Source organism: Castor canadensis, chromosome 5 (genome assembly GCF_047511655.1).
Source record: "Castor canadensis chromosome 5, mCasCan1.hap1v2, whole genome shotgun sequence".
Classification (NCBI taxonomy): Eukaryota; Metazoa; Chordata; class Mammalia; order Rodentia; family Castoridae; genus Castor; species Castor canadensis.
In genome coordinates this window covers 162623096-162695184 of record NC_133390.1, presented here as the reverse complement: position 1 = coordinate 162695184, position 72089 = coordinate 162623096, and positions in this window count along the sequence as shown.

Sequence of the window (72089 nt, the reverse complement as noted above, 5' to 3'; positions counted from 1 at the left end):
ACATCAATTAGTCACCATTATCAGTGTGGTGGTTTCAGTCATCAGAAGAGAAAAGGGGTGTGAGATGGACAAAAAACTGCAGACTCCACAAAGATTCAGTAAAGGCCTCAATAAACAGACAGAGAAGGATGAGGTGGGTATGGAAGAATAATTCATAGAAGTTGTGTGAATCTAAAAGGCCCTAAAACACTTGATAAACATGTACTTAGATGTATCATATACACAGAGACACATATATACATTTACAAGCACAAAAAGACTAAAAAGTAAATGAACGGTACGTAAAAATGTACTCATCTCCTATGGCTTCCAAAACAAACTAACACAGACATCGTAGCTTAAAATAATTGTTTACTCTCAAACAGTTCAGGAGACCATAATTTCAAAATCCTGCTTCCTCCAAAGTCTGCAGAGGAGAATCCTTCCTTACTTATCTAGCTTCTGGTGGTCCTATCCTTCTTTGGCTATAGTGGCTTACCTCTGATATCTGTCTCCAACTTCACATGGCCTCTTCTCTGTCTCAAGTCTCCCTCTGCCTTCCTCTTACAAGATATCTGCCCTTGGATTTAGGGTTAACCCTAAATCTAGGATGACCTCATCTTGATATCATTAACTTAATTGCATCTGCAAAGACCTTTTACTAAATAAAGTCAAATTCATAGCTTACAGAGATTAGGACTTGGCCATATTTTTTAGGAAGCCACCATTGAACGCAATATATGTGAAGCATAACAGAGAGAAGACAGTGAGTGAGGGCTGTCATACATCAGACAGTATGTGTCCTGTTCAAAGCCATCCAAAATTACTCTGTGTAGCCAAACAAAATGCATCCAAAGCTGAGACAATGGTTGCTCAGTTTGAAATTCAAGGGCAATCTTGGATGCCTTTGTCCATAGGTGCCATTCAAACAGCTACAACGTAACGGATTCTTAAAGATGCCAACCATAATTGAAATGGTAGAGGATGATAAATTTTTCTTAGTACCTTACGTTAAAGTCAAAACTGACTTCATCATCTATTCTTTGTTAAAAACTGAAGGAGAGATTTTATTGCATAAGTAGATTGACAAATTAGTAGGTGAATAGAGGCCATTCCAGTTTAACACAAATCATAAATTTGACTCAAACAACGACAATAACAACAAAAAAACCCAGAGTAGCAGCCTCAGCCAGGACTACTTTTGCCACTGCACCAACAGAGCAAAGTGTGACAGCTGCTTTCCTGGCTAAGTTTTGGGGTCAGTCCCTGTCTCAGTGTAAATACAAGCAATGTGAGATCTTTTGATTGACAGCCCCAAAATAGTGAGTTTCTAGGCCCATCACATCTCTTTTCTGCACACTTCTGTATCAAATTTCCTATCTCTATCTCCCTGAGCCACCGTTTCATGATAAGCAGTTGATGTCATTAATTTTACTTCTAGAAATGAGATACTCTAAGGGGAAAAGTGAATCCATACAATCTGGAGAAGAGGGAGTATGTTAACAATGAACCAGAGAAGAAGTTGTTAGTAGTTCTGCACCAATAAGGAGAGAAGAAGGTAAACACTAGTGAAAATGCTCCCAGAGATGTGAATCAAGATCCAGAAGTCCAGGGAAGAGCTTCATTAGCATTAAATAAAAGTCTTCTTCTCTTGGTCTGAGGATCTGAAACACAAGATCCCTCATCTGGTGGCAGGTAAGGAGTCACATAGCCACAGATGCAACATCTGTAACCAGTCAGTAGGAGCTTCCCTCTATAGCAAATTCACAGCAAGCATACAATGTGATACAATGTCAGTAACAAATCCAGTGGAATCAGGTGGGAAATCCCCCCTGAGTAATACCGCCTCCTAACAGCCCATTCCCGACTTCCTCCTGTGTGACATGCCTCACTTGGAGAACTCCACACTTTCTGCCTTCTGCTGAGCTATGCATAGGCAAACCTTTGAAAGTCTTTCTCCCAGAGCCCTGGGGCACTGAGAGGGTTAATCTTGTCATGTCAAGATTCTCCCCCAATGCCAGACCAACTCAGCATCAATTTGACATAGATTTCTTTGGGGGAATCTGGGTTAATCTTTCTGGGAGGGCTGTCCATTTGACAGACGGGAGACAATCCTGAAGTCAGCTGATACACCTCCTCCTAGACTTTCCCTCCAGCCCCGTCTTTGAATTAAATATTTAAAAGGGCAATTAAATTTAAAAAAAGCAATCTGATGTTTACAGACCCTCATAGGTAATTTATAAATGCTGCATTCCAGGTCCCATTGTGTTTAAAGAATTTAATTTGGAGACAGGCTTCTGAGAGACGTAGGACCTGTCCCAGATGCCCAAGAGAGATGAATTAAAAAATGCAAAAGGTTTGTCTGACACTGGTGACTGGGGCAAAGATGGCTATCCAGCTTCCTAAGGATTTCTTTCATCGTCTTTGCATACGTGTATGCAGACTGCCTTATGCAGAAAATATTTTGCTCTCTGTGACTGTTTTTGTATCTGTGTGCTAAATAAAACTCATGGAGGCATGAATACTTCAGGATCAAAAAGATGCTAGACTAAAAACAATGTGATTTCCCTAATTGAATCTTGAAACAACCACCAAAAGTAGTTAATGGGGGAAAATGGGTGAGACGCAAATAAAATCTGAATTTAGCCATCATAACGTACCAATGTTAATTTCTTAGTTTTGACAGAAATATCATGATTATGTAAAGTGTCAACATTTGAAGAAACGGGAGTTTTCTGTACTTTGTCTTTGGTACTTTTCTGTAAACCTAAAATTATTTCCAAGGACTAGATCTGTTTAAAATGCTAGAGGCCACGAATCTTAAGTTGTCCAACTACTCTTTCATTTGAAGACCCTGAAAGCAAGAAAAGCAAATATTTGCACCTGACCACACTCTCTTGGCTACCACCCAGTGTAAGGAGAGCAAATTGCAACCCTAAGCCCTTTTATTCCTTTTGTCTCAACCTTTGACATGCATCACAGCTTGCAATTACCTTCTTTATTAATCTGTTCACTAACTTTTGTCTGGGAGCCGGACATATGACTACATTATTTTATCTCTGTTTCTCTGCTTCCTAGAAGGGTACATGGTATAGAGTGTGCAGCAGGAAAATCTTGTTAAGTCTATCTGTGGATTTAAGTTACTACTTTTCGTTTTCCTTCCTTCCTCTGAAAAGTTCCACTTCTGGAGTCAGTGGCCTTGGCAATTGTTGAAAGAGACACCACGCAATGTGTACCATAGGGCAGAGGTGTGATGTATCTTGGAGAATGTATATTAGCTACCTGGGACTCAGAGCACATCTTTATTTCTCCTGCAATGTAATTGATGCTCTTTATACATTCTTGGGTCAAATGTTAGTGAAATGTTAGACAGAGAGAGGAATGGGCTTAAAGACTTAATGGAAAGTGAGGAAAGAATCTAGACAGGGAGAAGGAGTAGAAAGAGCCTTGGTGATGCAGAAGGAGAGAAGTTTGGAAAATGTGAGCATTGGACCTCCAAAAGAAAGAAGATGAATGCAAGATATTTGAGTCTGAAGGATTTCAAACCAGTGATCAGGAAGGAGTGTCTAAAAAACATACCTTGCCTTGAACAGCAGGAACAGCCAGGACACCCCACCTGTTCTTGCTCTTTGGTTTATCCTTCCTCTACTACACAATCTCAGCATCTTCTTTTCTGTCTGTCATAATTCTTGCCTCAGAGACGAACACATAAACTATCCCATCAAGCTCTGATCTTCCCTTCCTACGACTGCCATCAACTCAACCCCTCTTCAGTTCTTCCACTAATAGTAGAAAAAACTAGTATTCACTATGCAAAGGCTTTACTTGTATTAACGATCTCATTGAATTTTTACAACATTATCAAGAAGAATTATTACCCTTTTTTATACAGATGAGGAAAATGAGATTTAGTGAAATCCTGTGGCTTTCCTAAGATCATATAGCAAGGAAGTTACAGAGGGCAGGAGTGTGCTCAGGTCTCTGTGATTCTGAGCTTTTCACTACTCAAGTGCTTCTGTTGGCCATGGCCAAACCTAGATCTCTGTCCTCCTTCAAATATCTCTTATCTCTGTCTTACTACCACTGACTTAATTCGGTTAGTCATCATTTCTCTTTTGAATTGTGACACCTGTGCTTCTACCAGCCTTTCCTCCTATACCATCAGAATCATCATTTAATTGGAAGCTCCAAACTTTTACTCCCCTTTCCACATTCTTTTATGGGTCTTAAGTATCAACAAAACTGAGTGAGATGCCCACATATCATGGCACTCCATTCTGGTCCTGCCTGTCTTAACATATTATTTAAGCAACTGCAAAACCCAATTTCCTCAACTCTGAAATGGAAATCACAACCCCTATCTAATTGCAGGGAATAAATAGCATTACATTTGAAAATTTCTTAATACAGTAGCTGTCCCACAAAAATGACTTAACAACTTTAGTGTATTTCTTTATATAAGGTCCATTAACCAAGAAGTCTCTTAGACCAAGGAAAAAGAAACACAGAGTAAGGGCCAGAGAGGCTAGGACTTAGAGTTCTTTTCCAGATGTAAGTAACTTGTTCCCCAAAGTTCAAGATGTCATCCAGATACTAATCACATGATTTAGTTGTCCTTTCTAGAACAATGAGATATGCACAACTCAATAATTATCAGAGAGTTGATGGAGGAGAATTTCTCCTTAGTATAGGGATCCAGGCACTATCTGTGACTGGGAAGTCCCACTGGATATGGGGACAGATTGAAAGTGCATCTTAGCATCTGAACACGTACAACCAGGCCATAGACTCAGGCTTAATGCCCTAAGGTAGCTCCATCACTGTGCCTTGGCAGTCCCCTACTATTTGCTTTTCTTGTCTTTTAACGCACCTTTGGGTGACATCCCTGCTTGGAAGGTATGCAACCTGATGGTTAAACGGCTAATGAGGAGTATGGCTCAATCAGAAATTCTAAGCCTAGAACCTACAAATGTATCTATCAAACTATATTGTCTTGGGTCAATATTTAAAAAAAAAAAACACTACAAAATGTGTACATTCGCCACTACAAAGTTGCATGAGCAGAAACTCCATCACAACCTTTGAGATTCCTGATTCCCTTATGCTTAACAACAACATGGGTACTTATATATTTTATTAATAAGAATGAAGAACATGCTACTGTTTACTGTAATAAATGCAACATTTTTTTGTTATATCAAATCTTGCAAAACATAGTAGAGTGGGGACAACTATCATAGCAAAATGGGCCCATCAGGTTAACAAAGTTCAACATTTTTGAGCCCTTCCAAATTTCTGAATGAAGAAATGTATATTGTTATTGGGAAGACAAGTAGATAAACAGAAAATGTTTGTGTAATAGAGTGAGTGTATAATAGTTGCATTCTCAAGAGACTATGGGAAGGCAGAGAAAGGATATCCTGCCAGGCCTGTATGGAAGGGGAGTGGAAAAAGAGCTCTTTAAAGAAAGAGATGTCTGAAAGAATTTGTGAAGGATAAGAAGAACTTATACTTCCACAGAGAGGCAGCACAGGCAGAAGGAACAGAAAGAACAAAGAAAGGAGGAAAATATATGAAAGTGCAATAACATTGGGGCAGCAATTAGAAACCACTGTTTAGCACACTTTTTGAGTTAATATTTATGGCATTTCCCTATTAGTTGATTCATTTATTCAACACTAAATTAGAAGACTAGCATAATAAATATTAATTCAAAAAGCATACTAAATAAAGAATTTTTACTTACTTATTGAAGGTCTACTGTATGTCAACCCTGGCAGGAAGTATGCAGAATAATCAGCTCAAATGTCATTTCATGTTCTCAAAACTTCACATTTCAGTAGACAAAATGATTTCAACACTGTAATCAATCTTCTGGACCACGAGCCTTATTTGGTAGAAATACTTCGGCAATGTTTATCTTGCCACTGGATAGATGTCCATCCCATTTAAATATTCATCAGTTGGTGTTGCTATTCATATCACCTACCACAATCATCACATTAATTACAATTTTAAAATTTATTAAGAAACAGGTACATCACTTCACTCCTTAAAAATCTATGTGTAGCTGCTCCATTATAAATTTCAGTCATAATTTCACACATTTGTGTTTGACTCTTCTTGATTAGGCTTAGCACACAATCTGAAAATTTTAATGTTTCTTGGATCTGGGTTTTTTTCATAACATTTTCTTGTAGTATGTTTCTTATACTAATCTTCAACTTCAAGTTGCATGCTTTATTTTCATTATTTTTTGAATACTAATAACATGATTTTGTTTCTCAATGTATTTTTGACAGCATGGCATATAAGATTCCATATGCATTTAGCACATTATTTTACAAATTGTTGATAAGAGAATGATTTTTATACTTATTTGAACATATACAAGTATTTAATGTGAAGTTTTTAATTACTCTATAATTAATTGCTGGAAGAGATTTTTCTATTTTGTCGCAATTTCCAAGTGGTTTGTATTTAAACCTATTAATTTCTACAATTTATTATTCTCTGGTGAAAGAATATAAACTGTTTGATTTCTACTCATCAGAGCTTACTGAGGATTCCTTTATGGCCAAGAACATGTTAAAGTTTGTAAATATTCTTTGTATATTTTAAAGGAATTTTTTCTCTCTTATGGAACCCAATGTCAAATATCCATATATTTGGCCTAATAATCTTTAATACAAAATTCCATAAAATATAAATCTGTGTCTTCATGATCTATAAAAGAATGAATGTATTTTGCCTCATTTCTAATGTAATTATATTTGAAATTTCTTAGTTTATTTGAAAAGTATTTATTTTATAGCAATTTGATAATGATTTATGGAATATAGTGGATCAAAATCATTACAGCATACTTTCAAACAATTCCTTTCATCAACACAAACTACCTTTGTCCTGTTCACTATTTTGACCTTTGAATTGTGTTTTGCATGCTATTAACTTAACTACTTTCTATTCGTCTGCCTATGCCTGGAATATGTTTTTAATGCTTTTGGTTTTAATTTTTCCCAGTGGATTTTTAGACATAACTTTTGTAATCTGCACAAAGCTGGATTATTCAATTCAATTTGTCAATTAATAGAAGAATTTAAACCACTTGGCTTTATTGTGATAATGGATACATATACCGTAATTTTCTTTGAATGTCTCCTTCCTAGTTCAGATTTCAGTTTTACCAGATGTCCAGCTTGTACAATGACAAATCTGCTATGCTTAAAATTCCTTCCCTTCATTCTTTGGGTTAAACAAAGTTTGGGTCTCCTCTCTATTTACATAGCCTTTATGGTTCTTTCACCAATTAGATGAGGCTGCCCATGAATAAGTAAAGTTCATTTAACAGTTGATGGTGCTTTTAACATCCCATAGGACATATGAAAACTTAGACAATTTTAGAGTCAACTCATCTGTTGATAATAGGCATGAGAATTAATCAAAGCCATGAAATTATTACTGGGATGTCTCTCAGAATATTTCAGTTTATGACATTGTGGAAACTTTGACTAGAAGTCAGAAACTTGTAATAAAATAGACAGAGACCTTCTAGAATAAACATCACCAAATTCAGGGAGAAAGCTGCCACATGTCCTGGTAAGAGTGTCTCTAACACCATCAAATGACTAATGTGAAATGGTGTGAGGAGGAGCCGTTATCAGGATGTACTGCAGAATGTTGCATTGAGAACATAGTTTCTTCTGACCTAAGTAAGTCCACACTGAAAATGTGCACATTGGCTGGTGGAGTGACTCAAGCAGTAGAGACCCTTCTAGCAAGCACGAAGCCCCAAGTGCAACATGCAGTAGCAGCAAGAAAAATGTGCACATTGGAAACAGTACAACTGTATTTACATTATTTCCTTACCCTTCACATCTAAATTTCATTGATGAAATATGAATGATAAGTATTATCTTGGTCTTTTTTTTGAGATAGGGTCTTGCTTTGTATCCCAGGCCGGTATCCTTGCTTTATACTGCTGGTCTAGAATTCCCAATCCTCCTGTCTCAGCTCCCAAATGCTAGACTATATGAATGCACTGCTGAGCCCAGCTAGATGTGAGATTTTTAGATTGACATAAAGTAATTTAACATTATTAATGTATTTATTTTTGCAGATGTATTATAACTATAGTAACAAGAATTATTTATAATACTTTGGTTTCGTAGTTTAGTTGTTTTCTTCTAATTCTTTTTTCTCTTTTTTTTTATGAGTGCATGTTAATTGTACAAAGGGGTTTCATTGTGATATTTCCAAGACAGGGCCTTGCTATATTATATTAACCTGGCTGGCCTTGAACTAACTCCTGGGCTCAAGCGATCCCCTTGCTTCAGCCTCCAAAGTAACTGGGACTTCAGGTATGCACCATGGTGCCTGGCTAAAATAAAGTATGTTTAAATCTCACCATTTTCTCCCTCAGAACTCTATAGCTATTGTCTAAAACGCTTAAAGTTCCCAAAAGTTGTAAGATCATCCTGATGCTTGTCTCTTTCTAAACAATTTGTTTATTTCCATGCATAGATGCTTGTAGCAAATCCATCTTAGCTTTCAAATTCCAAAATAATTCCAGTGGGAAATTTCTCAACACTGCTGTCCCTTCACTAGTTTTTGACAATACCATCATGGTGAGTCCATCCATCACACAAAGCCATTTCTGCAGATCTACAGGGGTTTTTTTTCTTTTCTTCCTTGATTTTTTACTGTCTTCCCTTCCATCTACCTAGGGATCCTCCTGGTTCTTTCCTCTTTTATTTCATCACTACCTTCAAAAATGTGTCTTTCCTCTGAGTTCTAGGAGAATTTGTCAGACTTTTCTTCTCTTTCTGTTATTGAGTCCTCTGGAGTCATGCAATCCAACACAGTAGCCACAAATCACACATGGCCATTTAAATTTAAACTTAATTTAAATGAAATAGAATAAAAGTATAGGTGCTTAGTCACATCTGTCAAATGATCAATAGTTACATGGGGCTTATGGCCACCAGTGAATAGTGAAGATAAAGAATTATGCTTGCAAGCTACAACAGATGGGTCCAATCAAATCCAAACTTCTTTTTAAAAAAATCGATTTTTCTCTATACATTTATTTTAACTCGGGTGAAGTACACAAAACATATCATTCCCTATTTTAATCATTTTAAGGTGTACAACCAAGTGGCAGGTAGTATATTTTTGTTGTTGTATATTCATCACCACTGTCTAGTTCAAGATCTAAAGAAAAGTCTCCATGCATTTAAAGGAGCCACTCACCATTCCTCCCTCCCTCCAACCTCTGGCAGGCACTAATCTGCTTTTTGTCTCTATGGATTTACCTATTCTGGATATTTCATATAAATGGAAGCCATTCTTATGTGTCCGGCTTCTCGTACTTAGCTCAATGTTTTTAAGGCTCAATGTTGAACATTGGTCAGTACTTCATTCCTTTCTGTGGCTGAATACTATTCCATTATAGAGATGTACTACCTTCTGTTTATGCATTCCCTTGTTGACAGACATTTCGGTTGTTTCCACCTTTGGGCTATTATGAATAGTGCTGTTATGAATATTTATAGATATGCTTTTGTGAACACCTGTTTTCAATTATTTTGGGTATATATATATATACAGGATTAGAATTGCTGGATTAATCTCTTGAGAATTAGAATTGCTATGTTAATTTCTTGAAGACTCACAGCATTTTAAACTCTTGAAGACCACAGCATTTTAAACTCTCAACCAGCAGTGTATGAAAGTTCTAACTTCTCCACATCCTTATCAACTTGTATTACTTTCCTTTTAAAAATACAGTTATCCTGGTGGGTATGGTGTGGTAAATGTACCTGTTATTGTATAACCCATGGGCTAAATTTTTTCTTTACATTTTTAAAGGTTAGTAAAATAAACAAACAAAAAAACCTATGAAGGATATGCAAGAGAGACTGTATTTGGCCCTCAATATCTAAGATATTTACTATCTAGTTCCTTACAGAAAACATAAACTGGCCCTTGGTAGAAAGCATTGTTGTCACTGCAGAAGGTCCTTCTGGACCATGTTCTGCTTCTCTAACGGTCAGGGTAGTGATTCAATTGCAGGTTTAGAATCGGCAATTTTATATTTTCATCTACATCTTGTCTTTACCAGTCTTGTTTTAGTTCCTGCTTAGTCATACTTTTTAGAAATAATATTCTCTAGAATATTGTGGGGGTACACACTCTAACTTCCTTAGCTTTTCTCTTCTTATAATAACTAACATAGAGATGTTTGGGTACATTCAAATATGCTTGGAGAATTTTCTCTTTTTTCATCCCAAGAACCAGATTTGGAGTTGAGATAGATTTTGGCAGAGATAGCACAGATCTGTATCTGGTCCTTTCAAACAAAGAACAGGTTTTTTTTTTTTTAACCTTCTCAATTCAAATATCCAGCAGCCTGGGACAGTGGAAATGAGGCCTGAGGTAGACATGTTTTATCATTTCACCATTAGGTTAAACAGTTGCCCTCCTTTATTTGAAGCAGCCAAATGATAACTGCACAATTGCCTGCCTTCCTTGACAGGCACAGCTACACAATTGGACGTGAGCACTGGCAGAGGCAATGTTCTCTGTCCAGCTCTCTTGCCAAGAATAAGTTTACAGTGCCTGGCATGACCACCCAGGATGACTGGAAAGTCCCAGATGTGCCTCCCAAAATATTCAAGGTCTTCCCTTACAATCATCTCTTGTTGATTAATAGTGTTTTTCCACCAGTTTCTTTTTGAGGTCCTTCTCAAGAAAATTCTTACTTCATATGTGGGAAGCAATTGCTTAGGAGATTCACCCTTCTATCCATTCTGCTCTGAACTATATCAGGCAGGAAGTCATTGGTAATTCCAGCATTAAGTGGCATTTCTTGCTCCTTTCCATGGCTGGAATACAGTTTTTCATTACTTCCCCTTGGTAAGTAGTATGGATGTGGGTAAGCTATTTATGCTGTCAATGTTATTTATCTATAAATCCCAATTTAAATCAAATCTTTATGGTTTAGGGAGTGTAATTTAGAAAAACAATGTATTCTTTTCAGTTTCTATACCTTCAGAAATTCTGGAGGTTAGAAACACCAGGCCAGAAAACCAGCCATCACCAACCTTCTGGTACATGCTTATCCTGATTCCAAGAAACAGTGCCCACAAGAAAACCAAAACCTCTAAACTAATAACAGATGTCACAGATGTTAGAAGCAGCATTGTGTTTTCCTAGTACCCAAATTTCTAGATGAATTATGAAAAGGAATCCGTCTTTCATCTAGATGTTTGACAGTGTGTAGATGAAACACCCGTCTTAGACAGTAGGCACTAAACAAATATATGGTGAAAAATGTCTGCCTGGCTGACTTGATGAAAGACTGGATTTTTCACTTCTCCTCCAGATGTTTTGGCTCCATAGAGGCACTAGCAGGGTCTGCCAAGCTGATTTGTGATCTTTGAGTGAAAGGTGAAACACAAGCACTGAGCATGATACCAGAGAATGAGTACATGACACCTCGTACTTGAAATGAGGTCTCTCAGGCTGCACCTAAGGCGTGTGACAGACCTGCTGTCCACTTCCAAGTGCTTCTGACAGATGAGCCCCCCATTTGCATACATCTCAGCATGACACATGCAGAAACTGTTAAGTTATTATTAGTACCGATAATGGAGTCATCACCAGCAATGTATTCATATTTCTAATGTTGTCACTGCAGATTGTTTTGCTGTTAAGGAGGAAGCCTATCAGGCATAAATATTTATGCCTGGATGGGTGTCAGATTCTTTAATCAGGAACCGGATTGGTCTTAATTGAATCTTGGGGACAAGTTTAGGCTCAATGCTGATTGTGCAGTTTTTTGCTCTATGTGAACAGAGCTTTCTTGGTCTATCCCCAGGATTTCTGAGACAGAAGCTGCTGTCAGATAAGCAAGTTAAGTCACCTCTTAAGGGGTGCTGGGACCTTAGCTGTGTTGGGGAGTCATTTTGGAGATTGACAGGGACTTATAAGACCAAATAAAGGAAATGCCCCTTGTCCAAAGCTTGCTCCCCAAAGACAATTACAAACAGGGCTCATTTCAAGCAGGCACAGGGCTGCTGTTCCTTTAAAGTTGGGAACCACGTCCTGATCACTGCTTCCTTCTCATCTTCTGTGCAATATTCTGTCTGGAACAAGATGACCCCACAATATGTGTGATGTAAATAAGTACATGGAAGGCAAGAGGTTATGGTGGGGGAAACCCACAAAGCAGTAGATCACCAGCCAAGTGTGCAGCACTCATCACTCTGGATTTGTGGGTCATTAGGACAGTCTTTCTTTCATTGAGGGCCAGACTCAGTTGATGAACGAAGAGCTCAGACTTTGGTAACAGACAGCCTGGCTTCAGATCCTGGCACAGCCACTGATTAGCTGGGTCTTGTGGAGCAAGTCATTCAGCCTCATTAGCCTCTTTTTTCCCCCAGAGGGCTGTGTGCACATTAACTGTGATAACGGTGCTAGCTAACATGCACTGGACTTTGATAGGCCCAGTTCTGTGGCAGGTGTTTCACCTGGACTGTCTCCTGTAATCCTGACAACTCCACCAAGGAAGCGGATCCTGAAATTGGCTCCATTTTGCACATATGGAAATTTGGGGTCAGATCCCATGTTTGGCACTGATCATAAAGAGATTAAGTAGACACAACTCATGACTTCAATTCATTGTTTAGTGGAGTCTGGAAAGACGGAAAAGGATCCCACCAGCAGGGGGAGAGCCTGGAACAAGCAAGGCAGAGCACAGGAAACCAGGTCCCTAGGAAAGAACTGAGGTAGCACTGGTAATAGGTAACCTGGCCAATGTCCTGATTGGGAAGGGCCACAGGGGTGCTAAACTGCCATGCAGTTCACTGAAGGCTGGGTATTATGCAGCAGGAACCCTGAAGTGCTTGTGGCTAACAGCTCAGTGAAACAGAAAAACATATGCATCTGATTTAGGTACTCCAGGATCCAAAGGTTAAGCTGGCCATTTTCTTACTTAGAATCTCAGTTACCTGACTTGTAAAATGGATAGAATAATGTCCACCCAAAGAGTTGCTAGAAAATTAAAAAAATCAAGTATGTAATATGTTAGGCAGGTAGTGTGGGCCACTTTACTATCTAGCTGGTGATACTGGGCTCCCCATACAGAGCTCAAGTAACAGGTGCCATTTTGTTCAGGGGTCAGGATGGAGAAATCAGGATCTAGTATTCTCTATATGTTCACATGGCTTCAGATACTTAGTTACTTGGAAGATACCATACTATACTGTTTCTGTATGTTTATAAACATCTCAGTCAACACAAAGTAAACAATTTGTGGGTTCTCACTCCTGCTTTCCCCACACCAAATACAAAACCATTAGGTGCATAGATGGTATTCAGAGATGGTTCATCTCTTGAATGGATGGATGGAGGACAGTGAGTGGGCTGGTAGATGGAGAAGGGGGTTAAGTAAATGAGTGACTCACCAGAGAAAGACCTGATGGTCTATAGGGTTGGCAGTCTTCCTAAGAATGTTCTCTTAAACTGTCACATTTCAGGCCCAACAAGTATCTCAGGGCACCAGTCTTTCCAAGCTTGTCATATTTGCTGAAGGGCCTGAACCTGGGTTGATTAGATCATTTAGAAGTGTAGAAATTAGATGAAGGATATGCCAGCCAATAAGAATCAAAGAAAATCAAAATTTTCTTCCATATCAGTGGAGCATTTCCACTGCGGCAGGTAAAATTCATTGCATGAAAAAAAAGCCATAGTCTGTACCAGGCCCCAAACGCTGAACCCTATACTTTCCCTGTCATTTAGCTTTTTCCTTTCCTTTCTGTAAAACACTCCAGAAATATCTTCAGGAAAAAAAAAAAAAAGGAATATTGTGCTTTCAAACAAGAATAAAATAAAGCACAAAGACAAGACCTCCAAAATGTTGCATCCAAGTGAACTGGCCTTTCAGCTGTTGCAATTCCTCGACTAGTTCACGCCAGGTGGTCTGGACCCTGTGATGCCCCAGCCCTGTTGGCAGGGTTACTGAGAGTTGGGCAGGAAACGATGTTCACTGCTGTCTTCTCATTTCTCAGCCCTTTGGTGTTCCCAGATGTTTTAATTACAGAGGAAAGGGAGCGGATGATTCTGGCCATATGTCTCCATTCCACACAAATAAATCTCCTCGCTGTCCCATGTAGCTCTGTGGCACTGCAACTGTCCCACTGAAACTGATGCTGTCGGGCCTAATCACCGTCTTTAATCCTTCAGTGAGCATAGTAATTCAGGAAACACTGGCTGGGACCACATCCCAAGGAGATACTCAATCTAGGAACAATTAGACTCTCCTTACAGCAGGACACTACCCCTCCTCTGGGGAGCTGGGTGCTTTTGCAGACTGAACTGGGAGAAGCCCACCAGGAAAGGAGTAGGAAAAGCCAGGTGTGCCTGGGTCAGACACTAGGGAAATAATTTTCAGATGGGACTTTGGCATCCCTTACACAGCCTAGAAACTCAGACACCAAGCTATTCTCTATGGCATGGCCAGCTGCCAAAAGACCCTGCCTCTTGAGGACTCTAGAAAAAACTCAGAGGAGATGTCCCAGACATATAGCTGCAGTACACATCCACACAGCTCACACATCCTTGTATACACATAAATTATAGCAAGCTTTTCTGAGGAAATAGCAAATGCTGGCAGATATATTTATAGTGTTCTGATTCAGTTTCACTAAATGCTAAATTTGCTTTTAATCTGAGCATCACCACACATAGATTATGAACAAACCCAGGAAAACTCTATATGTTTTTTGGTTACCAATACAGTTCCCTGTTTTCTACAATGCCATAGTACTCAAGAGTAAATACAGAGGAAATACTAGAGGGATAAGCATCTAACAAATGAGGGAATGCAGTGCACACATCTTCTGCCTACATCTTGATGGAATTTACACATTTTAACACCCATGCAACCAGCCAAGATCCAAGTATAAATATAACCAGCACCCCATGACCTTTCTTGTGCTCTTTCTCAGTCATTATCCATCTCATAGGCAACAGTTAATGTAATCTCCATGGGTTAGTTTTACTTCTTTCTGAATTACACATGAGTGGAATCGCCTGCTTCTTCTTTAGTGTAAATTAATGTGAGTATGCTATTTCCATACATATATATAAAATGTACTTAGATTATATTCACCCCAATCATCTCTCCTTTCCCTCTCCCCACTCCTGGTACCCCTTTTACAATCATGTTCTATTGCTATTATTATTATTATTATTATTGGTCTAGATTCCACATATGAGTGAAGAGAGAATAGCATGCTCCTTTGTGAGTAGCTTCTGTTACCAGCATTATGTCTGGAGACCACCCTACTTGGTGATGGGCAGCAAGGGCTCTCCCATTCGCATCTCTATAAGGCATTGTTCTGTCTGAATATACTGCAACCCATTCTGCAGAGGATGGATATTTGGATTGTTTTCAGTTTTGAGCTATGATGATTGAAGCTATCACTGTGAACAGTTTTGCACACATGCATCTATTTCCTAAGCATACATACCCAGGTATGGAATAGGGTCTAAATACAGAACAACTACTTCTAGAGGCCGAGATCATAGATGTGATCTTATCCTAATCTAATCTATTACCCATGTGGAAGTAAGATGATCTATCTATGCTGATCCTTTCAAGGTGCAAAAATTTGTCAATAATGCTCCATTGCCCTGGGGTAAAATCTAAGCCTTCTGTGCTTGGTAGCTTGATTTTTTCCATGTCCACTGAGCTTTCTCATTTGTCCATCTCTCATTTGTCTCCTTTCTTCTGGCCTCTCTCTCTTTCTAGCCTTTTCCCTGATGGTCCCATTAGCCCAGAAATGAACTTGTTCTTCCCTGGCTAGTTCTCACCCCTCCAGAGGAATTCAGCACAGCTGCCACTTGCTCAAAGAAGCTGCCCTCAACTTCCTGTCAGCTTGTTTCCTTTTCCAGGGCTTTTTTTCTCCATTTTCCTGCTGCTAGATATTTCAGTTCTTAATCCTTCATGCTCTGATGTGTTCATATTTTTTTCTTCCATTCCACTTTGATAACTTTGCTTATGTCTCATTTCAATTATGAGGTTTTGCTGAGGTTCATTGTCCCTTCACTCATTTATTTATTTATGGCATAATTCATCCATGCAAGTATTCATATCAACAAATCTTTATTGAGTAAATAAGATTCTTCATTGTTAGCAAAGAAGGGATCGTGAAGTTGGACCTCTGAGGTATGTATGATGTAATCGCTGCCCATGGAATCTTTAATGTAGAGAATAATATATATGAAACCTAGGATGAGGTAAATATGGATTTGAGTTCTAGAACAACCATTGACTGCTGTGTGATTCTATGCAAGTCCCTTACTGTCTCTGAGCTTTACATTTTCTCATTATAAAATAGCTGTAATCCTTTACTTACAGATCTGAGAGAAATAAATAAACATGAGTATGTAAAACATCTAGCAGAGTGCTCATAATATATTAAGGTCAAAATCTTAATTAGTCTCTCATTATAACAGAATATGAGATAATGTGGGTTGTTATGGGTAACATTCCCAGGAAGAAATTTGAGATCATATAAAATAAATTTTATTGCACAGAGATTTAAAATAAACATCAATATCAAGAATTAAAACAAAATCTTCTAATACTTGGTGAAAAGTAGTTGGGCCTATGTAGTTTTCTGTAAGTAATATGAAAAAAAAAAAAAGGGTAGGGCAAAGTGACCATCTGAGCACAGAGTGAGATCATAGTGAAAGTAGGTTCCTGCCTGATTGCCTGCAGTTCTTGTAGATAGCGTCTGGTCAAAATCATGTCCCTCTTCCTGGTGCAGCTTCTCATTTGAACAGAAAAGGAGTTGGGTAGTCAGTTCCCACATCCCATCTAGGACAAGCATTCTTTACGTCAGTAGGGAGAGTCATTCAAGGGGAAACCTCAGTTCCATTTCAAGTACTGTTCCTTGATGGAATGGAAAATGTGATCCATACAATACAAAGTCTGGAAACCTGCGTGGCCCAGACAGCTTGTTGGGAACATAGTCTGCATTGCTTGAGGGCTCATGACAGTGGCCTGACTTCAGTCTGAGAGAACCCTTTGGTGGGTCAGAGCCTTGGAGGATGCTGAGAAGAAGGTCGCACTTATGTAAGCCATTTCTGCAAAATGTTCCTTTATTTACTCTCCTTACTAGGGGGCTGGAAGAAGCTTAAGAGCTTCCCAGAAGCTAAGGTGCCAACAGGGGATTCTGCCAGTCACAGCATATGTTCATTCTAGCCATACATACAGGGATCTTAGGAACAATCCCTGGAGAGTTATGTGGTCACTGTAGATCTACTATGAGCTGAACTTGGGCCAGGATCCTATTTATTACCTGATTCCCATATATCTGACTTGTAATAGGCAAAGAACCATAAAAATACTCTGGTATCAATATCAACTCAACTTGTGTTCAAATATCTTTGAAAAGTCTATGAATTTTTCCTTTCCTTATGTAGGAAAACCCAAATAAATACCCATAAATTCCTTTGAGGAAGACTTGCAGGCATCTTCACCATTGACACTTGCTAAGAGATTGCAGGGAGTTTATACCTGAAGATCTGGGCTTCAGTCAATGAGCTTAGTGTCTAAAACTGATTCATTTCACCTTTTGATTGTACAGATTAATCATTTTGATTGTTGGCTGTCCATCTATCTTGTTCCTAGGGTCACATGTTCTATTAACATCCCACAACTCTGTGAAGATCAGAATCCTCTGACTGTCTCTATGACTTTGCCACCTTTCGTGATACTCACACTACCTTTGATTCTTCTCAACAATGCTGGTGCTCCTCTCACTAGCACATGCATTATTGATTTAGTAAATGGAGTATCCTTTGGACCCTCCCAAGAAACACAATTAGATTAGCTGATGAGTATATTTCTTCTAGCACTTCCATGACCCTTTTGATTTTACTTCCAACACTTGCCATGGAAGTCCTAACATCTCTGGTTCACTTACTATGGTCCTTGACTTTCTCTGCATTTCCAAGAGTCATCCCAGATTATGTTAGCATCCTCTGCAGGGATGGTTGTAAAGATGTTAAATCCTGTCTGTAGGCTCTGACTTCATCTGAAACTCCCATAGTCAACTTGATCCAACATCCATGATTCATCCCATTCATATCCTTTGAGATGTTGATAGCACACATTAGATAGGACCCATGGCCACTTTAACATATCATCCCTTAGTAGCCTCAGAACTCTCCTGTCCAGTTGTTCTGTGATTAGAACACAGTTATTAGTCTGATGACAAGAAGGAGAAATGAGGATAGATTTTGCAGGTGGCTTGTGTTACCCAGCAAGGCAAAGAAGCCTCTGAATTGGTTTCAAGCATAGGGAACCACTAGAATTTAACAGGAAGGAATGGATCATTTTTATGGACCCAGAGGGTTCTGAGGTTCAGTTTCCAGATTTTTAAAAGTATCAATCCACTGGTTCATATTCGAAGTCTCAGGATCCTAGCTCATTCTAACAAAAGCCCTAATTTAGCATGGTACGTAAGTTAAGATTTGACTTTCCTTGATGATCTACAACCCTCCTAATTATATTCTGGCCTCATTTTTAGTCTTTTCTGCCCTCCAGCTGCCAGAGATGAAATTTTCTTTATGTGTTGCCAAGGAGGCCCTCTGACTTTCACATTTCAGGTTACAATGGTGAATAATCATTGCCAGGCTTTCAGGACCTCTTTCTAATGCACTGACTGCCCTAGAAATAGCCATCCTGCCCTATTTGCCTTATATTTATTATATCCCTTGTACATCTTTAAAAACCTAGAGCTATTTCATTCACCAGCATGTTATCTTCTACAAGTATTGCACCTCAGTTTACCACTGATATATTTTAACAATTGCACCAGTACTTCCTGTCAGGATCAGTCAGTATTCCACCTACCATCATTGAAGGAGTGGCATTGCCAAATGGCTAGAGGACCAACCAGCTCCAAAATCCCCTTCTTGGTCCCAACTGTCACAGGTTGAAGCATTCCTATGAGATAAGGATTTATATGCAGGATATTGAGAAAGGTAGGAACAATATTGGCAGGCAAATTTGAGAAGCAAAACTTGTTAGAAGGAAAAGGTATGCCATGATACAGTTACAAGGCCTCAGTTGATCTGAACAGGAAGCTCTGGAGCTGAGATGGCCTTTTAGATTTGATTTCTTTTAGGCAAGGTCTTTATACTTTCACACTGACCATTGCATATAACATACCTCTCCTAAGCAGGGACCATAACCGAGGGCAAGACAGCTCCCATTAGCCAATGGAAATTCCACCCAGAAGAATTCAGTTATGAACCACCAGCAGCCAATCCTCCAGCAACTAGGGTATGCATATAAAGAAGCGAGTTAGGTAGCAACGTACACATGAATGCAAATTGTAGGACATAAGCCATAAGCCAATAATTGCGTTATGAATGTCTTTATTAAAGTATTAGCTATTGTGTAACCTTTCAAAAAATGTGTCTTTGAGAGATGGAGGAATCACTGTTATGGATCAGGAATAAGAAAATACAAACTCACCTAAGAGGAAAAGGATTGTGAGAACACATAAGAATGCTCACTATGTGACATGCTTTGGGGCTCATTCATTCAACAATTTTTTTGGGGGGGGCGAGTGCCTATAACAAACCAGATGTAGCAAATAAATAGAAGGTTTAAAAAAAAAGTTGCTAACCTTTCAGGGGAATACTAGACATGGTGGCTCATGCCTGTAATCCCAGGACTTGGGAGGCTGAGGCAGGAGGATTATAAATTCAAAGTCAGCCCACCCTACATAGCAAGAAACAAAAAGACACAGGGAATGAGTAAGCCACACATCACTAAGTAAGAAATTTCAGATAGCAGAAAGTGCTTTGAAGTTAACAAAACAGATCAATTGGATAGAGCGATTGGAGAGGAAGAGAGGTGCCTTATAGAGAGTGCCTGGAGAAGGCCTCTTAGGAGAACAATACTTAGACTGATCACTAAATGATAAGCAAATACTGGCTATGTGAAAATCTAAGGCAAGAACATTCCAGGCAGAAAGAATCAAAACTGTAAAGCTTCTGAATCAAAACTGAGCATTTACATATCAGAAAACCTGAAAATCTGAGTATCTCAAAGAATGGCCTACAGGTATCAAGAAAATATATAACAACAAATGCTGGCGAACATGCAGGGGGAAAGGGACCCTTATATGCTGTTGAACAAATGTAGATTGGTTCAGCCACCATGGAAATCAGTATGGCGGTTCCTCAAAAAACTAAAAGTAGAACTACCCTATGATCCAGCTAGACCACTCTTGGGTAATATAACCAAAGAAATCAAAGTCAGCATAGAACAGAGACACCTGCACAGCCATGTTTACTGCAACACTATTTAAAGTAGCTAAGCTATGGAAACAGCCTACCTGCCCATCAACAGATGAATGGATGAAGAAAATTAGGTGTATATATACATTGGAAGATTATTTAGCCATATACAAGAATGAAATCATACTGTTTGCAGAAAACGGATGGAATTAGAGACCATTAAGTTAAAAGAAATAATCCAGACTCAGGAAGACAAATATTGTTTGTTTTCTCTCATACATGAAACCTAGATTTATTTCAAAAAAGACATGAAAGTAGAAGAGGGTCAGTTTGAACTATTTAGGAAGAGGAAAGAACCAGTGTGTGGAGGAGGTGGGGCTAGAGAGGGTCAGAGTAAACATGGTAAGTACATTATACACATGTATGAAAATATTACAATGAAGCCCATTATTTTGTACTATTTATATATGATAATAAAAATGCCTAACAAAAATTTAAGATCACCCTTTAAAAGTGATGAAAAGAAAAGAAAAGAAGAGCTATGGTCACCTTGGGGGCAGATCATGGTTAGTGAAATCCTCACCTATTCACGGAGCTTCCTGCATGACAGCTCCTCCAGGAGCTTGCAGACTGTGGGGATATTGACCTTGACTATCAGAAGAATAGTGTGGTGCTGGGAGGTTCCAGGGGAGTGAGGTGTGAGGGCAGCCTAGGGGCAACTGAGCTTAAAGATAAGAAGGTAAGCACATGATCTTGGAATTCGATATACTCAGCACATAAGTAGCAAGGGCAAAGGCAGGGTGGGCAGGACTCATGGAAGGGGTCAATGAGCAGTTCTTTCAGGCTGGGGTGCAAGTGGTGAGTAAATAAACCAAGCATGAAATTAGATGCATAAGGCATTTAGGGATCATGAAGTTCATATTAGCAAGAGCGCCCCCTGTGGTGAAGGCATTGTGAAGCCATTGACTGACTGTTAAGAGTGTGGGATTATGTTGTTCAAGAGCTTTAAAAGAATGTATCCAATAGCACAAGCTCTATGCTGTGAAGAAGGAAGGAGTGCAAGTGGAAAAATTAATAATAAAGACTGGGGCAACCATAGTGGCTTATGCCTGTAATCATAAGGTGGAAATCAGTAGGATCGCGGTTCAATGTCAATCTGAGCAAAAAGTTTGCAAAACTCCATCTCAACCAGTAAAGAGCTGGACGTGGTGGCATGCATCTGCCATCCCAGCTATGCACAAAGCACAAATAGGAGAATCATGGCCCAGGCCAGCCCAGGTATAATGCCAGACCCTATTTGAGAAATAACAAAAGCATAAAAGGAAGGGGGCTCAGCTCAAGTGGTAGAGAGCCTACCTAGTAAGCACAAGGCCCTGGGTTCAAACTATAGTACTACCAAAATAAATAAATAAATTACTACTGTTGCTCCTACTACCACAAAATAATAATAATAAAGGCTGTGATAATAATCCAGATAAGATGAGAAAGTGGAGTAAATTCCATTCATTTGTTATTTGTTGCTAGGTAACAAGTATTTATTGCTAGATAAATTATCATAAACCTTAAAAAAACACAAACTTATTAGTTTTCCTAAGAAATCTGGGACATTTGAGTCCTCCTCTCAGGGGTTCACAAAGCTAGAAGTCAAGGTCTCAGTAGCTACGTCCTCATTTGGAAGCTCACTGGGGAAAACCCTCTTCAGTCTGGCAAAATCAAAGTCTGTGTATATAGGACTGAAGTCCGTGTCTTTTGCTGGCAGAAAGTTGGGGACCATTTTAGCTCCTCGAGATCACACATAGGTTCTTGCTACATTGCTTTGTCTACCATTTGGCCATTAGTTTCTTTGAGGCCAACAAGAGGTGTATTTACTGTAGCTTCACATTTCTCAAACTTTGCCTCTGACTTCCAGCCCCATTATACAAGGGCTTACCTCATTAGGTCAGGTTCATCATACTCAAAGGAAGAGGATTCCACATCAGTTGGTGGGAACCTTGGAGCCATCTGCAAATGTTACCTGTCAGATTCCTAAACTCAGTAACAAATATTGAGCTTTGAGGCCAAAGAGACTTCCAGAAGTTTAGGGGAAGAAGTCCAAGAGGAGGTCATGAGGACTCATCTCTTCTGAGCATCCAAATTTAGCTTGTTCCAGATTTGTTTTCACACTTTCATCAGCATCCTCACCACTATACTCAATGGACACCACACATTTTAAAAACCATTATCTTCATTCTTGCCAAAGACCTGTTCTATATATCCCAATCTTTTCTTCTCAAGCAACTAAAGTTCTTCACTGTGTGTCACAAATTAATTTACTTCTCATTGTAAGAAATTCAAAGAGTTTGGCTAAGTAGATCCATCTAGGAATATAGGGAACAATAATCAATCAGGGGAGTGGCCCAGAAAGCAGTACATTGTAGGACCATGGCCACCTGTTCTGGGCTAGTCTCTGAGATTAGTGCAGTAATAAGCTCTCTCTGAAAGGACAAAGGAGCAAGGGTGGGGTTGTGAGCCTCTGCTCTCTGGGACAGTCTTTCTTTCAGTATTCAACTCACTGTCTGCCTCTGTGGTACTCTGAATACATTAAAGGAAATGTATGGGTGCAAGAGCCTGGAATTCAACAGCTCATAACTACAATTAACCACCATTAATTAATGGCTGCAAGATAAATGAGCCATGCGATCCGTTTATTCCTGGGTTGTAAGTATTTAAATTCACAGTGGGATGCAAGTCCATTTTTCACCAATGTGAATTTAAAACAAGTTTGAGTCAGGGCTATATGCAGCAGGAGGCAGACAACAATTTCTTTACTGTGTAGTTCACATTTTAGGTCCTATGAACTGGCAAGAGGCCTAAAGAAGTGGAAGCAGAGTGGGCTCTGGGCTCCAAGAGCATGCCTTCCTAATGCAGGGAGAACTGCTATATTATGAGTTTGACTGCACACCAGAAATGTGCTGGGAAATGTACAGGAAATGTTTGGTGTTACTCTCCACCTATGGATAGGGGACATTACTATCCCTATTTTATGTTCAAGAAAACTGGTGCACAGGGGGTTAAAAACTATAGAAGCAAAGTTTTGCTTCCTCATTCCTAGACCTCTCCCAAGATACTCCCTTGATATGCCTTTGAACGAGTTTGCTCCCAGTTTTCACATATCCTGTGACTTCACTTACCAAAATTTTCCAAATAGTAGCTAGATAGTCTATTTTCCTCTAGATTTTCTTTGTATTTTTGAATAATAGCACTTTATTTTTTTTCTTATATTATTATTATGCTGGGGGTACATTGTGACATTTACAAAAGTTCTTCTAATATATCCTAGTTCAATTCACTCCCTCCATCATTCTTCCTCTAGATTTTCAAACCATCAACTGAACATACTAAGAGTCAGAAGACATGAAAAAGGAGAGGGGAAGATTTTTATTCCAGTTTTTAAAATTAAATGGGGTTCTTATCTTCTCCCCAAGATATGTACTAATTACAATGACAAAAATAGCAGTGAAGAAACATGCTATTCACCACCTTAACCAAGTGATCAAAGTCAACATTGCCAGCTATCACATGTATGAACATCATGCTACAAAAGGGACCAAACTTCACTTTCATGATATATAGGCCAAAAATGCCTAACACCAATCTGATCAGGAGGGGAAAAACTCAGCTGAGCCCAAACTGAAGGACTTACAAAATTCCTGACCAATACTCTTCAAAAATGTCAAAGGAAAGATTAAGGAGTCATAGCAGATTGGAGGACTTGAAAAAGATAATGATAACTCAGTGCAACGTTGGATCCTGGACTGAATCCTGAAAGAGAAAAATGAGCATTAGTAGAAAAACTGCTGAAATTCAAATAAGGTCTATAGTTTGACTACATTACAATACAGTACAACCATGTTGCATAACAGGGGCACAGCACAGTACTATACCAATGTTAAATTTCTGGTTTTGATGAGTGTATGATGTTTATAAAAGATATTAGCAGAGCCAGGCATAGTGATTCATACCTGTGGTCTTAGCTACTTGAAAGCCTGAGATTGGGAGAGTCACAGTTTGAGGCCAGACTCTGCAAGAAGTTTGTGAGACTCCATCTCAACAAGTACAAGTTGAATACGGTGAATGCACCTGTCATTCCAACCAAGGGGAAGTGTAAATAGGAGGATCGCAGTCCAAGCCAGCCCTGGCATAAAAGAAAGACCTTACTTGAAAAATACCTAACGCAAAAAGGGCTGGGGGCATGGCTCAAGTGGTAGGGCACCTGTCTAGCAAGTGCAAGGCTCTGAGTTCAAAATGTCAAAAACATTTTAAAATGTTTTTAAAAGATGTTAGCCTAAGGGGAAACTAGATGGAGAATATATGGGAAATGTATGCAATATTTTATATTTTTTTCAAAATACAAATATTTTTTAAAATGAAATGGTTCTTGAGACAAAATTATGCAGTGTTCAACCCTAAATTTTTTCTGAAAAGTTTCTATCACTGTATACAAGCATGAAGAAACCACATTACTTAAATGACATTTCATTCAGCTAAATTTGTCAAATCTAAATGATCAGAAGGAAATATCCCTTACTGATTCACAAAATAATGTGAAAAGAAATGTAAATTCTGTTTGAGAACTGCAGCTTATGGAAACAGCAAGGATGTAGTAAATAATGCATATTCCTGTTCACCCGAACCTGGCACTCATGTGATGATATTTTGCTTGGTACAAAGTGGCTATGGGATGAGAAAAGGAAGAGAGAAAACAGCACATGAGATCCTCTGACACAAAGAGAGGGGATTGAAGGAAAGACAGTCTGTGATCTTTGCTGTCAATAGAATTTGCACACTTACCTACTATCTAATTAGCCATCTCTCTGTCAAATGGCATTTTAGTTGCTTAGTTTCACACAGTATTTCATAGACACAAATGAACAAATAATCTGAATGTTGGCATTCATTGTGAGGCAAAGGCAAGGAGCAGAGAAACAGGAGCGATTGTTTTTTGGGGTTAGAGAAAGACGAATGTGTTCATAGACAAGGATGAAGGACAGAAACAGCAGAAAGGCTGTGATGGTACTACACACAGGATGAGCTACAATGATAAAAACAAGCCCAGCCTCATGTGTTTCTGCCACTTGACCCAGATTCTCACAGGCACAGAACCGCTGAGATCACAAGTCAGCAGGAAATGAGCAACGCCTTCCTAACTTCACCACATTTGGATGGAATCATTTTGCTGCTCAGCACTGGGGGACCAATGTGCAGAACAGCCAGCTCAGCTGCAGGACCAAACAGTGGCTGCAGTTGTCACCTGTTCCTATCTGACCCACAGTGCCACCCTAGTTGCTAGCATGGAGTCCATCAATGACCTGCCAGCATCTTTCAGTCCTGGCCGTTTTTCCATTGACATTGCCTCTGTGAGGTTTGTGCTCCAGCCAGTAGCATGTACATGGTGCCCTGCCGCTGGCAGCATGGGGTTTGCTTGCAATGCTTAGAAAGCTTCACTCTGGACCCCAAATTCAGCTCTCCATGCTGCTTCCTCATGAGTGGGTCTTCCTCATGAGTGGGCCCTATGACTTCCTTTGATTTCCCTGAAGCTACACTCAAGCCCATCATATCCATTAAACAGAAACAGAATGCCATACCCGTTACACATGGAGAATTTGCTGTGTGAGTTTATGGCCTGCTCCCCATTATTTTTTTGTCTTCTTTCTAGTTCAATCACAGTTAGCAAAAACCACCTTTTTTGTGTGTGCAGTACTGGACATTGAACCAAGGATCTCTAGCATGCTAGGTAGGCACTCTACCACTTGAGCCACATGGCCAACCCTTTTATTTGTTTTTATTTTTTGATATCCTTGCCCAAGCTGTCCTGACCTTGCAATCCTCCTGCCTCCACCTCCTAACTAGCTGGAATTACAGGCATGCAAGCCCAGCTAGTAATAACACCTCTTAACATGGGCAATACTCCAACAATTTGAAAACAAATGTAAATGTAAAAATATAAAAAAGTTGAGCTGGTAAACATTTCTGGTTGCATTATAAACTTGGACCCAGAAACATTTTTTAGATCAATTTGCCAAGTTTGAGAATTATACTCAAAGAACATAATCACTTGAAAATAAAACAAAAATTGCATCTGAAGATGTTTACTTCTGTGTTAGTTTAATGCATGCTTTAAAAAATTGTGACTCGCATAAATACCCAATAACAAAGAAGTGTTAAATAGAATTGTACCAACTTGATGGAATATTATGTAGCCAATAAAAATACTAATTAGGAATATGACAAAGAAACTCAACATTTGTTTATGATATGATGTTAAATGAACAAAGCAGAATACAAAATTATGTGCACTGTGGATAAAACTGTAAAAATTATGTCTGCATGTGGGTGAGGTCTGGAGTAAATATGAAAAATGAAAACAGCTTTATTTGGGGTTTTTGTTATTGTCATTATAATGCTGTTGCACAGCAAAGAAAGAACTTTAAAAAGATGAAAGAGTTCAACCAAAAACGGGACATTTTTCTGAAGGAAAAAAACAACACTTATTTTGAGTACCTCTTCTGTGTTTTTATTAACAGGGGAAAATGTTACTTTTGGGAGAATGGATTATGTTTAGAATAATGAATAAAAAGTCCAAAGAAGAATCCCAGACTTTTCTCCTTAAGGACAATACTGACAATACTCCCAAATAGTACAGTGGGGGAGGGAGGGCTTCCCTGCAGAGCTCTCCACCCCAGTGGGCTCAGTGGAGGGGAGAAAGGAGTTAGAGAGGTGGAAAGAGGGAGGATGCATCTGAATCTCTTGGAAACGCTTTTCATAAACACAGAGGCCCAGACATTCAGCCCCTGGAGATTCTGGATCCAAATCCCTGAAGATTCTGGATCCAAGATCCTGAACTTGGAAAAACTTCCCCAAATAGTCCACCTGATCTCCTACTTCCAGGGACAAATCCATGGTCTTCCCTCATTGTCTTCAGACTCTACAAAGGCTGCCAAGAAGGGCAAGTCTCCCTCTAGGAGCACAATCATTTGCCCAGAAGAAAGAGGAGGAACATCGTATTCTCTTGGCATTTATTTGTGTGTCTAGACTTTGAGGGAGTGGAAGTGGAACAAGCCATCTCCCCTTGGTGCAAAGAGTTTAGGCTGAATGGGTGAGAATAAGGCCAAAGGTTTTGCATTAGTAGAAGCTAGCTATTCCTGCTATGTGGCTGTAAGATTCAGAGAGTATGGACAATTCACTTTTGTTTAAAAAAAAAAGGAAAAACTAATATAAAATATTCTGTCTTTGACTCTCTGCCTGGCTCCAATGCTTGTGTCATGGCATTCCTCTATAACTTTTCATAAGCCACTCCTCTCCTTAGCCTGCTTCTTTGCCTAGGAATCTCCTATTCTTTGCCTGAAGAATGGGTATAGCTATTGCCATCTTAACTGCTGACAACACTGGAGTTAAGTGGCTTGCTTAAGGTCACACAGCTAGAGAGCAGCAAGCTCACATTTAAATGCCGGTCTGTTTACTTGGAACCCCAACTTCCTTCTATCACACACACCACATTCAGACAAAAGACACATAATACAGAGTCATGGGGCTCACCAAACTGCTTTAGTGTCATTCGTTGTTGACATCCTACTTTTCTCTGTTGGACTGTGAACCCACATTGCCAGCCTGATATCCACTGATGAATGGGCTCCCATATACACACAAGCACACGCACAGCTTCCTAGTTCAAATCCACCTCTGTTATCCTCACCGGAGGATGAGATGCCTGCTCTGGCCAGGAGGATGTCATGCATGTCTGCATGAATGAGGTTTAGCATTTACATGCAAGCCAGAGTCCAGCTGACTATCCCTCCTTCTCAGCACAGTGTTAAGACCATAGCCTCAAAATTTCAGATAGTCTGAGAGAAAAATAACTCGAGCTACAAATATTATTTCATTTATTTCATAAAATACATGTTTACAAATGCAGAAATATGATCGTCCACTTCCATTTTGAACACAATTGAGTCCTGCTGGCAGGAGGAAAAGCCTTTGTGAACGTTATGTGGGTTACGATGGAGAGAGAGCACAAGGAGCACCTTGAAGCAATCCTGATTTAGACACTTACCTGGACAGCTGGTGGTTACCCAGCCAACACATGAGGCTCATGTGAGTGGACAAAGGGCTAGGATCCTGCAAAATGATAAACTCCAGCTTCTGTGGGAGAGGAGTGGGAAGGATATGCCTTGACTGGTAGCATTTGCCAATTTCCATAGTGTAAATGTTCCCAATCTAGCCATTTTCAAACTACCAAAGTGACATTGACTAGTTGATACAATCCCTGAAAAGTTAGTCACAGGCTCTTGTGAGCTGGCACAAGCAGTGGGAATTGCTACCTCCTTTCTACCTTCCTTTCTAGCAACTTCTTGAAATTAGGACTATTGAAAATGTAGAGTGCATCAGAATGTGATCCCAGGAATTCTCTTTAAATTTTATCAGCCAGGTTAGCATTGCAGAACATTTTTTTAATGCATGAATATCATTATTGACCCACAGCTCAATAGCAAAAAAAAAGGAAAAATAAAATAAAAATAACCTTATTTTAAAAGGAGCTGTGTGTGGTGACTCATGTCTATAATCCCAGCTACATGGAAGACAAAGATGGGAGGATCATGGCTTGAGGCCAGCCCAGGCAAAAGTTAGCAAGAACCTATCCCAAAATAAAAACCTGGAGCTGGTGGCCAGAGGCCGAGGTAAGAGGATTGCTAGGCCTGGCAAAAAGCTTGAAACCCTATCTGAAAAACAAACTAAAGTAAAAAGGGGGAGCTGGAGGCATGGCTCAAGTGGTAGCGTCCTGCCTAGCAAGTATAAGGCCCTAAAGTCAAACCCCAGTACTGAAAGAAAGAAGAGAAAGAGAGAGAGAGGGAGAGAGAGAGAGAGAGAGAACAGTTCAACAGACATAAAAAGATATAAAAATAGCCAATAGGTATATGAAAAGATACCCAACATCACTAATCAGGGAAATATGAATTGAAACCACAATGAGGTATCACCTAGCCCCTGCAAGAATGGCTATTATCCAGAAGATAAGAGACAACAGGTATTGACAAGGAGAAAATGAACCCTTTTGCACTATTGGAGGGAACGTAAATTGGAATGGCCATTATGAAAAACAATACAGAGGTTACTCCAAAAACTAGAAACAGATAGCCATATGACCCAGAAATCTCTCTGCTAGGAAATGAAATCCCAGCTTCCTAGAGATACTTGTGTTTCATGTTTATGGCAGCACGATTCACAACAGCTAAGGCAGAAACTTCAGCCTCCCTCAATGAGTAAATAAATGTGAGATGTATGTAATGGACTGTTATTCAGCTTTTTCTTAAATGAGACACTGCCATTTGTAACAACATGGATGAAAACCTGGAGGACATTATGCCAAGTGAAATAAACCAGACTCAGAGAGACAAATACTACATGATCTCACTTACATGGAATCTTTAAAAAAAAAAAATGTTAACTACATCAAGGGTAGTTACCAGGGACAAGAAGGGGGAGAAAATGGGTAGACATGGGTCAGAGGTGTAATTCGCAGTTATGTGGGTGAATGTCTGGAGATTCACTGTACAGCAGGAAGACTAGCTAACAATGTATTGAACACTGAAAGCTTGGTAAGAGAATAGAGTGAAGTGCTTTTAGCAGTAAAAGAAAAGGTGGGGTAACAGACATGTTGATATGTTAATTTTCTTCACTGTATTCATCATTTCCCCAAGTTCCTACACATCAAAGGATGTATACACCTTAAATACACACAGTTATAAATAAATACCACCAAGCCAATGAAACACATGCCACATAGCAAGAAAACACAATATTCAAATTTGAGTACATGGTCACCCACATTTTCCCTATCTCTTTCCATAATAAAAGGGGATTTTTTTAGTACATTTTCAGACCTATAGGAAACTGCCTCTTTCTGCCAACCTGTTTCTGAGTGAACAGAATAGAGGGGAAAAAACACCAGCAAGACAAAGGGGGAGTGCTATGCTTTATCCCCACCAAAACTGTTGAGAGACAGTCCCCAATGTGACAGTGTTGAGAGGTGGTGGGGCCATTAAGAGATATTTTGGGTCGGAAGGGGGAGCACCACATTTAGAAGCGATTAATGCTTATCTCTCAGGAGTGGTTTAGGTCTCAGAGAACTTGGATTAATTGCAAAGAGAAGGAGTTGTTATAAAGCAAGGACACCATGTGCTTGGTCTCTCTTGAACACACCTGCTTCCCATCCACTTCTTCTTCCATTTCTCCACCATGTTGTGATGCGGCCATAGAGCCCTCACCATATGCCAATGCCATGCTGTTAGGACTTTCCACCCACTGGAACCATGAGCCAAATAAGCCTCTTTTCTTTAGACACTATCCAGCACCAAGTATTCTGTTATAGTATCACAAAACAGATTAAGACAGTGAGAATGATGGAGCAACTACCAGCTTGCGATGTTACATGTCAAGTGGAACTGTGTGGGTGGCACCACTTGCTCCTCACCCCTGGGTTCTCAGACAAAAGGCAAAAACAAGTGGACTGGAGCAAGAGGAACCCAGTAAGATTCATCTGTAAGCATTTGAGCAGCATCTTTACACCCACTTCTTATTTTTCGGTCAATAAGGCTAATGACTAGAAAGAAATAGCATGAAAGATATAATTCTAAAATAAATTGCTTTTTCTCTTTCTTTCCTCTAGTCAATGGACCATTTCCTTTTTCGGACCAGGTATCTGCCTGGCTTCTATCCCTCCTTAGTAGTTCTTTTAAATTTTCCTCAGAATGACTCTCAAAAGATCTCAAGACTTAATAGATGAAGTCATGCTGCCATTGTTTAATATCACAAAAAATGGTTGGTCAGGCACAGTAGTTCACGCCTGTAATCCTAACTACATTGGAGGCAGAGATCAGGAGGATTGCAGTTCAGAGGCAAGCCCTGGCAAAAAGTTATGTCAACCAATGACTGATTATGGTGGCACACACCTGTCATCCCAGCTACCAGGGAAGCACAAATAGGAGGATTGGAATTCTGGTCAATCTAGGCACAAAGCAAGACCCTATCTCAAAAATAACAAAAGCAAAAAAGGATGGGTGTGTAGATCAAGCTGTAGAGCACCTGCCTCATAAGCATGAGGCCCTGAGCTCAACTCCTAGTACCACCACCAAAAATAAAAAAAGCGTGATCTTAGACTAGACTCAGGAGTGTTTTAAAACTTAAAGATGTACCTGTATCTCATGAATCCTACTGTGTTCTCAACACAATATTATGCCCTGATTATCTGACCCAGAAGGCAAATAGGGAATAGTTCAGCAAACCTCCTTACTCAAATAACTGTGCCCTGAGATGAAGATTTGTATATAGTGGTTTATGAAGGAAGTGCTCCCCAGGGGAAACTGAGAAGGGAGTGAGAATCAGGAGGGGCAAAATCAGATGACAATGGAATTTCACACCAAGTCCTACAGCTTGGTCCCATAGGAAACTCGAGTTTAAGCCTCCCCCAGCAGTTGTCATCCCATCCAGAAGAGTTTTCATATTTGTTATTTATGAAGGGTCACCCCGAAGGGCTCTTCATTGTCTTTAGTGTGTACAGGGCCCAGTCTCCCCAGGCAGTCCTCTAAGAAACAGCTGGGGTACTAGTTGTTTGGCAAGAAAGCACACTGGAGAAAGAGGTTGCAGAAAGTGTGAGAGAGGCTGTGCACTGGGTACAACCCAGAATTCCATCAGAGTGACATGTGAAGAGTCAGGGGTAGGAGACCTAGGGACACACACTCTAAGAACATTCACAGGCATTGAATAAAAGCATCTGGTTCAGCACATGGGCCATCGCTCTGTAGCTGTCCTCACGAATGCACTTCCTACCTTATCTCTAGGTTCCCAAGAGAGACTGGAAGTCACACTGCTGCTCTTAGAATAAACACCCACCCATCTTAGTCAGCTCTGCTCCCCAGGATGGCCTTGTTTTCATTTTTCCTTCCCTGTCCTCCTCAAGTAAACAGGTAAAGAGGGATTAGTTTGTGTCACCATCATTATAGACTTACCCAAACAAGATCCACAAAACCGCAGACAAGTCGAAGAAGTGTTTGCACATCAGTGTGTGTTCACCCCCAGCAGTGTTCCAAATTACTTTTAAATCTTCACACTTTTCTTGGTTCCCTTGATAGTGGATGTCCAAGAAGACTAGGAAATTGTGTCCCAGCTCTGGTTGGAGCAATAATATCTCCTATCACATGACCACAACACCTGAGAAGGCCTGCTGGCAGGAAGTGTACAGACACCACCTCCTTATCACATCACCCTGCAATCATTTGGTTATCCTCTTATTGAATCAGAGCAACCACAGGAGATAGTGTCTGCATGGAAGAATCAAACTTTTTCTACAGGGATCAGTCAACTACGGCTCATAGACCAAATGCACTTGCCACCAGCTTTGGTAAATAAAGTCTGCTAGAACATATTCACATGCATTTGTTTATATTTTATATAAAGTACTTTCACAACAGCAAAGGCGGGCAGCTGTGACAGAGACCAAATGATCTGCAAAGATGAAACTATTTGACATGTGGTTCTCTACAGTCAAAGGTCCACTGGCCCCGTTACAGAAGCATTCACAAATATTCAAGAAGTTTGCAAACTGTGAAGACAATGTCTCAACTTGTGTCTTACCAAGCCTTCAGAAAGAAGTGAACAAGAACCCTATAGGAGAGATGCCACATGAAACAAGTCAGATTCTCAAATCATAGGCATGAAGAAGCACAGACTTTTCTGGGAAACTAAGCAGGAGAGACTCAGTGAATGTCCTCACATTGCTGCAGACATGTACATAGCTTGGAACTCCCCCCTGGATATGGAGACTGTATGGTCCTGAAGGTCAGAGGCCGCAGACAAGGTGTGGCACATCCAGAATGGGAGTTAAGAGGAAGGGGGGGAAGCAGATATAGGAATGGGGAGAAAGAATGGGGAGGAAAGAGGAGCAGGATGAAGACATAGAGAATGGAAATAAAATCACACCGTGTTTAATCCCCTTGCTTGTGCCGCAGTGGCAGTGATGCAACCCATGGGGCTGATCAGGCAGTGGTACCAAGTCAAGGAGGCAGGACAGCCACCAAGAGTGTTGAGAACTACACGACTTTGGGCCTCAGTTTCTCAAACATATTATGAAAATGACACACAATTTCCTGTAAAGCTTCTGAAAATGCCCCTCTGATCCTCATGTACTCTCAGCCCTCAAACACAGGAGCTGCAATCCAGCTCTCTCAACTCCTTCATCTATTCCTGACAAACTCCTGCCCTGCCCAGGCTCTGCCATCTCCCTTTTTCCCTCTTCTCCTGACACTGAGAAACAAACCCCAAACCCTGTCCTGCCTGGAAAGGGGCTTCCTAGAGACCAGTGGATGAGAGAAAACCCATATGAGAGGTCAGAAACAAGACCTATACGAGAGGTCAGAGGCAAAGGGAGAGACAAGTCCTATCTACAGATGACAGAGTCAATAATCACATCCTGTGACTTTGCTTCTACACAGGAAAGGTCCACCTGGTTGGAATGGCTGTAGCTAGATGCTGGGAAGGGGCCACCAGGCCCCAAGCTCAACTCTCTCGTTTACTGGTTTTATGAACGTGGTTTTATTTTTTCCTTAATCTTTCTGTGCTTCATTTCTTAGTCCCTGAGAAGAGAATGATAATAGCAGTACTGACATTAAAGGTTTGTTATAGAATTAAATGAGTGTATTTTTGTAATCCATTTAGATCTACCAGTCACAGAACAATCTCTGCACAAATGTTTATTAAATAAAATATGATCTTTGCAGGCTACTAAATCTAATACTTGAGGTCAGAACTCTGAAAATGGAAAGTTTTTAAAAATCTAAAATAATAAGAGAAAGTGATTAAAAAAAAATTTCCAAAGCTTTCAATATCTTCAAAGAAAAAAAAATGTGCAAAGGGAAAAATACAATTCTAAAACAGTGTAGTAAAACTTAATGGGGTGGAGTAATGATAACATTTTAGAACTTACTGAACAGAAAACATGGTCTTAAAGATGCAATAGTGGTTTTTAAATTTAAGGATACTTCTGTATTCTGTGAATCTTGTGTTTCTGGTACATTGCTAGGCACTAATTACCAGCCCTGGGTGTACATGACCAGTTGAGCATACTTCAACTAGTATTCAAATACCAGTTCCCAAAGTTAGCTTCTGCTGCCAGGAAATACCTGGGTATGGAAAGACACTAGTGTGTCACATTCACTATTAATGAGCAGTATAAGCTGTTATTCACCAATATTAGCTGTTAGTGAGAGTTGCCATATTGCTTAAAATCCTGAAATGATTTTCCAATGTGTACACCTCAGTATGTTCCATAAGCTCTTCATGATTTGTCAAAACTCTCTGTCTTCATCCCATCTTTTACCATTTGCTACCACTCTTTGGGGCTCCACTCCTTCTACACTTCTATCTCAAACATGCTGGGCTCATTCACCCTCTTAGCCAGCAGTATTTCCCTTACCTCAACTCCCTCAAGAAAGACCCTCATTGTTATACACACCCTCCCGTTCTTGTCCAAGGGCTTTGTTTACTTCATTTAAGTTACTGAAATTTGTAGTTAAAAGTTTTCTTGTTAACTGCTTTCTTAATTTTGCTGTTGTCTGCCTTGCTTCCTTAAAATTTGCCTCCCATGAGAGATGGTATCATGCCTGCTTTATTCTCAGGTACATCCTAAGTATCTACTATAGGGTCTGATGTGTGTTAAGAACCCAATACTCACTGAGTGAGTGGATGAATGAATGAATGAATGAATGGGGCAGTGAGTGAATGAGTGGTGAATGGTAATTCTAAGTGAATCAGAGCAAACTTAGGTCTAATTTTAATGTTTCGTTATGACCTTGAGTAATTGCTTCTCCATGTCTTTGGTTAATGCCTGTAAAAAGTGATTAGCACAGAGCCTGACACCTGTGCACATGCAGCAGCTGCAGGTTACCGTTATTATTACTAGTAATAGTGTTGGTGGTTCTAGCATTGTCTCTCAATTTCCTCTTCCACAAATAGAGAAAAGAATTCCATCGCTCCCGTCTCTTGTGAACTGTCCCTGAATAAGTAATGTCAGTAAGTCACATTGACAGGGACACAAATGTACCCATCTTCTTGTCTTTAAGAAGACCTCAAGACCCCAGTTCCAAGGTCTCGGGCTGCTGAAGAGGGTGTGTTTGACTGCTAGGAGAGCACATGGTGGATCTGGCTTCCTGCACATTATAGCAGAAAGGCAGCCCCGACACTAGCAAGGGCAGGGGACCAGCCCACACAGCATATGGACCTGCAGTGGAACATATGGGTCTGGTCCTAGAGAAGGGACCCCATCTGCTCCCTGAGCTGGGCCTGTCTCACCCACTCCCAACCTCCCCACACTTTAGGCTGGTTCATAAATCAGCGGCTTCCCACTGTCTGGACACACTGGCTGATCCATGTGTGATTAATGCACCATGTGCCTGCAGCCTGGAGAGAACCCCAGGTACAGGTGGAGAGGAAGGAAAATGACTTAATTGGAGTGGAGTGGGGGAGGAGGAGGCTGTTGAGCCAGCACTATCTTTAGAAGTCCTGGCTTCATAAGGAGATTTCTTAGAAATATTTTCTTATAGATCCCTCAGGAACCCCACTGTGGCCTAGGCGTTTGCATGTGCCTTACCTCAAAGGGTCAGAAAGTTGATTGCTCTGTTCTGTCCTTTCCCAGTCCTCATGATCCTCCTGGGTCTCTTCATCTGAGTTTGAACAGGCATTCAGATCCTATAAGGAACCAATAGGCGAGGGTCCCTGAAGACAGGAAGGCTTGCTATGCCAGCTAGCAAATCTACTCAGCTGTGACTCAGCCCAATGTTTCCCAACTGTGCTCGACAGACAGCTAAGGTTTTATGCAGTTGGCACAGGAAGGGAGGGCTCCAGGACTCCATAGCTAGTTCAATCAGAGTAATTCTGTTTTACTTTGTTTTACATTTTAGGGCTTCTCAAATGAAATTTAGTTTTGATTTTGTTAAGGGTCTAATGACTGGAAAAAGTTTAGGTGCACTCAAATTAAAAATGCTGTGTTACAGTGAAGAGCATTTCCTTTTATAAAAGCACAATAATAAAACTCAGGATGATTGCCATTCACTGGGTGGGAGACAAGCCAGCACTGTAAGTAATGACACAGGTTCAGAATTACTCTTCCAGGGGCAGTCCTGTACCTTTGAGCAAGAAACTTTCCTCTCTAAGTCCCAATTTCTTCATCTATAATGATATATGGTACCTGACTTAGAGGGTCATAGGGAGGCTGAATGACATTAATTTGTACAGGGCATTTGCATGGTGACTGGACCATAATAAACAATCTACACATTTGCTTATTATTCAATGTGCCATTCACTGTGCTGAACACATTATTTGCATTGTCCAGAGTCCTCTGTTACATTGCAAGTTTATCCCAATTTATAGATGAGCAACCTGAAGTTAAGACCTTGGCTTTGAATGATGATCCCAAATATATAATAGTACAGATGGCATTGGTGGAGCACAGTTTGAGAATAATCCATCTAACTATTCATGGTGTTTCCTTTAAAACACCATGTAATTTAATGTGGTTAGGCTTCCTGCTTCATTTTCTCATATTTATTCTTATCTATGCATGCATCCATCCATTGAACCACTCATCTAATTCAACAAACAGTTGTTGAATGCCTACTTAGTGTCAAGAACCTTAGAAAAGTTACATCACTTTGATGAAAATCAAAATACCCTTCAGTGAAATGGGAGGGAGAAGACTAATTGCAATGCATACCATTTGGGGAAATGAAATAAATTATCTAAAGAGGTTTTCAGCCTGCAAAGTGATCTCTCATTATTAGTTAGGGATAGGGTGACCATACATACATCCAGTTTGCTTAGACATTTCTGGGATCCCTATGAGTCTTACAGGGTCCTGTTTGTTAGATAAATTGTATGGTTACCCTAGTTAGGAATATCTAAAAGAATGGCTAATCATGACTCAGAGCATGTTTTAAAGTGACGTGGGCTACCTTCTTCTATTTGCAAGGAATCCATACAGAAACACAGCACAAGAGGAGAGGATGACCAGGTTTGGAGATGAATATGTGCCAGACATGGTAACGTCTTCCCCAGGTCCTTCTGTCTAACCCTGGCCCTACAAGGTACAGTGGTATTATCCCAGATGCCAGAAGTGTCAGAGCTCACCAAGTAGAGAAAACGCCTGCCCCTCTCCTTTTATTGTCAACTTCTTTTAAGGAGGCCCCACATGAGCATGGCCTGCATCTTCTAGTGAAACAATTCTGCCCATTTCTCTCCTCACTGAGGCTTCCACAGGTCTTGAGCACAAGATAATAACAAGTTTAAGACACCAACATTAGGTTATACCCTCAAATAATTTCCCCACTTACTCCTAGGGGATTTATGGAGCAAGCTCAATCTTCATATCCTGTTTCCATGGAGTAATTTCACTCTTCAGGCTCTCATTCAAATAGATTTGAGCTGGATTCCCTGATCTGTAATATACAGCATTTAAGAACACAGGCTCTGGGTGAAGATACATGGGAACTAACTGTAAACTGGGTTTCATCCTAAGGGTAATCTCAAGCAAAGTGCTCTAAGCCTCAGAGTCTTCATCTGTGAAATGGGAATGATGAAAGCACATACATTTTCAAATTATCATGACAGCTTTTCACATAATGCCATAAAGACTTAGAACAATGGGGTAGGATGATCAATGTTCATCCTTATTGCTAACATCCTCCTTATTGTTATCCTATTGGTATCCCCTGCTGGGAGATACTAAATCCCTTGCAAAGTGCAAAACAAATGTGTCTTATTTCAGTCTTTTGCTTTCAACTCTCATGCCCTACTCTGAAGCCAAAAGGCAAACTATCCTTGATGACTCTGAGTCTCAGGGTCAGGGCCAAGTATTTGTTTTCTTCTGCGTTTCAGCTGAAAGTCCATTTTGTAGGGGAGTTGAGATGTCCCAGTGCATCTAAATATTTCACTTTCTGCCTGAATGTTTGCCAGCCTGTTAAGAAAGTGTTGGTAACAATGAAGATTAAAAAATGTACTTAGAAAAAATGTGAGTGTGTGTACACACATGCAGATGGTTTTAAAAGTCTGTATAAGTGAACTCCTGATTCAGGATATGTCTGGGTTCAGGGCAAAGGCTGTCTTGTGCAAGTCTCGTTAGAAGAGTGACTGGTGGAAAGCCAGACCTGGATTATCACAAATGGATGCAGAGGGAGGCTGAAAATCAGGCCTCCTGCCCACTCAGCATTCTTGGCGCTGGCCCCATCTCAACTAGCTAATGCTATTCCTGCATAAGATGCTCAAATACAATTGACTTCTATTACTTATAAAGCCAACCACTTTACTTCATTTAAGCATTTAGGATGGATTCAGAGATTTCTGAGATGCTGGGCAGCACAAGCTGCCCCAACCAGCCCATCACTCCACTACCACTCAGACAACGTAACAAGAGAAGAATATTCCTTCATCCTACATTCACCATCCAATCTCCATTAGCAGACATTTTAAAGGTTGCTATGTCTGCATTTGAGAAGTACACATCTCAAAATATTCTTTTCTAGGCCTATAGTCATTTGATACATGTTCAATGCTCCATTTCTGTTCTAGACCTGGGAAGATAAAGATAGATCACATAACAAAGTAAGCTTTAGGAAGCTCACAGTCTATCATGGGGAATAAAAAGCCAAAGAAATACGACTGACTTAATCGTACCAATGCTGTGATGATTTCAAAAATTACGGTGCTGAAAGTCGGCAAGGAAGATATAGAAGAATAGAGAATGGCTTCAGAGTTGAGGAAATACTTGAAGTTAACACTTAAGAGCCTGAGTTGTTTTAGGGAGGAAATGAAATGAAGAATGTTGTAGGCAAATAGAAGAGGAACATAAGCTTGATTCAGGCAGATCTTTGGTTAAATTCCACCAGGACTTGCTTGATTTTGGCTAAGTTACTCTGTCTTGTATGGAGGCGGACATCTTTGCCCTCTATAAAATAGAACTTACTGAGCTTTCTAGGATAATGGCAGGCATCAAATAGCTCATACAAGCAAATAATGGATAAGAACATGACTGATGGTGTAATGCATTGAACAGTGTCTGTTAGTATTAGTTTGCATGGCTACAGCTGCAGGAGAAGCCAATAACAAAGGGACTTGGGTGAGGATTTGTCCTATGGTAAAATGTCCTGCTGATGGGCTATACTGTTAAGCCATGGAGTGACACAGTCTGTTTGGGTTTCAAGTATATGTCAGTAATGTTGAGGCTAAAGATGACCTGAAGGAAGAACCAAAGAAAGCAGATGATAACAACATGGAAAATACTAAACCGATCCTTGGTTGCAGAAGAGCAAATTTTCTAAATATAAACCTTCAGTCTCAAGGTCTTTCTAAGATAGATCAGGAGACCCCAGCCCTCTCTAAGGGTATTTGGTTAGGTGTTAAATACTGTTAGATAACCTTCACTAAGGAGAAATCTTAATTTCATGCTATATCTTTGTTGCAAATACGTTTTAATGACTGAAGCTGTCAGGCTCCTCATCTGCCGTCTCATTGACAGCTGTCAGATCCCCAACTCACCCATGCCCAGCTCACCCCACCATTACTACTGCATTGCCCAGTAGAACCTGGCAACTGCCCCAGTGGGGTAGGTACAGAAGCAGGATCAGAAGCATTACTGTTATCCTCACCATGATGGTTCCTGACTCCAGCAGCACCGTGAATGATGTTGCTGCTACTCCTACTCTTCCAAGGATCCAGGCAAGCAGCTACAACTTTGTCCCACCATTTTTGTGGAGACCCAAGAAAATGTCATAAGCAGTCATTTCTGCATTGCTCTAGCTGTCATCATGATAGCTACGGCTCTTCCAAACAATGAAGATCCCAGAGGAGTCTCCAAACCAGTTGGCAATCCCTGGATAAGACCTTCATTGCAGCCACAGAAACACAGGGACTGCCACAGCTGTCATGGCTGCTACTCCAACCTCAGCTTCTACTTGAGAAATTTTGCTTCAATAGAAACCACTCTAGATACCCTACCTGTAAGGGTCTAAGAGCCTTCAGTTTGGCTATGACAGCTTCAGTTAACCCACAGACAACCCTACCTGTAGCCATTCTGAACATCATTGCAGCTGTCCTGAATGTGTCCTGAAGGAAAGGCACACATACTTCATGACACCTGGGGCTGGCAGGTTCACTGCACCTGCAGACCAGTGTGACTATGCAGAAAGTTTGTGGTTGGCAGAAGGAAGGCGGGGCACATATGTGACTCTATATAAGCTACCTCCTCACTCTCTTCTGAGTGGCCAGAAAACCACCCTCCTGTGTACTGTCCCCTTGTGCTGCAACACTAGGCCTCAATAAAGACTTGTCTTCATGATTTTATTGCCTACTTGAGGTCATTATCGTGGATAGGTGTGCTGAGCTGGACGCACAAACAGCAGGCAACTACTGGGACTGCTGGCCATAGGCACCCTCAATGCTGGCTAGTAGACAACTGAAGAGTTCCAGAGAGTGGCTGGGAGCAGAGACTGAAGACATCTAAAATGGTAGGGATTTTGGAAGGTGAAAGGCTGTGATGAGAGAAGAATGCAAAGGGTGAGAAACTACAGAAGAGCTATAAGCCCCAGCCACAAGAACAGTTTTAAAAAGCCACTGAGAGTTACCAGTTGTCACAGTGAAAGCTGAGGGTCCTGACACCCTAAGCTTGAAGCTCTAACACTACCTGCTGGGTGCTGGGCCACTAGAGCTCAAAACCCAGAGCTGTAACCCTAATAGCTAAGGATCCCAAAAAACCTAGACTAAGTTTCTGATACCAAGGAAGTTTCACTTTGCCAATTCTTGATTTCTATGTAAATGAAGCCAAAGAACCCTCGACTTACTGGTAACATATCTTCTCCATATGCAGCATTTTCCATGGAGCATTTTAGTTTCTTATAAGGTTTTACCTTAAATTTTGTAGTGTACTTTGTTCAACATCTGAATTTCTTTTTTATCATGGAAGAATTGACTTACAAATCAACATAAAAGCCACGAGGAAAAAGAAACATCACTTTCTACTCAAAGTTTTTCACTTTTGATTTTTTTCTTCATGCCATTGTGTGCTGATAGCCAAACTAACAATGTGATTTAGATAAAAAGGAATTTCTCAACATTTTTTCCTTTACCTTTAAAAAGTTCCAGTGAGAGCAACAAGAAAAACTTTTTTCTCAACATTTTTCCAGGGTGCAACCTTCCTGTACCCTTATTAGAAGAAATTTCAACATGGAGTTCAAACATCGTCTTCTGAGAAACATCCTCTGACACAATCTCACCCCAAGTCCAGATGGTCACTCCTTGTCCTGTGAACATAAGTAACACCTACTGCCTCATTAGAAAGTGTACTGTTGCAATTAATTATCTATTTCCCAATAAGATAAAGAGCTCTCAAGTCTGGGATAAGATCTCATCCATGCCCTGTTTCCATAGTACCTAGCACAGAGTAGGTAGAAGACAAGTTTTATAGAGTATATGCTCAGGAGTCCAAGCTCATTTCAAAGCATCCCAATTTTCAGTTTTCACTGAAAACTGAAGAGTAAGCTAGTTGCCTTCAGAGTATACAAGTATATAAGCCAGGGAGCCTCAAGGATCAACATGGGCTTCTTATTACTCCATCCTCTGCTGCCTGTATGCATGAAGAATACTGCTTGCTCATAGACATGTGAAGACAGTGTGTGTGTGTGTGTGTGTGTGTGTGTTTTGTTTCTGAAATGAATATCCAGGCATTTAGGAGCTGTGAGGAGAATGTTCCATGCATCTTTCTCATCTTCAATTCCCCAAGTGAGGAAATACGATCAGGGAATTCACCTGGGCAAACTGGGCTACAGTTGTTCTCCATGGATGTATGGGAATTACCTTGACTCTAGGCACTTTTACATTTGTATTCTATCTGTAGGGAACAAGATCCTTAACTCTTTTACTTTATAGGACACAAGTCAGCAAACTATGGCCCATAGGCCAAGTCCAGTGCACAGTCTGTTTTTGTAAATAAAGTGACATAGGACACAGCAATATCCATGAATTTATACATGTCTCTGCTGGCTTTTGCACCAGAACGGTAGAGTTCAATAATTGCAAAACTACATGGCCTGCAAAGCATAAACTACGTGCTATTTGGCCTCTTACAGAAAACATTTGCAAAGCCCTGCTCTAGCGCTTGACTTTGGTTGTACAAGTTGTAGTTGACCATGTGAAGCACAGTGCTGCACACGTGACACCTGCTCTCTTGTTTACTCCTCACCACACCCCAAGGAGGTAACCACATGAAGATGCACTTTTCATTGATTAATTAATTTATTGAAACCTTACTACATGGCAGCCTTTGTGGTAAGCCCTGGCAATCACAGTAAGCAAGGCAAACAATCCCTGCCATAATTTAGCTTCTGGTCTTGGTTGCATGAGTCATGATTCCAGGCTATGGTCCAGGACTACTCTTACCTATTACCTTTTGCAAGGTCCTCGATATGATCACTCCTCATACTTTTTTCTGAATGCCTATGATCCCTGAAGAGCCCAAACCAGAACCAACACACTCATGGAAAATCTTCTCCCGTGGGTGGGCTTAAGCTGTCAGAGGAGCATCATCTTTCCTGATTCACCACAGCCTAACCATGAATAGAGACTTACGACTTCCAGCCTGACCAGTACCTTCTGCTGATGACTCTCTGAGGCCAGGGTCCAATTAAAGTTCCAGGTTGAGCCTCCCATAACAGCAGCTGGATTTTGAGACCCGACAGCAGGCAAGGCCTTGAGCTGACTCCTGACAGATTAGGTGTTAAACAAGATATGCACCTTTCCAAGGAAGGTAGCTCAGACTTCTTCAGTCAATAGTGCCATTGGTTTCTCTTCTCTTCATCCAGCACCTCTGGAAAAGCCTTCTCTCCATTCCCCTTTGTTTTCAATAGCCCACGATAATAAATGCCCACAATGCTAAATTGCTATGTGGGAGGAAGACAACTGAGGGAGAGGAGGATAGCAGGAAGGGCCTGACTAGCCCAGCTCTGGCCACTCTGAGCAGATCCTAATTAGCAGGCTGGCAGAGCAGTCCTCCACAGGAAACCTGGATCATTAGCAAGGGCACCTCCTACACTGACTGCAATATGCAGCCACGGGCGGCCACGCTGGCACCACACAGACCATGATCTTGGCTGCCACATCAGAACAGATGCCCAAAGATGGGTTTTGTTTTTGTTTTTTGTTTTTGTGATTTGAGGGATTTTTTTTAAAGCATTATTTGACCTCATGCCAGAGGTTTCTTGTGCCTAGACAAAGATTTTTGATGTGTCAAGGAAGCAAGACAAGTCAAGAGAGATTTAAACAGTTCTTGTTTCTGCTCTTGGGGTGAAAAATAGAGAAGAAATGTCAATCAAAAGATGGAGTGCTCCACTGGAATTTGAAAAGTGGATCAAAGATTCCTTCCACCATTGTTTTACCAAAAGCAATGCAAATAATCTAGAATTCACCCACCCCTTTGCCCATACATTAATAAAGACTGTCAGTATGTCTACTAGAACCCTAATCCAAGCCATTTTTGTCATTCGTCTAGATCAGGGGTTGGCAAAGAAGACTTCATGAAGATTCATTATAACAGTGTATGCACATGTGCCTCACACATGTATAGAACATGGATGGTCATGTATGTGTAAAACATTATACATTTAGATAGAATGCTTTCCCCTTATTTTAGGAAAGATAAAATTGGCTCCCCTACTTTATCAAAGGGCAACTAAGGCAGAAATTTGATAAATTAGGTATTTCAGAGTAAATAGAAGCACACCTACAATTTCAATGTGGGCTTCCTGAATCTTAATTAGAACTCCATGCAAAATAGAACACATTGTCTAACAAAAACTGGAGCTTATCAATTTACCAGTGAACTAGTAGAATTTTTAAATACTCAGGAGTAATGTTGAGAATACAAAAAGTGTGATCACTGTATCTCTGTAACACTAAAATTCAGTAAATTTTTAGTAGTGAATTAATAAAGCAATTCCAGCCCACCTAATCTGGCATAGAAAGTAAAGGTATATACCTGCTATTTAGAGATTGGCTTTGAAACCAAGTCTTCATATTAAAACATTTAATTAAAATTTCATTTGTCCAGATGTTTGACCATGTAGTGCCAACAACTGGTTTGACTAATGTTTTAAATTTAATTGACCAGATGTTTTTTAGTGGTAGGTGTCTTAATGAGTAGAAGTGTTTGTGGAATTGAGTCAAATTTCCCTGAGAATAGCTAACCTCACTGGAAACAGGAACTTAATGTTGTTACTGCAATTAACCAGAATTAGTCAGAAGTTCCAAAACTATCTCACTTCATATCTGCCCCATTAGAAAAGTGTGTTCTTCCATTGGCTAGACCCTAAAACAATGAACTATGCCTGAATGAGGATCCCTCTGGAAGCTCTCTAAAACAAGAACCCAAGAGAAATTTTTGAAGCAATCAACAAACCAAACATAGTTTAAAAATTGTTTTTCAAGGAGTTGAAAATGGATAGATTCAATGTCACGTATGTCACTTACTTCTAGTATAATAACAAAACAATGACTTATATTGAGGGCTTCCTGTGTGCTCAGTGCTTTATGTGGATTCATTTAATTTAACTTGCCCATCTATCTACTTCACAGATGAGAAAGTCAAAAGGCTGAAACATTAACAGGTATAAAATTACGAAGCTGAGGACAAGCAGAGGTAAGACTAGTTCCCAGACACTGGTTTAGAGCCTGAACTATCTATCATACTTCTGTGGAGTGTGAGTCAGTGCTTATTAGAATCTCAGTTTCCTTACCTCTAACTGTAATCCCTGTCTTAGAGGGTAGCCAAACTAGAAAATGGTGTAGCATTTATATGACACCCTACCTTGTGAGTGAGTGCCTGCCCCACAAGTATTATATTGGGTATACTGGGTATTATATGTCTGGGTAAGAGATAATTTCAAATTCTTGCATGTTTCCACCTCCCGTCTCCAAGCCAACAAATGAGCTGCTCCCTGAGGTCCACTGGCTTTTTCATTCACACCAGATTTTTGATGCTTAGTGCTATGGTAGAGAAGACCTTCTATGTCTCTTTCTTTAGCATCCCCTTCCACCCTGGGTTTCTCCTGCCATCTGCCTGGCTTGCATTAATGTGGAGACTTGGTACTTACAGGCAAGGAATGTCTAGACAGGAGCCAATCTGAAACACACACACACAACACACACAGTGGAAAGTTTCTAGAACAAAGTCAAGGCTCCTAAGGAAATGTAGTAAGGAGGAGCAGCACTAGGACCCAGTGAGATTCTAAGAAGGAAGCCCAGGACAGCCACACTCTGGTGTTCACACAGGCCCCTCTGAACACCCACTGGAGGCCACTGGGGCTCCTCTGAACCCCGACTGGACTCACTTGTATTTATTCCTCCACTCCATAAATCCTTAATGAGTTACTATCATGTGCAAGATGGGAGGGGCAAGTCAGTGCTGAATAAGATAAACTCTTTTTCCCTTACATCCCAGGGGGTAGTGCAAACAACAAGTGGTGTTTTGTTTTTAAGAAGTCCTCTAAAATGACCAGAAACAGCAAGAATTTTATTGTTCTTCTAAAATAAACAATCCTTGTCCTTGGTAGTTGCCATAAAGGTCATTAAACAATACACAGTAGAAAGATGTGGAAAAGTAGCAATTCCAAAGAGGATGAGCACTCATCCATAAATAAGGTTGAGGAACAGAGAAGGCAGGGAATGAGGGCATGCCAACATACTCTGGTGGTCAATGAGAAGGAGGCAGCCGTGCTCACATTGGATGGAAAGCATTCCAGGTAAAGGAAGTAGCCATTGCAAAGGCCCCAAGGCAGGTGTGAACTTGACATGTTTTTGGAGCAGAAGGAAGTTTGATAGCTAGACTGGAGGGGCACAGGCAAAGATGAGCAAAGACCAGGATATGCAAATCCTTGTGGACCTTAGCTGGAAGGTCAAGTTCGTTTGATTTGGAGGCACAGACAGCTTTAGGCAGCAAGGTCTTATGATATCCTTTATGTTTGTAAAAGTTTACTCTGGCTTCACTGTTCTGAATATAAGACAGGCAAGGATTCAGGGCAGGAAGCTATGGCAGGGTCAGAAATGAAGAGATGATGTGAGTTCAGACAAATGTTATTAGGAGCCATTAGGATGGAGTAGGAAGTTGGCATCAGACATGGTTAGGGTCCAGGGTCCACATTCCAGGTCTAGAGAGATTGTATAACAAGACTGCAGTCTACTTGACCCAGGTGTTGGCAGATCAGACATCTCAAATTACCCCAGGGATGACACTGGATTTGTTAAGTGCATTGTTGGGCAAGAGAAAAGGAAGACATGGGTGCAAAGAGAAAGAGAAGTGAGAATGATAAGTAAAGGCTTTTGGACTCCTAAAGGTCTAGCCATGCTTCCTTCAACAGGTTCTACACTGAGGGACAGCTGGATGCCTGTTGTGACCTAAAGCCTCCTGGCAGCTTTACCAGATGGCAGTGGTAAGAAGAACCTAAACCCAAGAGAGGTTGGATTATCAAGGTGAGACTATGGCAGAAATGAATTTCAGTTGTAACTCCTGAACCAGGGGCATTTCCCTTCAAGGAAGGAAGATTCATTAACTCCAGCTGTTACTGGACATGGCTTGGAAATGGCTGAGGACAGAAGTGACACTTGGGAGAGGGGCAAGACTTGCACAGCTTTTCCCTGAGATCCTTTCCAATACCAAGACTTACATGTACATAATGTACATTTATGAACATCATGATACCTGGGTGTGGTGGTACACACCTGTAATCCCAGAAGCCAGGAGCCCAAGACAGGACTATCATGAGTTCAAGCTCAACCTGAACTACATAGTAAGACCCTGTGTCAAAAACAAAAGCAAAAACAAACAAAATGAAACACTACACTAAAAGTCATAATCCCATCATGTCTCCATTTGATGTATTAAATAATCACATAAACAGTGCCAATACAACCAAAAGAGAAAAAAATAAATTTATTACAGAAGCATCTAAATTCTTGCATGTTTCTGGATTGTTAGTAGACTTATAAACAATAAAACCACTATTGTAACACTACCTAAAATAGAAAAAAATGAAAGAAACTAATAATTTATAAGAGGCCCATTTGAATAACTCTATTATATCATCTTAGAATTATAGCTGTATTTGGTTTCCATTTGCTTCATTGAATAAGTACTTCACAGTAATGAAAATAAAAGAAAAAAATCAAAATTATTTTTGTTCAGAGAAAAATGCACCATAACATTGTTCTAGATCTTCAGAATTCAGGTAAATTTGGGTCAATTTGGAAGTGACTCGCTTTTGGTCTGGAAACCTTTCTGGTGGCTAGTAGAGGATGTGCTAGACCAGGGCAGTCCTTCCACTGAGGAAGACTCCCTAGACAGTTCCTTCTGAAATTTTTGAGTAGTGAGGAGGACAGAGAGTTCATAGGAGCTCCCCTGGAATCCTTCTGCAACATCTCACATTTGACAAGAGTGAGAGGTGGAGAACTAGAGCCGGAGCCAGCAGCACTCTGTTCTGGTGGGAGAGATCAAAAGAAGGATCAAAAGATCGAAAGAAGGTCTTGAGCCTCTGCTGGCTTCAGGAGTAGCAGGATTACTCTCCTGTGCTCTTGGATGTAACTTCGTGGTGGGATGGGGTGGACCTGATGGAGGAAGGCTCTCTCTCCCGTGGGTATGGCATCTGCCCGACACCAAGCACTGAATTCAAGGTTGGATTGCCACCCTATCAAAGCTTGACATACTCACCTTCTTCCCCAGAGATCTGGTCATCCAGAAAGTTCCCCAGTGGTCTCATGGACCTCTGCCAAATGCCCCATTAGCCATCTCTTCCAAACTTATTTTCCTCAATATTTTATTTTTAATCTCAGTGATGCACTCTCTTTTCTTAAGTTATGAAGGCGTCTTTCAGCCAACAGAGCTCTCAACTCATTATCATGAGCTTTTCTCTCATGGGAAATAAGCTGACTTCAATAACAGCCAGTGGATTGTTTAAAATTTTTCTGAAAGAACTCTGGGTTGCATTTTATAGGTGTCCAGTGTATCACGTGCATGACTGATCTTGTCATCTACCTTTGAAGCATTTTTTTCTGTCTTTACAGGGTAAATTCTCTCAAAATCAAAGGCTTGGTAGAAATTCTTTTCCACCTTTCATGCAATTCAGAGAGAACTTAAAGTTTCCAGTGGAGCTGTGGCCTCTTGTCTTTCTCTTCATGTTTGGTTGTGGGCAGGGGGATTCTGACCACAGTAATGCTTTACCAGTTTGGAGACTTTTCATATGACTTTTAAGTGCATTAATTAAATTAATGCCCTTCAGTAAACTTAATATATATGACATTTCTTTATTCTTTAGTTTTTAAATAAGAATTTAACTTAGTCACATCAATCATTGAGTTCAAAGCTCTGACTCATCTTGTATGCCTAGTCTGTTTTCTGATGAGCTCCAGCTCCACCACTCACGTCGTCTTTTCCAGGGACACCAGACAAACTGCTTGTCTCTTGCAGATGTTCACCCAGAGAGTTGGCTGATGTTCTTGAGCATTTTTTTCTTTTTTTTTATTGTTGTGCTGGGTGGGAGTATATTGTGGCATTCACAAAAGTTCTTACAATATATCAAATATATCATACTTGAATTCACCCCCTCCACCATTCTCCTTTAACTGTCCCTACCCCCATTGCTGGAATAGTTTCAACAGGTCTCATCTCATTTTTCCATTTACATACATGTGTATACAGTATTTCCACTATATTCACCCTCCCACATACTTTTCCCACCTCCTCCCGCCTCCCACTGATACGAACACCCCAGGCAGGACCTGTTCTGCCTTTCTGTTCTCTGGTTTTATAAAAGAAAAAAAATGACATTTTTATTTGTTTAAGATAGTTACAGAGGGAGTTTCCTTGTGACATTTCCATGTATATATGTATTATAACCTGAATTGGTTCATCTCCTCTATTTTTCTTTCTACTTTAGTCCCCTTCTTGTGGTGATTTCAAAAGGTTTAAAAATTCTGTATTTATTCTTGTATAGAGTATATCAACTATGTTCACCTTCTTAACTTCCTTCTTTTACCTTCCCCTCTCATACATGACCTCCCCTTAGCGTAACCTGTTTTTCATAATGTTACTGTATTTGTATTGAGCCTATATTCCACATATGAGAGAAAACATGTGCTTCTGGCTTTCTGAACCTAGCTAACTTCACTTAAAATGATGTTCTCCAGTTCCATCCATTTACTTTCAAATAACAAAATTTCATTCTTTTTTGTGGCTGAATAAAATTCCATTGTATATAAATACCACATTTTCTTAATCCATTAATCAGTAGGGGGCATTTTGGCTGCTTCCATGGCTTAGCTATTGTGAATAGTGCTGCAATAAATGTGGGTGTGCAGGTGCCTTTATTATTATAAGGCACCTGACTTACATTCCTTCGGGTATATCCCTAGGAAAGGAATTGCTGCATCATCTGGCAGTTCTATTTTTAGGGTTTTTTTTGAGGAGCCTCCATACTGTTTTCCATAGTGGTTGTACTAGTTTACATTCCCACCATCAGTGTATGAGGGTTCCTTTTTCCCCACATCCTCACAAACATGTGTTGTTGTTTGTGCTCTTGATGGTAGCCATTCTAACAAGAGTGAGGGGAAGTCTTAATGTAGTTTTTATTTGCATTTTCTTTATGGCCAGAGATGTTTAGCATTTCTTCATGTGTTTTTTGGTCATTTAGACTTCTTCCCTTAAAAAAGCTCTGTTCATTTCATTGCCCATTCCTTCACTGGGTCATTGATTTTTGGGGAGTTTAGTTTTTTGAGCTTCCTGCATATTCTGGTTATTAACCCTTTGTCAGACATATAGCTGGCAAAGATTTTCTCCCATTCTGTGGGCAGCCTCTTCAATTTAAAGACCATTTCTTTTGTTGTGCAGAGCTTTTTAATTTCATGTAGTCCCATGTGTCAATCCTTTCTCTTAGTTGCTGAGCCTTTTGAGTTCTATTAAGGAAGTCATTGCCTATGCCTATTAATTCTGGTGTATTCCCTGCTCATTCCTGCACTAGCTTCCAAGTCTTAGATCTTATATTAAGGTCTTAAATCCATTTTGAGTTGATACTTGTACAGGGTGAAAGGCATGGATCTAGTTTCAGTTTTCTGCATGCAGATATCCAATTTTCCAGCAACATTTATGAACAGGCTGTTTTTTCTCCATCGTGTGTTTTTGGTATCTTTCCCTTGAGCATTTTTTAATATTCTTCTCTTTTGTTCAATGTTCGTCCATTCTTCCTTTCATTCCTCCAGCTTCTGATGAAAGCCACTTTAGACTTCCCTAACAAACGAAATAGAAACTGGTCTTCACAACATCTTTCAGGGCTGCCTGAAGCTGTCTTCCTTCTTCTGGTGGCTTTTGAAGCATGTCACAGTGGTAACTACTTGTTTTTGAATACACTTATCCAAAAACTTTCAAAGACTGTATATTTCTGGAAGTGTCAACTGGCCTTGTTGATCCATGTTTATGCTAATACAATATGAGTAACATAAAAGTTACCATTTTAATACTTTTAAGTGTATCATTCATTCACCTTGTTGCCAACAATCACCATCATCTATGCACAGAAATTTTTTATCCATTAAAGAATAACTTCCCTTCCCTTAGCCCCCAACAACCAACATATTTTTTTTTCTGTCTCTATGAATGTGACAACTCTTCATATGTGTGGAATAATACAGTGTTTACCTTTTGTGACTGGCTTGTTTTACTTAGTAAAATGTCTTCAAGTTTCATCCAAGCTGTAGCATATATCAAAATTCCCTTCCTTTTAAAAGCTGGATAATATTCCATTGTATGGATATACCACATCTTGTTTATCTGTCAGTGGACACTTGGGTTGTTTCCATCTTTTAGTACTCAGGGCTTTTGTGGAGCATAGATGTATAAATATCTGCTCAAATCTCTGCTTTCAATCCTTTTAAGTATGTCCTCAGAAGTGGAATTGCTGAATCTTATTTAAAGTTTAGATGTAGCCTATTTTATCTATTCTCACCAACTTGTTTTAAATATTGAGATTCATCTTCTTTTAGTTTTTCTTTGTACATGTCATATATTGATACTGTGGTTGCCAAATTGGCTTCTGTTGAAGTTGAAGCAAATTTACTTTCAGTTAATATGAGCTTCTCAAATACATGTTGTCTTTTCTCCAGAAGAACAGAGATTCAGGCACCAGGTTGTTTCTGAATAAAGTCAGCCTTAATCATGAATAAAGTCAATTTTTAATCCTGACAAATCCAACAATGGCCATCTTACATAGCAGTCCACGGGGAGCTATATTGTTTTCTAAGATTTGCTAAAAGTGCTGCCAACACTAGAACCCTCTCTCCAAGACCAACATGGCACAGAGCATCAAAGCTTTCAGCAGACCTTGGTTCAGAATCCACTGTGGAATCACCTCAGGTTTCCTGTATCCTACTGGCCATAATAGGTCTTGGAGAATACCAAGAGAATTTATTCTGGAACCAAACACACAGTAGATATTTACTTTGTTCCACAAATTATGCAAAGCTGACATAGAATGGAGCACAGAATGTAATAGAACCCTCCCTCCCCTGTTAGGTATCATGGGCTTGTATTGCTGATCCTCTTCATTGGCCTCCATGGGCCAAACAACTGCCTCTTCTTGAAAAAGTAACTCATTGTTTTCAGGACAAAGATACATGAAATGACTCTCCATGAATACTTAATGTGTTAGCACTTTTTTAGTAATGTAAAACAAGTGATCTAAACCCTCTAGAAATGAAGAAGTTTAAGGAAATGCAGATGACTTCAACTATAGCTTGGTCTAGAGTGCTTTTAAATCATATTTTAAACTTTGGCTTCCATGTGTCCATTGTTAGTACACACACATAAGTACAACTGATTTTGTATGTTGAACTTGTATCCTGTAACTTTGCTTAACTTGCTTGTTAGTTCTAGGAGGTTATTTTTGTAGATTCCTTGGGATTTTCTATGTCAATCATCACTTATAAACAGGAAGCCTTTTATTTCTTTTTGTAATCTCTGTGCTCTTCACTTCTCTCCCTTGACATATTGAACTGGCTTCAACTTCTACTACTAGGTTATAAAATAGTGGCAGCAGAACCCCCTGTCCCATTTCCACTCCTAGGGGAAAACAGTCAGTCTCTCACCACTAATATCAAGTTAGCTGTACACTTTTCAAATGCTCTTTGTCAAGTTGAGGAAATTTATTCTATTCCTGTTTTTTCTGAGAGTTTTATCATGAGTGATTATTGAATTGTATCAAGTATGTTTTTAAGCCCCATTGACATGATAGCATGATTTTCATCTTTAGTCTGTTAATATGGTTGGTTGCATTGATTAATTTTTTAATATTGAACTTGCCTTGTCATACTTGGAATGAACCCCACTTGCCCATGCTTGTAATTCTTTTCATTGCTGAATGCTGTTGAAAATATTTTGTTAAGAATTTTATCTATAATCAAATAAGGGTAATAAGCATTACTAATCATTAAGAATTTTTCATTCATAAACATTAATCATTTTCATATGTTGGGAATTTCATAGTCTTCTATGGGAGATATTGATCCATATTTTTCTTTCTGTATTGTCATTATCTGGCTTTGGTATTGGTGTAATATTGCCTTCATAAAATTATTTCAGAACTGTTCTCTTTTATTTTCTGGAAAAGGTTGTATAGGATTGACACTAATTCTTGCTTAAACATTTGGTGAAATCCTCTAATGAAATCATTTGGACCCTGAGATTTCTTTTGGGCAGTTTTAATTATAAATTCATTTTTTGAGATGCAAGGGATCAAATCTAAGGCCTCATACATGTTAGGCAAGCATTCTACACCAGGATACACCCCCAGCCAAATTTAAATTTTAGTGGTTATATATTGCTACTAAGATTATCTATTGCATATTAGATGAGTAGTGATACATTTTTCTACCTAAAAATAATCCATTTCATCTATGTTCTAAATTTGTATGTTGAGTTCTTCACTATATTCCATTATTGTCTTTTTGATGTCTGCATGCTCTCTCTATATAAAGATACTCAGTTTCAATCCTGATATTAGTAATTTGTGTCTTATCAATTTTTTCCTAGAAGAACATAATTTCCTAATTTTTGTATTTTAATTTCATTTCAGTATATTTTTAAATTTCTCTTGAGATGTCATCTTTGAGTCATAGATTATTTAAATGTGTGCTTGATGATTTCCCAATTATCTTTCTTTTTTTTACTTTCACTTCATTACACTGTGGTCAGAAAACACACTCTATGTTAATTTCAGTTGTTTTAAATTCATTGAGTTTTGTTTATGGCCAAGAATGTAGTCTATCTTGATACATATTCCATATGTGTATAAAAATGTATATTCCACTGTTGGGTATAGTGTTACATAACTGTCAAGTAGATGTATTGATGATCAGTGTTGCTGAGTTCTGTGTCCTTGCTGATTTTATGTCTTGCTAGTCTGTTAATAGGCTGAGATTGCAGTCTTCACCTTTGATTGTTGATTTGTCTATTTCTTCTTTCAACTTGATACATTGTTATTTTACTTAGTTTATGTCTCTCTTGTTCATTCAGAGAAGGTTGATTCTTTTATTGTTATGTAATGTTTCTTTCTGCACCAGATAGTTTTCCTCAATGTTTTATTTGAAAAACAATAGCTTTTATTTCTTTTGATTCATATTTGAAAGGGATATATATATATATACATATTCATCTTTTTACTCTCAATCTACCTATCTTATTATATTTAAAATGAATTTCTTACGGACAGAATATAGTATGGTCACATTTTTAACTCAATTTCTGTCTCTTAAGAAACTTTATCTTGCTTTATGTTTCTTTTCCCTTTCCACTTACAATATAATTGCCTGAGGTATTTCATATATATATATATATATATATATATATATATATATATATATAGCATATTACACAGTATAATTTTTGTTCGTTCATTAAACATAGTTAGAAAAGTAAACATGAGAAAGACAATCATTGTATTTACTTGTTTTTTTCCTGAACATAGTCTTCCTGATGCTTGGGGTTTTTTTTATCTTTTTCTTCTGGTTTAAACAAAATCTTTTTGCCTTTCTTTCAGATTAGATCTGCTGATGAACAATCCTCTTATTTTTCTTTCATCTGAGAATGCCTTGATTTTCCCTTAATTTCTGAAGTTTTTTTTAACACCTGTAGGATTCAGAGGTAGTATACTGTTGTTCTGTCTTCAAGTTCATGGATTCTTTCCTCTGTTCTCTTAATTCATCTGTTGAACCCATGCACTAGACTCTTTGTTTTTTTACATTTTTTTGTTATATTATTGTTGTATTGGGGGTACATTTTGTGACAGTTACAAAAGTTCTTATAATGTATCATAGTTGAATTCACCCCTCCATCATTCTCCTTTATCACCTTTCCCCCCATTCCTGGAATAGTTTCAACGCTGGACTTTCTGTTTTGATCTTATACTTGCAATTCTAAAATCCCTTGTGGTTCTTCTTTATATTGTTTATTTCTTCACTGAAACCTTCTTCTCTGAGGTTTTCCTTTTTTTTTTTTTTCATTTGTTTTAGGCATGTCTGCATTTGCTCATTGAAACACTGTTAGCACGGATCATTTAAAATCTTTGCCAGCTATGTCCATGGTGCTCAGTGCTCTTTAAAAATTTGGACCCACTAGCATTTTCAGGTTTCAGCTTGTCAGGGCATGATTAGGAAATGCTAAGTACAATGGAACTCAGAGGTCACCAGCATGTCACTCCTCAAGTCTTGAGGTCCTTTGGTGTCTGCGTTCTTCCCTTTTCCTCTCAGAATATTATTATGTTTGTTTTACACATCATGTTCAGGATTTTTAATTGTGCTTAGTGGGACAGTCCCACTATAGGAGTGTCCTCATGTGCAGGACAGGCCAGTGGGATCAAGGAACTAATACGCCAACAAGAGTAGCCTTCAACCAGTGATGGAAGGAATATCCGTGAATATCATAATTAATACCCCAGAGTCCTCTTCCCTAGGTTTTCCAAGGCATGAACTATGCAACTTCCCAGAGACTTCTAGTGCAAATAAGCCCAGTTTCCCTCAGCAGGAACCTGTTCATCAGTGGATCCATATTGACTTCCTTCACTTCACTTCTCACTCTCCAACTCTCCCATGAGTGCTGCTTGGGACCCTTCCTTCCCAAATCAACTGGTTCTTCCAGGTTTGCTTCTAGGGGAATGTCAACCTTAGTCATTTCCCTAAATAATAGAGGTGGTTTTCCCAGTGAAGAAAGTTAAGGGAGACACAGGCAGGGGGTAGAGAAAAGTTTAAATTCTTTGTGATGCTTCATGAATTAAGTGCACAGCAATCAGTCTCTTCTCATATTCCTCCAAAGAATTTCAGACAGAATTCGTCGTATTGCTGCATCCTTACTTGACATTTTCAGTACCAACAACTCCCAAGTCCGTACTGGCTGCAGACCTCATTAGGGAGATACAGGTTCCCTTCCCACCCTCTCACCCTGTGCCTGATTTGTGAGAATAAAGCAGAGATAGGAGTTTCTACCTCCCTTCCAGTAACCTGGAGTTAGTCCTGGGGGCGTGGACCATGGCGTTGGAGGCATCCATAAATGTTGTGGTTGACTTTTAATAAACATTAACGTGGAGGAGGAGAATGGGTTAGAGCAAAATTTGCTTCAAATTAGAGCTGGCAAAGCAGAATCCAGTTATCCACAAGAAAGAGCAACTTGTGAGCAGGCCAAGATTATCAAGCCATCATAAATCAGGGGGAAATTAAAACACGCCTTCCCTCTACTCCACCCTCCTCCTCCTCCTTCTTCTCCTCCTCACCCTAATGGTTTCCAGCCCTAACCATGGAATGTGTTTAAGGAAAAAGTTGTTGAACATAATTAGTAATTCTATTATAGTAATATATCTTTATCTAAATAAACACAACTTGCTTTCCTTCCATGAGGAATTATGTGGCAGGGATGGGAGGAGAGAATGGGGCTGAGGTTTGAGGGCCCTGAGTGATTTCGCCCCAGTTTCACAGGAGTCCTGGAGTCGGGACTGCTGGCTCAGGGCCTTCTGTGGGATGAGTGGGCTGATAGGAGATGTGTTATCAGCCACTGAGTCATTGCAGCTGCTTTGCTGACCTCCGACAACACCCTCAGTGCAAAGTGTCCCCTGCTCCCTTTCATAATACACTTCCTCCTTTCCTATGAGAGGAACATGAAAAAGTCCATAAGAGCAGAGACAACAACCTGTCTTCTTAGTTAGACTAGGAGAGAGAGTACAGGTAGAGATCCAAAAACCCCACACCTGCATAAGTAGAATTTGTAGTGCAAAAACATTTTCACACATAGAATTTCTATTCACTCACACGGCAGCCTCTGTGTATATCCAGACTGGATATTTATCTGAAGAAAAGGAAATTGGTATATACAGTGAAGAGACATCCACACTCCATGTTTACTGTGGCACTATTCAGAATTGCCAAGATTGGAATCAATCTAGGTGTTTATTAATGAATGAATGGATAAAGAAAATGTATCATGTATACAGTAGAACAAAAATGTATCATGTATACAGTAGAACACTATTTAGTCATAACAAAGAATTAATCTTGTCATTTACAGCAATATGGATGAGACTCTAAAACATGTCAAGTGCACAAAGTCAGATACAGAAAGACAAATACCATGTTTTCATTTTTATATAGGAGATGAAAAATTTGATTTCATAGAAGTAGAGAGTGGAATAGTGGTTACTCGAGGCTGGGAAGGGAGCAGCAAAGGAGGATGAAGAGAAGATGGTTAACTGATATAGGAGCACAGTTGGATAAGAGAAATTACTTTCAATGTTCTGTAGCTCAGTAGGGTAGCTAGCTGTGGTTGACAACAATTAATTGTATATTTCCAAATAGCTAGTAGAGAGATTTGGAATGTTCCCAACACACAAAAAAGAAACATTTTGAGGTAATGAATATGCCAATTACTCTGATCTGCATATTTCACATTGTATGTGTGAATTAAAACATCACATTGTACCTTGAGCAAGTATGCACAATTATTATCTGTCAACTAAAATATAAATAAATAAACAGATTAATGAATATTGGTTTTGTACATAAAGGGATTTTCCCCTTTGATAAGTGTAATACAGGTGCTTATAAAATTTAGAAAATATCAAAAATTATGAAAAGGCAAACAATAATTCTTAGTCATACCAACTATAAACAATAACTTTGCTTCATTTCTTTCCAGTTCTTTTTCTTTGGGAGATATTTGGAGTTCTCTGCTTTACCTAGCTGTGATCAAACTTTACAGATAGTTTGAATGCCTATGGTGTCAGACCTTATGCTTGTCCAAACTGAACCAGAAGCCTGATGCCTCTGAGAAGTAAACAGTGCTTCTCTGGAACAGGGACTCAGTAGAAGTCCCTGTTACCTGCCTGCCCAAGTCAGGCAAAGGCACGGAGTGTCACTGTCTACAACAACATTTTGAAATCTGTGGTTACCTGTGCGCCTTCTTTTGCAGAGATCCATTTGGAAGATGATCAAGTCCTCCCCAATGGAAGACAAGCAGGATCAGTCACACAAGCTGGAGATCTTATCCTGGAGTGACGAGGGGAAGACAAGGCTAGCCCACTGTCACTGAGGTCTATGCAGATTTCACTAACCTTGAATTTTTTTGTAGGAACCTTTTATAAGTCAAAGCTCTGACAAATACCACTCAAAGTAGCATATCAGAGAAAGAGTTAAGCTAAAGGACTGAGCTAGAGAAAGAGAAATTCATTCCCAAAGGTCAGGCTCAGCTGCATCTGGATGCTTGAACAATGTGCTCACTCCACAGTCACCCTCTCTACCCTCCAAGTTGGCTTCCCTCCGTGTGCTATTCTCATGCTCTTCTATTGAAAATGACTTTTTCCATGCCTCTCTGGGATTAAAAAAATATAAACATCAGTTTCAAAAAGGATTTTAACTTGACTTGCTAGGAGCTAGGGCCTTTGTAAGGATTCATGTCCTTTACATGGCCTGGGGAATGAGTTTCACAAGACCAAAAAGATGAGGTCTATAGAATGGGAAGAGTCAAGCATTCTACACAGACAAGAAGAGATTCCAATTTTCTATGCTGAATTCATGAGCACATGGACCTCCAAATGCATCCTGCATCTGACCATGATGGTAGCCTCTCCACAACACCAAAGCATGTTGGCAAAGTATCAATAAGTAGCCCTTTGTTCTGTTGAATATGATATCTCTCAGCCCAACCTACATCCACTTTCATTTTACTCCTCATCCAGATGTGTCATATCACATACAGAGGGATGCAAAACCATTTAAAAATCCCATCCTGCTTCCCATGTGGCAAACAGAGGAAAGAGGTACAAAGTTGTCCTGGAGGGGAAAGAGTTGACCAGACATGATTTAGAATTTCCAAGGTACTTGGGAAAGGGGTCCCTTTTGCAATCCCAGGAGCCCGCTCTTCTTAGACCAAGGATCTGAGTTGAGTCAACCTATTGCAAAGTCAAGAATAGTCAGGGACAATATTGCTCCTATGGGACAAGGTTCAGGATGAAGAAGAGAACTCCTCCCATCCTCTTCTTGGTCCAGGAGAATTTCACATGGCCATAAGCACTGGCGCCTTACTATACCCCCCAGGAGTCCAATGTTTCCTTTGTATTGCAAATGAATTCACTTTGACCAATTTGTAGCAGGAAAGTCAACCAATCAAAACTCAAGACCAAGGGGCTGGAGGTATGGTTCGAGTGGTAGAGCACCTGCCTAACAAGCATGAAAAGCTGAGTTCAAATCCCAATTCTGCCAAAAGAAAACAAAAAAATCAAGACGAGAACTCAGCTGAGAATGTTGAGTTGAAGAAGGTTGGCAATACTGTCATTTCCCTCCCAATGTTTACCAATCAGGTGAACCAGTTGCCTAAAGCAGAACTCTTGGGAAGCAAGGATCCTCAGCAACACCAGAATCTTGCAGATTCTCATGCTTAGTAGCACTAAGGTTCCTGATAGAAAAGAGGCACAAATGAATGGATTACAATGAAAGGCCTTTTAAGAGGTAGCACCAGGTTTAAGAGGACAAACAGGAGGTCCTAAGATTTCCCAGTGCAAAATTGTTACCATTTCTAGGGATAAAGAAACAAGAATAGTTTGCCCTATCATTAGGTCAGGGTCCTCCAGGTCAGAGCCAAGCTGTGGCACCAAGGGGGGAACAGGAAAGACACTCTCTGACTTCTCTCTAATTCTGCCCTCCAGCCACCTGCTGGAGGCTCCCATGACCAATAGCAGCTATCAATGTAGTGACAAAGGAGCCAGGTGATGACATCTGGCCTTATAAGGCAAGGAGAAGGTAAGAAGTTGTACAAACATGATAATAACAGGAAGAAGAAAGGAGAAGGAGGAGGGAGAGAAGGAGAGGGGAACATAATGACCAGCACAAGTTCTTCTCAATGTATACCCACTCCACATGGCACAGATTGTGAGGGAATGACTCCATCACTCGTCATTCCAACAGAAACCAAAGACCAATGGGAAAGGTTCATGTTCATATCAGCCAAGACAGATTTCTAACACCTTTCATTCTTTCTACTCAATTTTCTTTTTGCTCTCTGATCCCTAAAGCAATAATAATTGCCAGCCTTGTTGACCACTTTCTATCTACCAGTGCTAATCTCTGAGGTGTTATATCCTCTTTCACTCATATAATGGTCCCACAACACAGATTCTACAATTCCCATTTGAAACACAAGGAAATAGAGAGGCAGATGAAGCAAAACAAACTGCCTGGTGGGATAAGTTTGAGTTCCAACTCCTGTACCAATGTCTTGGTCTACTCTGGGAGTTGCCTGTGAATGCAACTCAAATATCCCTAAGCCAAGTTGAATGTCAGCCTTTAACATGGGCTCCAACTTCTTTCAGCTGTTCTTCACTTTACACAAGTGTCTGCTATCAACACTTTCATAGACACTTCACTTCTCTCAGCTGGAGTTTTCCTTTCTTTCATAGACTTTTTAGCATCAATATCCATGTGATCATGGACCATGATTTTTCACACAGAGTGTGTGGCATATGATACCAGCTCAGTAAAAGTTCACTGAATGATTGTGTCCAGTGGGCAGCAATGATACTATTCATCTCTCCCCACATCCAGCTCAGGGAAGAACCCAATAGGTATCCATAAAATACCTGCTTATGTGTGTCCCTTGTTCCACCCTCTGCTCTCTGTAAATCCTACCATGCCTTAATGCCACTTCAACCTTTTTTCTTCTCTAGAAAGCTGTTCATAGATATTTCAATGTTACAACGAAGAGCACAAGCTCTGATATGAAGCAAGCATGGATTGGAATCCTATTTTATGACTTAATAGTTGTATGACCTTGGATAACTACTTAATTCTCTTGACCCAAGTATCACATCTGTAAAGTGTGATAAAATTTGTCCCTATCATGCAATGTAATGACATATGTACAGTATTTAGAGCAGTATCTGGGGAACAAATACTCATTTAAGGCAAGTAGTTCTTATTTGAACACTCAGTGAATTGCCTGAATTATTATCCTTTAACATAATCTTATTCTGTATTATAGCAGATGTTTATTTTGGCATCTTAACAAGACTATACAATCCTTCTAGGTAAATCCTGGATATGCCTCATGATTTCCTTCTGTATTTCTTAGTACCATATAAATCCTTGTGACATTAGAGCAGGTATTTAGCAAATAGTTGACTGCTTCATGAAGTTTTATTATTTTGCCTTTAGTTTTCTAGGAATAGGAAGAATAAAAAATAAGGAAACTAATCATCCAGGATTTCCACTACTCAGAAATGATCTAAGCTTTTCCTTTATCATCCTCCCAAATATATATGAGTTCAAACTGCAAAAACATCCTTATGCTTCATGTTTTTCATACATTTACTCTACATTTTCCTTATAATATTACAAGCATTATTTTTAAGCAATTCTACTATATACCACAATAATATGACATCATTTATTCAAGTAGTCCTCTATGGTTGGACACTTAAGTCATCTCGAACTTTCTACTATTATGAATAATTGTGTCATTAACAATTTCGGGCGTGAAGTGTTTCTGTAGGTTAGATAATAGTGGATTTTATACTTGAGTATTAATTATACCCTTTATAATCTCCGTTCACTTTTCTCTCTTCTCTATGTTTCCAACAAACCCACTCATTTCTCTGCAGCACTAACCATGTTCATCATTGTTTGTTTTAGCTCTCTTTTCTTTGGTTACTCAATAACAATAAACATCTCCCATGACTAGCCAATGACTTCTCAATAAATATTGTTCTACGAATGAATAATAAATCAGGCAGACACAAATTAGAATCTATCCTCCCACACTTACCATCTGCATATACTCAGACAAGTGCCTTAACCTAGCTCCCATACGTGGAGAGGCTCAAAGCACTTAAGTGATGTGCCCAATGCACATGGCTGGTGAGAGCTAGAGAAGGATCTGTACCCACACACTGGCTCTGCAGCTCAGCTCATCTCTCCTGGATGCCATTCTCTTATCTGTCCCTGTGCACAATCACATTCCTTCTTATGCACGTGCTTGAATGACTCAAGACTCACAATAGGCTGCCAGCTGGAGAACCTGGCAATGAGCATTCCATTCTTCCTTGCCTGACTTTTAGCCAAAAGCACAGACAGTTTTATTTCAGGTCTTAAGACTGCCATTCCTCTGCTCAAACTGTGGAAGACAGACAAGAGTACACCAGGTGATTGACCAAAATACCAAACTGATGGCAAAAAATCCATCTGATTTCCAATGAACCTGAGCTCCTACTCACCAAATAACTTGTAGTCTCATTATGTAATGTGATTCAGGATGAGTCTTGCACCTTTAAGTCTCATTTCCATTTAGTAGGGGCAACCCAATCCTGCAGACCCATCCACTCACGCATCCAAGGCATTGGAAGATGTTAGAAATGAAGAGGTAATTTGAATCAAGATGAATTGTCTTTTAAGTTATCTTTTTCTACTTGAATTCATTTATTAAAGTAATTAATGTGAATTTTACTATAGGAACCCAAGCATGCAGGAAATACAGTTCCTTTGTTTTTCTAAACTCAAATTCATTCTCATTCTTAACACAACCTGCCCCAGCCCTTCTGGTGGCTAGTGAGAAATTTGATCACAAACAATGCTCAGATTCTTTGTAAAGGCATGTGAGGTGTTTTTGCATCACAGAATCTCCTGCAGGAGCCTCTCGGCTTTGGGTCGGTTTTGTGCTCCTGTTTTTATATGCAAGGCTGAGAGACATGGTACTGAGTATCCACCCTCTGGGTGATCCACAAAGTTCTGCCCCATTTCTTCCACAGCTACCATAGTGGCTGAGGCACAATCCAAGCTATTCCTTATTTTGGAGCCCCAAACCACCATGCTGCTATAAGTCTTGGGAAATCTATCCCCTCTTTGTCCCCTGATTACTCTGAAATGGTAATCACCTCTTAAATTTAAGCTTCCATTTCCCCACCTGAGTCACACATACCATAGTACTCAGCACCTGAAGGCCGACTTTGAAGGATCACATCAGTCATCTCTCTTACTCTCTAGCATTGGGTTGGATTTGATTAATGGAGGCACCAATTGGCCAATGGAAGGCACCATATTAGAGGATAAGAATAGAGTGAAGTAGCTGTTTTATTTTCTCAAGATCCCCCCTGACTGATTGAGCATTTCCTCCATTAGAAGCCACAACTCTTGTCTAATGACTCATTCTGGTTTTAGTAATCACTGCCATGTTTCAAGTCTAGAGATGATAGACACCCCCCTGTTTCTAGCCATGAAGTGCTGCACCATTCTTTGTTTCTTTTAACCCTGCCCATGCAAAAGAGGACGGAACTCTCAGTAATATTCTTTTCTCTCCTTTCCCTAGCAGGAGTTATGATCTTCTGAAACAGAACTCCAAAATGCTAAATGTGTGTGTGTGAAGGGTGATAGGTTGGGAGAGTAATTCCAGACATTTTTCTGGTTTTGTCCAACAGCACAAGAGAAGCAACACAAAGATCTTGTTGCTTTCTTGGATCTAGAGTAGGGGAAAAATTCAATAAGAACAAACATATATTAACACCTCAATTGTATTTTTGTTGTCATAATAGGTATGTCCAAGCAAACTCAAATAAAAAATCGATGTCCACCAAAGCAGTCAAATTACATATTCAGCATTTTAATAATCAGTGTTGCATTTTGAATACAAGCTGCAATTTCTTTAACACAAATCCTCTCCATTTCAGCATTCAGATTGCAAATCCACACAACAAAATGACCTGCATCTCCTTGATCGCTTAAATCCACTGTCTTCCATTCTCCATCCCTACCTCAGTGATCCTCCACATGGCCATAACTACGGTGCAGCCACCCCACAGAAGTGTTCCGACAGCGTATTTTGAAAACCCATTCTCAGTCAGAGGATTCCTCCAACACTCCACCTTTTGTAATCTGCTGACCCTACACAATTTCTTATCATTATATCCTTAAACCCACAAGAAATTCTCTTATCTTCCATCAACTCCATGGAAGTCCAAGAGAATCATGGTCAGCCATATAAAGAGCACTTGAACTGTCCTCTTACCTCCTAGGCCTTTTGTTACCCTCTTACCAAAACATATTGAGCATACTTGGGCTCAATTTTTGGTCAACCAGCACTACTAGAGAAAGGTCTATCTATGCTCTAACTAGATTCACTATAATGCCCTGATGTTACCTCAGACCTTCATAGATATTGAATCCTTCTTGCATTCAGTCCCCATTGTTTTTCTTATGCTGTTTGGTTCTATCTCCAAGCCTATAAATCAGAGATTGATAATAGATTTTATATTTGATTCTACATCCAAACACTCACTCACTCCAGAGCAGTTTCTCCACTGTCACTTCTTCTACAGCTCCAAATTCAAAGTCCTGGAGCAGTATGCCTAATTGGTTGAACCTAAGCCATGCACTCGGTCACTAACCTCAAAGAAATAGAAACAGTGGGTACCTGTTTTATGAACACTGTGATCAGGCATGCTATGCCTTCTACCAAGATTCCTACAACAAAGGATTCTCCCATCACAGGAGGTTCATGTACTAGACATGGAAAAATGACAAAAATCCAGTAAACTCTAAGATCTTCTCTGGGCATCCGTGAAGTTCTTGTATGATTTCCCATTCTTATGAGCTGATTGCCCTCCAGGATTTCATAACTGAGAAAGATGGTAATGCCTTACCACAACCACTCTGACCTGTACCCACTCTAAGAGTACTGGGATCTATTAGACATTTGCCTCCTCTTGATTACCCCCAAGGCCACAGACACTTGTGATACCAATGTATCTGTTTAAGTCTTAGAAGACCTACAGGCAAGCTATGCTATAAGCAAGAAGAGGACTGTCTTAGTCCATTTGGGCTGCTATAACAAAATACGATAGACTAGCGAGTTTAGAAACCACATCAATTTGTGTTTCTCAGTTCTAGAAGCTGAGCATTCCAAAATAAAGCACCAGCAGTTTCCATGTTTGGTAAAGGCCCATTTCTGAATCACAAATGGCCTCTTTTCACTTTGTCCTAACATGGTGGAAATGTTTTCTCCAGGGATTCTTTTATGTGATCAATAATGCCATTCAGGAGGACTCCACATTCATGACCCAATCACTTCCCAATAGCTCTACCTTCTAGCACTATCATATTGGAGACTAGATTTCCACATATGAATGTTGATGGGACACAAACACTCATTCTACAGCCAGGGCCATGGTTATTCTATCCCCTCTGAATAGCATGTGTCTCCTGAGCTCTAAATCACCAGGGTCATGCCCTGATTTCTATGGAGCACAAGTTTCTTCAGTTCTTAAGCCTATAGCTTCTCTCTCTTCCTCTCTCCACAATGTTTAGATATGATTCCATGGGACTGACTCAGGAAATCGTTTTCTGTGAAATTTCTACATTCTCTTCTTCAATCCTTCACTATAGCTGTGCATGCAAGCCCATTCTTCTTTTCTCACTTAGCTAAAAGCCCTCCTGCAAAACATGTCTCCACCTCTGACATTTCTGCTCCATGAATAATTCTACAAGGTAAAACTAATCACAAGCCAAATAAAGTTATAAACTAAAGGATATGGAAGCACAAAGAAAAATAATGGTTTACAAGGCATCATGGAGGGTGCAGAATGCAAACTGCTTTTAGAACTTGCCTTGCCTGTTCTTTGCCAAAACACATTTGTGCACCACTTATTACCAGCTCAGCTGCTATTATCACCTCACGCCTGAAAGATTAGCCTCCACGTTTCATCTTCCACCCTTCACTCCATTTTTCACAAGAACCAAAGAGATTATTTTTTTAAGTAAAATAAACAATGTTGCCCAACTCCTTAAATGCTGTCAAAGTTTCTCATATCACTTGGTATTATGTATTGAGTTGTAGCCACCCAAAAAAGATATGTTAAAATGCTAACTGCCGATACCTGTGTAGGTGACATCACCTTATTCAGAAAAAGCTTCTTTGCAGATTTAATCAAGTTGAGATGAGGCCACTAGAGGGGCCCTTAGTCCCGTGTGGCTATTCCTTACAAGAAGAGGGAAATTTGGACACAGGAAAGAGCCTGTGAAGACTGAGGTGGGAATTGGGGTGTGCTGCAATAAGCCACTAGGACACCAAAGCTTATTAAAAGGAAAGGTCCTCCCTAGAAAATTTGGAGAACACAGCCTTACCAGCACCTTGATTTCATCCTTCTAGCCTCCAGAACTCTGAGACAATAAAATTCTGTGATTTTAAACACTCAGTATGTGGTATTTTGTTATAATGGCCCTAAGAAACTAATAAATTTGTATTACAGTTCAATCCTCTTACATGAGCACAAAGCCACAAATGATCTAGCACTGACATCACACCTTCATTTCCTAACATTTCCTAAAAAAAAAAAAAAAAACTATGCTGCATGTGTGCTGGCTTTTCTAGAATGCATTGAAGTGTTTCCCACTTTGCCTTCTTAGAACCACTGCCCTGTCCTTCCCATGTTTCTCCCTCATCTTACATACCGCCCTTTCTTCATTTTTCACATCTTGGTTTAAATTGCTCTCACTCTGAAAGACCATCCCAACTTCTTAGTTGGATCCCCTCTACCCTAGATTGCATTATCTTCTCCGTAGTCTGCATTCATTGATTTCCTAATTGATGCCACAATCTATATTGCTTCATTTCCTTACCTTATGGCTTTTAAAATAGCTTATCTCCTCATTGGAATGTCAGCTTCAAGAGAACATGGATCTTGAGTGTTGCATGCACTATTTCCCTCCAACTTCCACCCTTGCCGCGCACAGGGCTGAATATGTAGCATAGTCCAAATGACTATCTGTCATGTGAATGAATACATGTTACTATCAGGAGAAACAGTGAGAGCATAGCCATGGAGACAAGAAGAGTACAGGGTGTTTGCAGGGTATGGAAGCACAGTATGGAAGGTGAGGAAACAGCTGGCAGCCTTTCGAGAGACACAGTGAATGCTGCCTGTTGACAAAGACTCTGATTAAGGATATCTTAGAATGTCCACCAAAGCATTTGGACTTGATTCTGTATTCGAATTGCAGACATCAAAGATTTTTGAACAGCATAACTCAAGATGACTTATGCTTTAATATATCCCAGGCAGGAGCATGGAGAATGAATTAAACAGGTGGGCAACTGAAGCCAAAGAGCCAAGAAAGATTGTCATTAAATATTTCAGGTAAGAAGTGAAGACAGCTTGACCCAGGGCAAGAACAATGGGAATGGAAAAGAGCAGAAGATGTAGAGTTTGAACTGAAAGAATTTAGCAAATGAATGCATATTAGAATAAAGCTTTCAGAGGGTAAGAAGACAGCTCCAGGTTTTCCATTCGAAGTGACCACACATGGAAAACACCCTCCATGTACCTGGGGGAGATGCCTTTCAAGAAAATATGTCTTTCCTCTCCTTCACAGTGAATAAGAAAATGTTTTTATTGGTTTCTAGTAAATTTAGTGTCTCAAGATTAACTATCAAGTCCATGGCATTTTTTAGGACTTTTCTGCACAGAATGCAAGAAATAATAGTTGATTCTTCTGCAGGTCCTCCCTTCAGGGAGGCCTTGGCCATCTGGAACACAAGGGAAACCATCAGACTTTGGCCAGCCAAACAGAGCCAGCAAAGCCCAGCCCAACTCTAGAGCCAAAACCACTCCACTTAGGACTGCCCAGAGGCCTCTCCCTGCTCCCTGAGCCAGGATGAATTTTTAACTCACTATTGATCAGGCAATTTTAAAATCAATTTTAATTAAATGAAAGATTTCTATCAGGATTGCTTCTTTCTGAACAGTAAATTGGACCTTGTAATAATACTTACATTGGAACATATCTTATACAAATAACAGAGTTCATCATAAATAAGTAAAGACCCTTCTCCTTATTTTGCATTTGAGGGAAACCAAGGTTAGAGGTTTTGCCTGAGGTCCTGCAATAATGGGAACAGCCATCGGAAACTTGAGGCATGGAGATATCAATATAAAATCCCACTAACACTACTCTCAGCCTGCAAGAACTCTTTCCTTATACATGGAATAGAGAGAAAATAGATCCTTGTCAGTTACCAGAGAAGGGAAAATTGCAAGTATTTAACTGACAAAGATGAAGCGAGTTCACTGCATGGTGTGTATAGGAGATAGTTTATTATTGGAAGACATTTTCCTATTTAGAAATAGTTATGCTTGGTTGGCCTGTAGAAATATTACTGCAACAGGAAGGGCTCCTGCTTAAATCACTCCTTTACATGAAGCAGTGAAGCAACCCTGTGGTTCCTCATCTTATGACAATTGCTTGGATCTCACACTAGGGAGACTGGGTGTGATGGTTTAGCTTGATTTTTATCAATTTGACTGGATTGAGAGATGCCTAGGACATTTGTAAAGCATACTTCTCAATGTATCTACAAGGGTATTTTCAGAGATGACTGGTATATGAGTCAACAAACAGGAGGAAGACCTATCCTGAATGTAGGAGGTATCATCCAACAGCCTGGGGACCCAGATGAACAAAAGTGGATGAGGAAGCCAGCCGTCACATGTAAATTGCATTGTATCTGAGCAAGGACATCTTCTGGTGGACACTAAATTGACATTGTAATAAAACTTACATTGGAACATCTCTCATATAAGCAAAACACCTGTGGACATAAGACTCTAGCTTCTTTAGCCTTTCAATGTAGACTCAAACCAGTGAGTGTTCAGGGAGCTTCTAGGCCTTCAGCCACAGACTGGGGCTGCATCATTGGTCCTTCTTGTTCTGAGGTTCTGGGTCACTGGGTCACACAGACTCAGACAGTAGGTTCTGAACAAGATCCTCCCCCAAACAGCTTTAGCTGGACTTTCTCACATAATCCATCAGTAGACTCAGTTCTTTATGGTTCCTGAATGAGCCTTGGGTAGTCCTCAAACAGCCATAGGTAAGGCCCAGACTTCATTCTGCTTCCATGGACCCAAGACTTTGTGAGGCAGGGATAGGATATGAATAGAGAGCATATCTTGGATCCAGTACACATCATGAAGCTCTCCTTGCCCATTCTCCCCAATACACCCATGTCCTTCTCAACTGAAGACAAGACCTTCAGATTCATCTCAGGATATATCTGGTCCTTCGTTCAGCCCCAGTTTCTGCTCAGACTTTATTTTAGTTGAATTTCATATGATATAATTTATACACAGATAAAAGGGCTAGTGTATAGTTCTATGAAATTGAACTGTATAACCAGTACCACTATGATCAAGATATATAATAACCCCCATTACACGCCAATATTCCCTCACACATCTTTATAAACAACTTCACACCAAGCTCCTCGTAACCACTGATCTGTTCTTATCCTCATAATTTTACCTTTACCAGACTACTATATAATGAAATCATACAGTGAATCACCTTATGAGTCTGGTTTCTTTCCCTTACCAGAATGCACTTGAGATTCATCTGTGTTTTGTAGTTATCAGTTGTTCAGTCCTTTTTGTTGCTGATCAGTATTTCATTGGCTGAAACTTAGTTTCAGCCATAGTTTTGTTTATTCTTTCTCCAGTTGAAGGATACATGTGTTGTTTCTAACCTGGCATGATTATTACTAAAGCAGCCATAAATATTCACATACAGGTTCTTATGTTAGTGAATGTTTTCATTACACTTGGCTAAATACTACCAAGAGTCTCAGGTGTCACACTGTACAAATTTCAAAGAAACTGGCCATTGTAACTGTGCCAATTTCTGTTCCCAGTAGCAATATATGGGAGCTCCAGTTGCTCTTCGTTCTCATCAGCACTTGATCTCCACATTTTTGTTTTCCATTCTAGTATATATGATGCCTGAGATTCTAATTGAACAAATAAGTGCCACACACTTGCCACCTTTAGGAATGCTGTCTGTTATATACCCACTGTCTGTTGTATTCTGCTCTTCTTCCCTGCTTTCAGAATCTAGACTTTTTTCACCTTCATCCTAGTGACCATGTCCTTCAGAGGAAGTCAGGAACATCCTCAACCCCAACCAGTAAATTAATCCAGCTCAGTGAAAACCAGTGTTTTATAAACATTCCTAAGGCTAGGAATTACTTGCATTGCTTATTACAGATAAGGTCCATGGTCACTCTCCAGCAGCTTCTGGCTCAGTGAGTGGAGAATGAGGGCCAGAAACATGTATTTTGGAAAGCATCTCAGGCCAATTCTTTGATCAGGAATGTTGGGGAGTATGGGTCCATATCTATAATGGCAGAATCATTTGCCTTGTCATGCAATCATCTAAGGTTAGAGAGAAGATAGAGAACAGAAGGCTTTTGTAAAGAGGGAAAAAAAGCTGGGGTATTCTAACAATCAGAGATTGAAAAGAAAAAAATTATTAACAAAAATGCTGAAAGTTTCAACCAGTGAGATAAAAGTGAAACCTGCCAAGTGTGGAGTCCAAGTTATAAGCAGGACAGAGTGAGTAACTGTGCCAAATGCTGTGGTCAATCAAGAAATGCGAGAATTGAAATAGTGTGCTAAATTTAGCAGCATAAAGGCCACAGAAGGTCTTGACAAGAGCAGTTTCCCTGGAATGGTGGAGGGAGAGGCTGCTGGGAGCAAACTCAAGGGAGGAGAGAAGGAAAGGACAAGAATTAAGGGCAATTTGTATAGGCAATTCATTGAAAAAGTTGCTTTGTTTCATTTTGTCTTGAAAGTAAAGTAGAGGAAAGAGGCAGGAGCTGGAAAGGAATGTGGACTCAAAATTGGGATTTTCTTATGGTTGGAGATGTTACAATATGCTATGGAAATGAGCTTAGTAGCAAGGAGAAAGTTGATGATGTGGGAAACAGAAAGTACAGTTACTGGACAGTTATCCTTGAGTAGGCAAATTGGGTTGGGATCCAAGTCACAAGTGAATGAGAGATTGATCTGCAATAGTATCATGGAGAGTTCTTGTCTCATACCAACAAGGGAGGTAATATGCAAATTCCTAAACAGATTTGGTGGTGGGAAAACATTGAAACTCTTCCCTGATTGCTTTAATTTTCTCAGCAAGTATGAGAATGGGAAGGAGATGCCTGACATGTAAGGAGAGAGGGAAAATATAAAACAGCCATCTTGAGGATGGAAGAGCAAATTAATTGTTGAAATATAGTAGAATTTCCAGGTAGGACTAAAGGCTCATACAATGCTACTGGTCACAAATTTAAAGTAAGACCTGTCAACATGGTTGTTTTCCTTCAACCAGGTTGGGCACTGGTGCAAAGTAGAGGATTGCATTCAACCAGGGTTGGAGTTTCACCAAGTAAATACGATGGGAAAGAATAGCAAAATGGAACACATGCATATTTAAGGGACAGATTCTGTGGAATATTGTGGATGCCCAGGGCTGTGCATAATACCCATCCCTGACTGGAGCTCTCTTTTCAGTGTGGAACAAACCCTAACAATGTTTCAGTTCATGAGGCCCCGTTATGTTCCATCTTTGTGCTGGAGTTTAAATCTAACAGTACCAGTCTTGTCCAATCCCATTTCCACCTTCAGTCCATACTGAAGACATTCCAGAAGGAATTCACAAAACTCCCAGTAGGATCTTCTAAAGCAGTAAATGCCAGTTTCGTGTGAAGTGTGGTGAAATCCTCATCTAACACTGATCCCCAATTTTAGTCAAAAGAAGACCAGGAGTTCTGTTTTTGTCCTATCAGACATTTATGACACATCCACTTCCCAGTGAAATGTCTCATCAAGTACAGGTAAAGACTTGATCAACAGTCATGGTGCCTGGGCTTAAATTGTGGCTATGATGTTTAATAACTAGTGACCTTAAGAAGCTACTTAAACTCAAAAAGCCTCTCATCTTCCCCTGTAAAAATGAGGGTAATCATAGAACCTTAAACTTAAGGGTTGCTTTAAGAACCAGACGAGTCAATGTATGGAAGATCTTGGCCCTCTGCATGGTAGATAGATGCTATCGCCATTATGCCATTAAATGATTTCTCACTCCCTGCATCATCTGTCCACAGGTAGTACTGAACAGTGTTTAAAGATAATTAACTGGATTAAAATCACATAGGGATTCAAAACTATTTAATTGTCTCTATTACAGTTATCTGGAATTGGACTCAGGAATCTGAAATTTTACAAGTTCACTCAGCCATTATTATACATAGTCAAGTATATAATTTATACTCT